The sequence below is a fragment of the Lactuca saligna genome, chromosome 2, assembly GCF_052625555.1.
Source record: "Lactuca saligna cultivar CGN05327 chromosome 2, ASM5262555v1, whole genome shotgun sequence".
NCBI lineage: Eukaryota > Viridiplantae > Streptophyta > Magnoliopsida > Asterales > Asteraceae > Lactuca > Lactuca saligna.
The window spans coordinates 83,267,985-83,340,073 of NC_136418.1; the positions used below are offsets into that span (position 1 = coordinate 83,267,985).

Below are 72,089 nucleotides of genomic sequence, written 5' to 3' on the forward strand. Positions count from 1 at the left end.
ACCATAGTTCCCCAATATATCTTCTTGTTTAACACCAACCCATAATATTGATCTTTATTGACTTTGTATTTGATACCTTCAACGATCACAATCCAAGAATTGTAAGGCAAATTCACCATGATCACAAAAACTTGAAGATTTCTAGAGAGAGAAAGTTATTTTGAATGGATTTTCTAGAGAGAGAAAGTAAAAATCACTTGAATTCTAGTGAAGAAAATCGAACTATGAATAGAATCAAAGATGAATTCGATTTCTAGAATCCAAAAACTCTCTAAATCACAAAGATCAAAGATCAAAAAATGAATCACTAAATCAAAATCGCCATCAAGGATCAATTCTTGATGAAATCAAGAACACCCGCTCTGATACCAATTGTAGTGTTGTTGATTATGATGGCATGTGCGGAATTAGAAAGATCTAGTGAATCATCATGTAAAATCAAGAACACATGGAGTAAATAAATCTTTGTAAGCTCTTATTAGATCTAGAAAGAATATACAAATGGGTTTGTACAAAGTTTCTCTCTCTAGTCTAACACTTCAAATGGATTCACTTACACAATGGGAGTCACTCACTTCCTATTTATAGGAAATACTCAACCCATTTACACATACAAAGAGGAAAGCCTAAAACACTACATCCAAGAGTGACTTTGCACCCTAACAGATTCAGACACACCCTTGGGAATGTCTGGACTCAAACTGAGGGATTGAAAGATTTTTACAAAGAAAAGGGTTTTCTAAAAGGCTAAGTTAAAAAGTTTTAAGAAAGAACAAGGTGTGTGATGTGCGCGACCGGCCAAGCTCAAGTAAGTTTTTCCCCAAAGTTCCAATACAAGTTTATGTTATGATTATCAGTTTTAGTAGAACAACATGCTAGATTAGGACTAAGGATCTAGGAAGGATGCCTTATGTGCTTGTTATATATGCTTTTGAGCTGCATGATAGTGTTGATTAGACAGAGATAGGACAGCCTGCTTAGGTTATGCCTAATTACATGAGCTTATATCGCATGCTAGTACAGATTCATGTTATGTGGATAGAATTGCTTGAGCTTGTTTCCTTTTGTCTGAATGTTGCTTGATTTGTGCTATGTGGGGCTTGGAGTGATGGGAGTTAGCATTTAGGTGGATACGTTAGGTCACATGCTATCAGGGTTGAATAATCTCATAGTGCTGGATTTGACCCTACTGCGTAACTCTTATTTGAGTCCTAACTGTTGTAGGGATGAGTCCCTTACTCGAAGGATTATTTGAGCCTCGTAGCATGCGATTATATCCATTTGGTGGCTAATTGGCATTGCAAAGAGGCCTTCAGCAGCTAAGAACTGGTTTGGGTGGAGTTAGAGGTACCCTAGGGCAAGCCTAGGATGAGAGTAGCAAAGATCAGTAGTAGTAGAACGGACTTGGTGGAGTTGAGGCAGTTCTTGAGGAAAGTATGGATAGATGTGGAAGGTAGTATGGGAACGTACTACTGAAAGCAGAGGATCTGTACTTGAGTCGAGGAAGGATGAGACGAGACTGGGAAACTTGAAATAGATGTGATCCCTCTAGATGTATCGGTATCACTGACAGTTGACATTATGTATTGCAGAATGGTGGTACTACGCCCGAGGCCAGCAGTTGGCAGTTCAGGAGAGGGATCGGGTTCGGGTTTAGTTCGACCCAGTGGATGAGAGGCTATACGAATTCATCGCATCCGAGATCACTAGAGGCATCCTAGATGCGACCCCGGTCATCTTTGGGTCGATCAAGGAAGGGATTATCGAGCTGATGGAGGATCGCCTCAGGGCGTTCAGGAGTGACATGGCGGTCAGCTAGTCAGGATCACGCACACTGTCCTTTAAGGACTTCAGGGGCAGTGGTGTGCCGGATTTACATGGGGCGAAGGACCCCATTGTGGCCAGGTGGTGGATTACAGACATTGAGTCTGTGCAGTTGACCAGCTATTTCCCTGAGGGGTCAAAGGTGAGATATGAAAGAGGGTGCTTGAGAGACAGGTCCAGAGATTGGTGGGAGTCGGTTGGTGAATCTCTGGGAGCCTCGACTATTGAGGCTATGATGTGGCCGGATTTTGTGACCCGGTTCAGGGCTGAGTTTGCACCTGCGGTGGAACTCCAGCAGTTGGCCCGGGAGTTCCCGAATATGAGACAGATGACTGAGACAATGGCGGAGATCACCACCAAGTTCCAGGAGAGAGTGTTACTGGTTCCCTAGTATGCGGGAGACGAGGACATGAGGAGGATCTGCTACCATGACATGCTGCGAGCCGACATTTGGGAGCATGTTAGTTTTTCAGCTTTCCCTACCCTACATTCCATGATTGTTGGGGAAAGGGAGAGGGAGATTAACCTGGAGAACATTCGGAAGAGGAAGGTCGAGGAGGGACAGATGGATGGGGATTCGGGGAAGAAGCCCAAGGGACTAGACATTGGGCCAAAAGGCCATCAAGGCCGAGGACGCTGCAGGAAATGCGAAAAGTCACATGAGGGAGCGTGTAGGTTGGGATCATCGGGCTCCTATAAGTGCGGAAAGTTGGGGCATTTCAGCAAGTATTGTACAGCCCCTGCACCCACTATTCAGACATCTGAGTTATTATCTTTCCACTGCAACCAGAGGGGCCATAAGAAGGCTAATTGCCCCCAGTTGATAGCAGTAGCACCAGCCCCAGTGACCCTGCGGATTACTAATGGTCAACAGGGCAAGTCAGAGACTCCAGCGGTGAGGAGCCGGGCCTTCCAGTTGACTACCGAAGAGGCACGCGTCGCACCCGATGTGGTGACGGGTATGATTCTTCCCTTCTGATTTGTTTATATGATATTTTTTGAGATTGATATATGCTATGTACATATATATGTTTAGGATTGTTCCATGTGAACGGTATACCGGTTCAGATGTTGTTTGACTCGGGTGCTATTCGATCGTTTGTTTCTCTTGCGCTTAGCAAGAAGTTTTCTGAGTCTCCGGGCATGCTGGATTGCCCTCTAGAGGTCGAGATTGCGGACGACCGATATGTGTGAGCATCATAGGTCTTCCGGGGTTGTGTTTTGAGGTTGTTCGAAGAGAGTTATCTAGTGGATTTGGTTCGCATACCGTTGAGGGGGAACAAGGTTATTATTGGTATGGATTGGCTAAGCCCCAACGGGGCAGTGATTGAATGCGCGCAGCAGTTGGTTCAGATCAGGACCCCATGTGGGGGAGATCTGGTGATTCAGGGCGAGAGACCGCAGCATGGACCAACTTTATGTTCAGCAGTGAGAGCGAGGCGCTACCTTCAGCAGGGTTGCATAGGATTTGTCGCCTATGTTACGGATACCCGGGAGGCGGGTAAGGAGACGGTGGACGATGTGCTCGTGGTACGAGAGTTTGCAGATGTATTCCCTGAGGAGTTTCCTGGGATACATCCGGAGAGGCAGGTGGATTTCAAGGTCGAACTCATCCCTGGTGCGGCTCTGATATCCAAGGCACCGTATCGGTTGACTCCTCCTGAGATGCAAGAGTTGTGTACACAGCTCCAGGAGCTATTAGACAAGGGATTTATCAGACCGAGCAGTTCACCCTGGGGAGCCCCGATTCTATTTGTGAAAAAGAAGGACGAGGTCGCATTGGATGTGTATAGATTACCGGGAGCTGAATAAGGTAACGGTGAAGAGTTGTTACCCACTTTCGAGGATTGATGACCTCTTTGACCAGTTACAGGGAGCATCTTGGTTCTCCAAGATTGATTTGCTTTCGGGGTATCATCAGATGAGGGTTAGAGAGGAAGATGTACAGAAGACTGCTTTTCGGATGCGTTATGGCCACTATGAGTTCGTGGTGATGCCTTTCGGGCTCACCAATACTCCTGCCGCATTCATGGATCTCATGAACCGCGTGTGCAGACCGATGTTGGATCGGTCTGTGATAGTTTTCATTGATGACATCTTGGTTTATTCCAAGACTCGAGAGCTGCATGAGGAGCACTTGCGAGAAATTTTGGATACTTTGAGGAGGGAGAGCTTGTATGCTAAGTTCTCCAAGTGTGAGTTTTGGTTGCACGAGGTGCAGTTTCTTGGACACCTTGTCAACTAGAACGGGATATCAGTTGATCCGGCCAAGGTGGAGGCCGTTATGAGGTGGGAGGTCCCGAGGTCTCTATCTAAGATTCAAAGCTTCCTGGGATTGCCTGGCTACTATCGGAGATTCATTCAGTACTTCTCCAAGATAGTCGTACCTCTAACTAGGCTGACAAGGAAAGTCGGGGTCTTTCGTTGTGGGCCTGAGCAGCAGGCTGTGTTTGAAACATTGAGACAGAGATTATGCAAGGCGCCAATCTTCGCCCTGCCGGAGGGCGTGGAGGATTTTGTGGTGTACTGCGATGCGTCCATCTCAGGTTTGGGCATGGTATTGATGCAGAGAGGGCATGTTATTGCTTACACTTCGAGGCAGCTGAAGCCTTACGAGGCAAACTACCCGACGCATGATTTGGAGCTGGGGGCGGTTGTTTTTTCCCTCAAGATTTGGCGTCATTACCTCTATGGGGTTTGTTGTACCATTTACACGGACCACAAGATCCTGAGGTATCTCATGGACCAACCGAATCTGAACATGAGGCAGCGTTAGTGGTTAGATGTGGTGAAGGATTATGATTGTGAGATCCTTTACCACCCAAGGAAGGCTAATGTGATGGCCGATGCGCTTAGCCGCAAGGCAGCGCCGATCAGGGATATCTGCATGCGGATGACCGTGGTGAATGCGTTGTTGGAGTAGATCCGAGAGGCCCAACAGGAGGCTATGAAGGAGGAACATCAAAAGAGCGAACGTATTGTGGATCAGGTTTCCTCCTTCGACTATGATAGCCGAGGATTGTTGACCCATCACCGTAGGGTGTGGGTCCCCTATCATGGAGGCTTGCGTCAGACATTGATGGAGGAGGCGCACAAATCCAGGTTTTCTATCCATCTCGGGGTGATGAAGATGTATAAGGATCTTCGTCTTGACTATTGGTGGCCCTGCATGAAGCGGGATGTAGCATGGTATGTGGAGCGGTGCTTGACCTGTAGGAAGGTCAAGGCCGAACATCAGAGGACGCACGACAAGATGCAGCCGTTGGATATTCCCATGTGGAAATGGGAAGATATCACCATGGACTTCATCACCAAACTTCCCAACACCGCGTGGGGAGTAGATTCCATATGGTTCATTGTGGATCAGTTGACCAAGAGCGCCCATTTTATACCGATCCAGGAGAGTATATCGGCCGAGAAGCTAGCCGACATCTACATTCGAGAGGTGGTGGTGCGGCACGGGGTGCCAGTGTCAGTGATTTCAGATAGGGACGTGCGGTTTACTTCCAGGTTTTGGAAGAAATTCCACGATGATTTGGGTACTCATCTCCATTTTAGCACCACATTTCACCCGCAGACGAACGGTCAGAGCGAGTGGACCATCCAGACTCTGGAGGATATGCTGCGAGCGTGTGTGCTATACTTTGGTGGTAGCTAGGACACTTACCTCCCATTGGCTAAATTCTCCTACAACAACAACTATCACGTGAGTATCGATCGTCCTCCTTTTGAGATGTTATATGGGAGGAAGTGCAGGACCCCGATATGTTGGGGGTGAGGTTGGCCAGAGGGTCATGGGGAGCACCGAAGTGGTGCTCAAGATGACAGAGAGGATTCAACAGGACAGGAGTAGGCTCTAGACTGCACAGAGGTGGCAGAAAAGCTATGCCGACAAGCGCCCTTCAGACCTGGAGTTCCAAGTCGGGGATATGGTTCTCCTGAAGGTGTCGCCTTGGAAAGGCGTAATCCGATTCAGGAATGGGGCAAGTTGGGCCCCACGTACATTGGACCTTTCAGGATTATAGCCCGGGTGGGCAAGGTGGTGTACAGGTTGGATTTGCCAGCCGAACTCAGTAAGATCCACAGCACTTTCCACGTCTCCTAGCTGCGAAAGTGCCTGGTGGAAGACTCGTCAGTGGTGCCCGTGGAGGATATTCAGGTTAATGACAACCTGAATTACATTGAGCAGCCTGTGGCAATCCTCAACCGGAAGTCGAAGGATCTGAGGAACAAGAGGTTCGAGCTGGTGAAGGTGCAATGGCTGCACCGAAAGGGCTCAGAATGGACGTGGGAGCCGGTAGATGAGATGATGGAGCATTACTCAGAGCTTTTCCAGAAGCGAGCAGCAGACTTCGAGGATGAAGTCTAGTGTAACAACGTGAATTTTTAAAACAGATTTTTCATTTTTGCAAACATCAAAACCATCATTTAATATTCTGAAACCACATGTGTAACAATGTCATTATAACAAAATACATCCCATGATCATAAAACAGTTCCTTCATCAGTGTGTACAGATCACGTCGGCGCCTTCCCACGGTCCTCGCTAGTACCTGAAACACATAACACAACAACTATAAGCATAAATGCTTAGTGAGTTCCCCAAAATACTATTTACGCACATACGCCTTTCCAGGCCCTGACCTTCCAGTCCATGTGTCTCAGGGGACTTCTGTCCCGACTCGGTAAACCTTCCGGTCCTACCTGCGTCAACCTTACGGTCTACATCATAATGCCTTTCGGACCATAACATATATGCCTTCCGGCCCATAACATAATGCCTTCCGGCCCATATCAAGCATAACATACATAGCACATACAAACGATTAACTTATCATATACAATGCATATAACTCATAACATATCCGACCTTCCGGTCACACAATAAAACCCTTCCGGGTACAGTATAGTGAGAAAACTCACCTCGTGAAAAGTCTAGAATCTCGCGTACTCGCTATCTCCAAATCCCAACGAAGACTCAACCTCACCTAATCATAACGAATATCATTTTAATTAATATAGACTTCCACAACTAGACTTTACCCCTTATCATCATTCCTCAGAGGGTAAAAGACCACTTTACCCTTCCTTGACTCAAAGTCCACATGTTGACCAGAACCCTAAAAGTCAACAAACGTCAACCTTCCAGTACGCGGGGCGTACAACTTGATGTACGCGGGGTGTACATCACTAACCCAAGAATCGGGGTCCCCACCCAATATGCTGTGCGTACTAGGAGTTACGCCCAGCATAACCATCAGACCTAAGCATTCATCATTTCTGGTCTTAATCGGTTAAGCCATAACTTCAACTTCTAGATCCGGCTTTATTTAAGCATCCTTACTCATATAGTCGAAACCTTTAAGCCTTGGCATGGCTGTAAAGGCTCTTACACTCCTTAACACCTTTCCATTTCAACTCAAGGATATAGATCTCATGAATGGCCAAACATTCACGTCCAAGATTACATTTTTATGAATCTACAACTCAAATGGACCAGAAATATGATGGATCTAAGATAATGGAGACCATTTGCTCATAAAGTCTTCACCTTTGGGACCAAAACCCTAGAAAATGGTCCATAAAGCATACCACAAGAACTATATGTCAAGATCCGAACTTTTTACCTTAGAATGAAGCTCCAACCTTCGCAAAGCCCGGATCTACACTTGAACACCAACTTCTAGCCTTCCAAATGAACTCTTCTTCTCCTTTGCTACCTTGAAATGACACCACCAAGCTTAGAACACTAACAAATGGGCTAGGAACGAATAAACACTCTCTTAGGGTTTTTTTTCTGAGGGATGGTGGCTGAGGAGTCGAGCCAACACAATCCTTTTATAGCCAACCCAACATTTAGGGTTTTTGATCCTGGACCGGTTACGCCCAGCGTAACCCTGGGTACGCCCAACGTACCCAAAGGAGAACGCGTTAAAATGAAGCGCGCGAGTACGCGCAACGTACTCCTTGTACGCCCAGCGTACTCGCCCAACATGCAAAACCCTAAAATGACACAATTTAAATATGAAGAGCTAAATAAAAGGGTACCTGGATCTCGGGCTATTACAATTCTCCCCCACTAGAACCAGACTTCGTCCCCGAAGTCTCATACTGAAAACAATTCCGGGTACTGATCCCGCATCTCAGACTCGGACTCCCATGTCAGCTCGGACCCCTTCTGATGTTGCCACTGCACCTGTACCAAGGGTACTTCCTTGTTCCTCGGAACCTTAACCTCTCGATCCCTGATCGCCACTGGTCTCTCAACATAGTTCAGGCCTGCATCCACCTGAATATCATCTAATGGCACCACTGCCGACTCGTCGGCAATATATTTCCTCAACTGCAAGACATGAAAGGTGTCGTGGATCTGACCCAACTCCGCAGGTAGATCCAACCGGTAGGCTACCCTGCCCACCCTAGCGATTACCCTGAAAGGTCCAATATATCGAGGTCCCAACTTGCCCCTCTTCCTGAATCGTATCACTCCTTTCCAAGGAGAGACCTTTAGGAGCACAAGGTCACCAACCTGAAACTCAAGCTCGGACCGAAGCCTGTCCGCATAACTCTTCTGGCGACTCTGAGCGGTCAACAATCTCTGCCTGACCTACTGTATCTGCTCGGTCATCTGCAGTACAATCTCCCTGCTACCCATTACCCGTTGCCCCACCTCTCCCCAGCAGATGGGGGTGCGACACCTCCTCCCATACAACAGCTCAAAGGGTGGCATACCAATGCTCGAATGATGGTTGTTGTTGTACGAAAACTTTGCTAAGGGTAAATAGGTATCCCAACTCCCTCCAAAATCCAAAACACATGCTCGGAGCATATCCTCGAGCGTCTGAATCGTCCGCTCGCTCTGTCCGTCTGTCTGCGGGTGGTAGGTGGTACTGAAATGCAGCCTCGTACCCAACTCCTCATGAAACTTCTTCCAAAACCTGGAAGTAAATCGTACATCCCGATCTGAAACGATCGACATCAGAACCCCATGCTGCGATACCACCTCCCTCACATATAACTCTGCCAACTTCTCCGCAGAAGAGCTCTCACTGATAGCTAGAAAATGAGCGCTCTTCATCAATCTATCCACAATCACCCAAATTGCATCGACCACTCTCGCAGTCCTTGGCAATTTGCTGATAAAATCCATGGCAATCTGTTCCCACTTCCATTCGGGAATCTCCAGCGGCTGCAATTTACCGTGCGGACGCTGGTGCTCGGCCTTAACCTAACGACAAGTCAGGCACCTCTCGACGAACCATGCAACATCCCTCTTCATACAAGGCCACCGATACTCCTTCTTTAGGTCCAAATACATCTTAGTAGCCCCGGGATGGATCGAGAATTTCGATCGATGCGCTTCTTCCATCAAAATAGTACGCGTACCGCCCACAAACGGTACCCAAATCCAACCCTAAAATGTCATAAGTCCCCGACCATCCGTAACGAATTCCGATACCTGACCAACAACCCGCTCCCTCTTCTGGTTTTCTGGTCTCGCAGCCTCAGCCTGGGCCCCTCGGATGGTGTCCAAAATCGGAGTCATCATCGTCAACCTCATACAAACGTCTCGGATCGGGGCTCTCCGCCCTATGGCTCAACGCATCGGCTACGACATTAGCCTTGCCCGGGTGGTACAGGATCTCACAATCATAATCCTTCACCACATCCAACCATCTCCTCTGACGCATATTCAGATTTGGCTGGTCCATCAAGTACTTCAGACTCTTTTGGTCCATGTATATGGTACACCGAACCCCATAAAGATAGTGTCGCCAGATCTTGAGGGCAAACACCACAACCCCCAATTCCAGGTCGTGGGTGGGATATCTCGACTCATGAGGCTTCAGCTGCCTCGAAGCATACGCTATAACGTGTCCCCTCTACATAAGAACCGCCCCTAGTCCAGATATAGATGCGTCACAATATACCACAAAATCCTCCATTCCTTTCACGAGTGCGAGCACCGGGGCCTCGCACAATTTCTGACGAAGGGTCTCGAATGAGGACTGCTGCTCCGGACCCCATGAAAATGCAACACCCTTCCGGGTCATCTTGGTAAGTGGCACGGCGATCTTGGAGAAATCCTTGATAAACCTTCGATAATAGTCGGCCAATCCCATAAAGCTCCTGATCTCAGTAGGCGATCTCGGCACTTCCCATCTCATCACCGCCTCGATCTTGGCCGGATCGACCAATATCCCTTTCTGGCTAACAAGGTGCCCTAGGAACTGGACCTCTCGTAACCAGAAATCACACTTGGAGAATTTGGCATACAGCCTCTCCGATCTCAATACTACAAGAATCTCCCTCAAATGTTCCTCATGCTGCTCCCTACACCTCGAATATACCAAAATATCATCAATGAATGCGATCACCAACCGACCCAACATCGGCCTGCATACCCTGTTCATAAGATCCATAAACGCAGTCGGGGCATTGGTGAGCCCAAAAGGCATCACCACAAACTCGTAATGTCCATAATGAGTTCTGAATGCAGTCTTCTGAATATCTACCTCCCAAACCCTCATCTGATGATAACCCGACCTCAAGTCTATCTTAGAGAAACAAGATGCCCCATGCAACTGATCGAACAGATCATCGATCCTAGGTAACGGATACTGGTTTTTAACCATCAACTTGTTCAACTCCCGGTAATCGATACACATCCGGTATGAACCATCCTTTTTCTTGACAAAAAGAATCGGCGCTCCCCAAGGTGAGCTACTCGTCGAATAAACCCCTTTCCCAACAGCTCCTGAAGCTGCGAGGATAACTCCTGCATTTCTGGTGGAGCGAGGCGAAAAGGCGCCTTAGCGATGGGCGCCGCTCTCGGAACCAGATCGATACGGAACTCCACTTGCCTTTCTGGAGGCACGCCTGGTAGTTCTTCGGGAAACACATCCGAAAACTCGCACACTACTGGAACCTCATCAACCGAGTTTGGCCTCCCCGCGACCACTCGTGTGTCCATCACGTAGGCTATGAATCCACTGCAGCCCTGCTGTAAACTCTGTCTCGCCCTGGCAGCCGAACAAAATGCTGACCCACACCGGGTCCCCTCGCCATACACTATAAGCAATCCTCCACTAGGGTCTCGTATAGTCACCAGCTGTCTCTCGCAGTCAATGAATGCCCCAAACTTACTCAACCAGTCCATGCCCACGATGACGCAGACATCTCCCATCGCTATAGGAACCAAATCTATAGGGAATTTGACACCAAAAATCTCGAGAACACATCCTCGAATCACGTCAGTGGCGTATACCGCTTTCTCATCAGCTATGGAAACCCTCAGGAGTCGACTCATCACCTCCCGATCAATACCGATGTGCTGGCTAAAAGCCAAAGATACAAAAGACCAACTCGCACCCGAGTCAAATAATACCAAGGCAGGTACAGAATTCACAAGAAAAGTACCTACGCATATCATAATATAAGCACAATATCTCAGCATAAAAGTAAATACACGAAAGAATATGTACCAGCCACGACATCGGGCGTCGCGCGGACCTCCTCCGCAGTCAACTGAAAAGCTCTCCCACGAGCCTTCGGAGCCTCGGCTTTCACCGGCTGAGTCTCGGTAACCCTAGCAGTAGTCGCAGATCCCTGGTGAAGCTGAGGACACTCGGCTTTCCGATGGCTGGTCTGGTTGCAATGAAAGCAAACCATAAATCCCTTGGGGCAATCCCTAGCGATGTGCCCCTCCTTGCCACACTTTTAGCAAGCACCTGATCGACATGCCCCCTCATGACCCTTGTCGCGCTTTCTGCAAGTGCGGCCCTTCTGACCTCCCGTCCTCGGATCGGCGGACTTAGTCCGCTTGGCTGCCGACTGAGACTGAGCCGGCCATCGATCCACCCGCTGAGACTCGGCCTCCTCCCTGGCCTAAGTCTCCAACTCGATCTCTCTCTTCCTGGCATTTATCTGGAGCTCAGCAAAGGGTTGGTATGACGAGTTAGATACGAACTCCCGAATGTCCCTCCTTAGTACACCCAAATATCGACTCATCCGAGCCTTCTCAGTGGACACATGCTCAGGGCAGAACATCGCCCTCTCATGAAACTTCTGGGTGATCACAGTAACCGAATCATTACCCTGCTTGAGGGTCAAGAACTCCTGAACCAACCGTTCCCTCTCCACCGGGGGAACATAATCGTCTCTGAACATAGAAGTAAATCTCTCCCATGTCATGGCTGAAATCTCCGCAAGAGTGAAGTTCGCCGTCACAAATTTCCACCAATCCTTTGCTCCCAGGTGGAGCTAGTTCAAAGCGAACCGTACCCTCAAATGCTCCGATCATGAACATGTGTAGAAGCATCCCTCAATGTCAGCAATCCATCTCATCACAGCGATCGGATCCTGTGTCCCATCAAACTCGGGTGGCTTCGTGTTGCTGAACTCCCGGAATAGCAACGAGTCACGCTCCTGTGGTCTGGCAGCAGCCACAGCTTCGGTAGCTGCAGCGGCTGCAGCCTCAGTCACCGCGGCGTACCGCTCATCGAAAGTCTCCATCAGTGTGGTCTTGATAGACCCAAACATCTCCGGAATCTCGACCCGGATTGCCGCAGTCACCTCCTCGTGAATCATCTGACGAAGCTCCTCGTCACTCACACCGCTCGTCCCAGGTCTGTGGCATGGCCCAACCATAATGCCTCTGAAATACAACATAAAAATATCAGAGACTCCATCGAGCATAATCGCACTAGATAACCCAACCCTACTCGGTCTTCGATACCCAAAGGATTCTTACTTGGGTTGCCCACTGACCCAGTGTATTCAGTAGTACGGGCCCAATACTACTGACTACACCGCATCAGCATTCACCCCAAGTCCTCCTCCCTGGACCCCGGATCATGAGTACTCTATTCTTGCTATGCACTGGCTACCTACTCGCTCTCAAAGTATCTCATAGCAGCAGGTTCCCCTAGACTAAGGCATCACAAATCAGGCCACTCTAGTCCTAATATGAATACCTAGTCTACTAGCATGCATATCATATCATAACATATCTCATAACACATATTGTAAGGGTATTTTGGGGATTTTACCGTTCAGGTGTTGGCTGACCGTACACACTGCTTCTCCTTTGGTTATTACGAAATCTCTTATAAAATTTTTATGCTTTTATTAATTGAAAATTTTCCTCAAATCCCCGGTTTGAGTTCAGTTACGCCCGAAGGTGCATCCGAATCCCTCAAACCAAGGCTCTGATACCAATTTGTAACAACGTGAATTTTCAAAAAAAAAATCATTTTTGCAAACATCAAAACCATCATTTAATATTTTGAAACCACATGTGTAACAATGTCATTATAAAAAAATACATCCCATGATCATAAAACAGTTCCTTCGTTAGTGTGTACAGATCACGTCGGCGCCTTCTCACGGTCCTCGCTAGTACCTGAAACACATAACACAACAACTGTAAGCATAAATACTTAGTGAGTTCCCCAAAATACTACTTACGCACATACGCCTTTCCAGGCCCTGACCTTCCGGTCCATGTGTCTCAGGGGACTTCCGTCCCAACTCGGTAAACCTTCCGGTGCTACCTGCGTCGACCTTACGGTCTACATCATAACGCCTTCCAGCCCATAACATATATGCCTTCCGGCCCATATCAAGCATAACATACATAGCCCATACAAACGATTAACTTTTCATATACAATGCATATAACTCATAACATATCCGACCTTCCGGTCACACAATAAAACCCTTCCGGGTACAGTATAGTGAGAAAATTCACCTTGTGAAAAGTCTAGAATCTCGCGTACTCGCTATCTCCAAATCCCAACAAAGACTCAACCTCGCCTAATCATAATGAATATCATTTTAATTAATATAGACTTCCACAACTAGACTTTACCCCTTATCATCATTCCTCAAAGGGTAAAAGACCATTTTACCCTTCCTTGACTAAAACCCTAAAAGTCAACAAAAGTCAACCTTCTAGTACGCGGCGCGTACAGCTTGATGTACGCGGGGCGTACATCGCCAACCCAAGAATCGGGGTCTCCACCCAGTACGCTGCGCGTACTGGGAGTTACGCCCAGCGTAACCATCAGACCTAAGCATTCATCATTTCTGGCCTTAATCGGTTAAGCCATAACTTCAACTTCTAGATCCGGCTTTATTTAAGTATCCTTACTCATAAAGTCGAAACCTTTAAGCCTTGGCATGGCTGTAAAGGCTCTTACACTCCTTAACACCTTTCCATTTCAACTCAAGGATATAGATCTCATGCATGGCCAAACATTCACATCCAAGATTTCATTTTTCTACAACTCAAATGGACGAGAAATATGATGGATCTAAGCTAATGGAGACCATTTGCTCATAAAGTCTCCACCTTTGGGACCAAAACCCTAGAAAATGGTTCATAAAGCATACCACAAGAACTATATGTCAAGATCCGAACTTTTTACCTTAGAATGAAACTCCAACCTTTGCAAAGCCCGGATCTACACTTGAACACCAACTCCTAGCCTTACCAATGAACTCTTGTTCTCCTTTGCTACCTTGAAATGACACCACCAAGCTTAGAACACTCACAAATGGGCTAGGAACGAATAAACACTTTTTTAGGGTTTCTTTCTGAAGGATTGTGGCTGAGGAGTCGAGCCAACACATTCCTTTTATAGCCAACCCAACAATTAGGGTTTTTGATTTTGGGCGTAACCCTGGGTACGCCCAGCGTACCCAAAGGATAAGGCGTTAAAATGAAGCGCGCGAGTACGCGCAGCGTACTCGCTTAACACGCAAAACCCTAAAATGACACAATTTAAATATGAAGGGCTAAATAAAAGGGTACCTGGATTTTAGGCTGTTACATCTAGAATAAGTGCGGGCGATTTTTAGCACCCGGTTCCTAGTATGTATTTCATTCAAGGTTTTTTTTTTGCATTTTAGACTGAGACTCAGCGAGTTGATGGCCCAAATCGTTAAGTAGTAGCGGCTTGGACCCGGGGTTAAGTGACGGACTCGTCGAGTCGGCGGCGAGACTCAACGAGTAGGCTAAGGCAAAACCTTAATATGAGGGTTTGAAACCCTATTTAAATGACCTTATACAACCTCCATCAGCCCTTTATGCTCCTAGAACACTCCATTTCGAACCCTAACTATGATGTGAAAGATCTACGGGCTTTTTGGTGATTTTTAGTGGTTTGTGGTGGCAAGAAGGAAGGAAAAGCTTAAGGAATCAAGAGGCGACTAGAAAGAGTCAAGCTTATGCATCATTTACAGTCCTTGGAAGGTATAAAGTTGACACCTTGCTCCTTCTTGCATTAGATCCCTTTTTGGGGAAATTTAGGGCTTTTATAAGCCATTCTTGGTGACCAACCATGATTACATGCATGGTTGGGGGTTGAGGCTTCAGATCTAGACTCCTTAAGGAGTTAGAAGGCAGAGAGGGAATGGCTTTGCACCCATGGAAAGCCCCATGCAAGTTAAGAGCTTCTTGTAGGGTCTTTTTAGCTCATAGTCCCATGCATGTATGTAAAGTTCGTAAATTTACGTGCTAGATCGATCTTAGGAGCCTAGATCTATCATTTGGACAAGTGTTGTACATCAGAAATCGAGGAATGAGACTTGGTCATTCTCGACTCGACGAGTCATTCTTGGGACTCGGCGAGTCCGAGGCTTGACTTCCCTTTTATGTTAAGGTTCAAAGGAAACCAATTGAGTGTTAGAAGGGTTTTAGAGGGTCCAAGGGAGTGCCCCAACGTGTTGGACTTAGCCATAGACCTGGAGTTCATAGGACTCGACGAGCGCATGAGTAGACTCGGTGAGTCCAATGCAATCTCCCACCCATTGAAGATGAACTCGATGAGTTGTTCATACACCTCGGCGAGTCAAGGTCAAGACTTGTTCATTGGATGGGGATGAACGCGACGAGTTGTTCATAAAACTTGGCGAGTCGGATGAAGGTTCATTCGAGGTTATTTTAGAAGGAGGACTCATCGAGTCATTGTTAAACTCGACGAGTAGGAGCGTGGAGAAGTTCAGATGAAAGGATAGGGACTCGACGAGTTGGGGGCCCAACTCGGCGAGTCATGTCAACTAGAAGTTGACTTTGACTTTGACTTGGTCAGGGGTAAAATAGTCATTTTACCCTAAGAGTAGTTATCAGTGTCTGATTAAGTGTTTTATGGATTTATAGCCGGAGGATCACCGGAGCAGCAGTCAGACATCTGCCAATCAGCTTTTCAGCAGTCAGCCTTACGAGGTGAGTTACCTTCCAGTAGCGGTGGGTCTAAGGCACCAATGTCGGCCCACCAGTAGGAGTCGTATGTTAGATGACTGTCTTTGTAATATTCATCTAGGTTTGCTACTACCTGATATGTTATGTGCTAGTATGATATGATGTTATATGCTAGTAGCAGTATGGGAGATAGTCCCCAAGATTTCCGGTCGATAGGGCCATAGGGGGTAGTCATACCCAGTCATAGTAGAGGGGTGAAATAGTCCCTAATATCCGGTCGAGATGACCGAATGGGAGGCCAGCACCCAGATATGCTAGACAGTATCCGGTCGAGAGGACCGAAGGGGAGGCCAACACTCGGATATGCTAGGCAGTATCCAGTCGAGAGGACCGAAGGGGAGGCCAGCACCTGGATATGCTAGGCAGTATCTGGTCGAGAGGACCGAAGGGGAGGCCAGCACCTAGATTTGCTAGGCAATATCTGGTCGAGAGGACCGAAGGGGTAGGTCGGGCACCCAGATATGTCTGACAGTATATGTATGTTATGTGATTATATGGTATGCGGTACGGCGGGGGGGGGGGGGGGGGGGGGGGGAACTCACTAAGTTTCGTGCTTACAGTTTTCAGTTTTGTTTCAGTTACCTCTTCAGCAAAGGGGAAGGAGCCGGCACGGTAGCTGCACATCATACACACACGTTGGATTTCCACATTATGAGATTCTTGGGAATGTACTCTGATTTATTTTACTTTTGACAAAAATGGTTTCTATGGTGGTATGTTTCAGATTACTGACATATTGGTTGTGACATGAGTTATCATTATGAATGTTTCTAAATCGATGGTTTTTATGTTATAATTTATTTAAAAACAAAATATTTGGCCTTGAATTTTGCGATGTTATAGAAAGAGCTTGGGATGATCGCATGACACACACCAAGAAGTTTTAGCCTGGGAGGCCTATACTTTGATAAAGGATCATGTTTTTAGATGATACTCTGATTTGATATAACAACCTTTGTTTATGAATGATATGATCTGTTATTATGGTTTTTATTAATTAATTAAAAAGAAATTTTCGGGACCGTGTTTTGGGATGTTACATGGAGTATGATTCTTCAGGATTTATATAAGAATGAAGGGATTCTTGTTCCATCAGATGTTCCCAAAGCAGAGTTTACTCTCTATCAACATCCAAAGACTGTTGAAGATGATTCGGAGATGTTTCCTTCTGTTGCTCTAATTTCGGATGCCATGCTTCGCAAGGTGGATCTGATGAACCCTTTTCTTGTTGCCTACCTTTCAACAATCAACCCTGATGTTGAAGTAGGGGTTTTGTTGAAGGCCCTTCGAAACGTGGGAAAAAATCCAAGAAACCCACAAAGGTTAAAAAAAACCTACATATGTACCTCAAGAAAGAGAGAAGGAGGTTATGAAACCTGTCTAAGAACCAGCTGTTCAGGAAGTTCCAAAAGTAACAGTGCCCTCCAAAACAGGTATTCTCAAGAGGACAAAGAAGTCAGCTCATAAACCTCGACATTCACCAGACAGGAGGCCTATTATTGAAGAAGGTCATGAGCAACCTTTCTATTCGCCTAAGGGGGATTCTCTATCAAAGCTCAAGAAGATTCGAAAACCACAGATAAATCGAAGGGGTGTGCTTATTCATGAAATACCTGCTCCAGTTTCTCTGGCTTCAAATAAATGAAGAGCTCATGAAATGGTCAAGAAGATTAATAAGAAGAAGAGGCAGTTGGAAGATTCAATTGATGAAAGCGTTGTGGAAACTGATTTCGAAGACAAGGATACTCTGTCTCCCATTCGCACTGAAGACATGGGCTTTGCATCACCTCAGATGGGCTCTCCTGTCAAGTTAAATGTCGAGGTGACTGGAAATCCGAGTGGCTCTGTGAAAACATCTAATGTGTACACAACCACTAATATGGGTGATCCTTCTAATCCATCCTTCCCTGAGCAGACTTCAGTCATAGCACCCAAAGTTTCGATGGCCGAATCAGTTTCTGAAGAGGTTCGAACTTCAGACATCCCTGTGAACATATCTCATATGGACACAAATGTCAATAAGGGTGATGGGATGTCGACTTCTCCAACCCAAGATACATCTTCGCTTTCAACTTCATAGTTCCTGTTTCCATTGAAAAAGAGAAGAGAGCACCCTTTTAAATTCATAAAAATTGTTTTTTTCAGTTCTATCATAAACATTTTGCCAAACAGGACATTGGGATTGACGATTGGGTATACTTTTTTTTTTTTTTTTGATTCTCCAATTTCGACCGTTTAAATAGTCGGGTTAACTCTACATCAAGCCAGCGTGACATGAGACGTTTGCGGGTCTAACGAAAATAGAATTAAACAAGAGGAGAACAATTTACAAAATAAAGCCCTAATCCTATTCCATTGCGAATTCCTGTAAATCAAAGAAGCAAATATGCTGAGAACGAGGTTGGTATGGTTTACTTTTGGTTTCGCTTCCACAGCTGCTATAATGTCTCAGTTTGTCTACAAAGATCTCTTGCTCGATCGTCACTCTCTTTCTCTCCAGGTACTTTTTCTTCAATAAATCTTCCATTTTATGTCTTTTTTTGTTAATTTTTGATCTTATCCGATTGCAGTTGAAGCAGCAGTTTGATTCTTTGGAGTCCCGTGTCTCAAATCTCGAATCAGTATCTCCCAAGGTATTGTTACCATTATTCATTAATTTTTATATATTTCCACCGAATCGTATGGTAAACTGTTAGGCTCTTCCAGTATACTGTCTATATCACAAATTGATATTTCCTATAAGAGATTTAAGTGCGTATTTGGATGTGTATCGCAATGATATCATGATTGCAGTTTAGGGTTTTTTTGGTAAAGGGGTGTTTGGATGTGCTTTTGACAAAGTTGTCAATTGACGAGATGTAATCGAATATGATGCACAAAACAGTGCTCAGAGTAGTTTGGTTATCTAAGGAATGCCCTTTAATCAGAATCCAACTGATTATTTCACATCTAATTAATTAGATATCAAGTAGGTTACACAAAAACTAGAAGCTGATTTTTTATGACTTGAAACCTCAAAGATCAAGCTAATCACTTCAAGAATTATGAATTCCCAATCATTTAGGATGAAGATAGAGAAAAATTGGATAAGCAGAGAACTGATAAAGCTAACATCTAAATGGTAAAACTTGATTATCCTGATAACAGACTAAGGTGATTATTTTAAACACGTTTCAGTATTATCTTTTTGAACAAATAAATATGAACTTTATCTCTAAATAATAATATACATAATTATCTAATATTGGTATCTGACTGTGTGTCTACTGTATTGCAGGATTGACATTCCAGATTTTGAAGACCTTGATTTTTGGGGTGACTGTTGGTTTATTTTTTTTGGTTGGTCTACTCGTTTATCTTGTATGTAACTTCCTAATTTGCCAAGTAGATGTGTTGGCACTTCATTTGGCATACTTGTGTTCCTCACCGAGAAAAACATAGCAGTTTTCTATTAAAAAAAAAAAATAGGTGTGTTGGAGAAATGACTTTGATCAAGAAATAATCTACTTGAAATATGTTTTTGGTTTCATCATATGTAGGATTATGTCCTATATGATTATAGTGATTACATGCATAATGAATTCAATCCTATTTGATATCCTAGAGTTTTTTGCTACTCTTCTTTTAACCTAATGGACTCTGGCACGATTTAATCTGGTGGATTGTATATGAATATTTCCTTTTAACACCAAATTTTACACAAAATAAGGGAATACAAATAAAGAAATAATCATATTTAAGGGTCTGTTTAAAAGCTTGAAATTTTTTTGGCAAAGTAGTCAAAGTGATGCTACCATTTTAAACAAGTCTCTTTAAATGTTCCGGTTAAAACAAGGGAGCCCCTTCAAAGATTTGGAGATGATGGTGTGACGTTGGTGGCATCGAGATGCAGAGGGCGGTGGAAAACGAAAGATGATCAAAGAGCGATAAATTCGTTTTCTTTTATTTTTAAACCCTATGACTGTAAGATGGGTTTTGCATTTTTTAATATCTTAGGGGTGATAGAGGTTTTAAGAATCCTTTAAACAAATGATTTATTTAAGATCGTAAAACTATAAAAGACAAAATACCTATTTTTCTTAAGATTTTTGTAGTACAAAAGCCCAAACATTAACGTTTTATTTTTAAAAAATGACCGCTTTTGTGGGGATACGATGAAATGAGCATGAACAATGCAAAACTGGTCGAAATTGGTCCCCCATATTTTAAACTTCTGATAAAAAAATCTTCAAAATAATATTTTCTCGATAAAAATATGAATAATTTAGCAATACAAAAACATTTTTAAGTGAATAGTACATTTCATAGTCCTCACTAAGAGATGGTATTGTGCTAACTGCGTTTTAAGGTCTCAATTCTCAGTGGGAAACATAAAACATAGAAACGACATCATACAGAAGCAAAATTGCATTTTGCAGTGAGTACATCATTTCTCATTCCTCAGTGAGAAATTGCGTGACCAGTATAAAATACGTTTGAAAAGACCTGAAAGTACATTGTTTTAAGCAATTTTACAGCTCATATAATCCATAACGATAGACATGTAAAATATCTTATTGAATTTGAAAAATATGATCAACTCTACAAGTGACTTCTCTTTTTCTAAAATAACATTTTATATTCATCAATTCATATTAATTTAGGTTTTTCGTTATACATTAAAAAATATATTTAAATCAAGTAATAAGTATTTCGGTCCTTAAAACCTGAAATGAAAATGAAACGTAATTAACATTTCATTACCTTAATTGTGACTTTAGACGAATAATACATAATTCTATATTTGTAGTGAAATAAATAATCAAAACTGAAAACAAAACAAAGTGCATGCAGAATGAGACCAACCAACCAAATGTCAAATGTTGAAAAGTAAACGTAGAATACAATCAGGTTCATTTGTGTTTTATATCACCAAACAAAATACGCTAACAGATTTAAAATCCAAGTATATGCAATTTCCATGTTTTATAAGCAACACTCACTCATTCAGCAAAATACAAAACCACCCAGAGAATTAACCCCATTCCAAATGCAAGAGCTCTGACTCATTTTTCTCTCAAAGGAAACAGGATTCCCTGCCTCATCAAACTGTAATTACATGATCCCGATGTAGAAACCAACCAATCAAAACATCATATCACATGAAATCAAAGTCATCATATCCATCATATCCAGCATTTACAACCGAATCATCATCCGGCTTATCCACCAACAGCTGTTTCTTCTTTCCCCCTGTCATAATTAACAATAAAAACATATATTCAAAAAAAAGATTACTAATCGCAGAAAACATAATCTACTGATTTAACTATATTATGAGATACCTGTCTTCTTTTTACCAGCAGCAGCTTCTTTCTCTGCTTTTAGTTTCTCATTCGCAATGGCAGTTACAGAAGAAGCAACTTCTTTTGCATCTGCAGCTTTTAAGCTAGTCATTGACAGTCTCATCACATGCTTCAGCAATCCAATATAATGAAAGCTTTTCTGCATACACACACACACACACACACACAATTATTAATTTAATTCATTCATTTCTCTTGTATAAACAGATAGATACATCAAAGTAGGCTGCATAATACCTCGAATGGGCGGAGTTTACTAGAGATGAGTTCTGCGTATTCTGTAAAGTCACTCTCTGATTTCGGGATGAAATTGTCAATTGTCTTATCATCAACCTTCTTAGAGGCAAAAAGTTCTGCTGTGTTCTTGTAATCAGCTTCTTCCACAAGCCTGTTACTCAATATTTTACCATAACAGATTTACAATAAACTAATACTTATGATATCAATGAATGCTAGTATTTTCAGTTTTCAAAAACAATCAACCAATCCAGACTATTTTTACCTTAAAAAACATGAAAATGGTAACATTATTAATACCTTTGTTGTCTGAGTTTTTCTGCTACAGGATCTAGTGGGGGCTCCTCTTTTGGTGGTTGAACAGCGGCCTTCCCTTTTTCTTGGGTTGCTTTGGCTGTGGATTTCTTTGGGGCCTTCTCTACAGGAGGTGCTGCTGCTGTCACTGGTGGCTGATACACATACATACATACATACATACATACATACATACATACATACATAGATACAAAATCAGAATAATGGCAATGAGTAATGAGTATTACAGACTACAATAAATGAAAAATAATAACATCCATTTGAGGTTTGTTTTAACAGCTATGAAAGGCTGACAATTTGAAAAGCTAATAAGTCAATAAGCACTTTTCAAACTCAATCCCAAACACAAGATTATAACAAAAAAAATATATACTTTCTAGTTATCTTTAGACAATAAGATTGTGGTTCAAACAAAATCGTGAAGCTTTTAAGATGATTTCTTAATGAAAACTATATAAAATAAAAGAAATTACATTCTTTCAAGGATAAAGAAACAACTTCTTTTCATTCCAACAGAATGAACCATTCTATTTTCTTTCATGATTCTATCATGCTAACCACTACCTAGATGTTAATGATTCGAACAATGCATCAGCAAATAAGAAGGTGGAATGAATGCAGAAAGGCTGGATACACAAGATTGCAAGTTTAAGGTCAGCATAAGTCAAATAAATTCTCACAATAAGCAATCAAAGCAAAAGGTTTAAATAAAATGTATGCATGCAATCAATATAAAACATAAACAAAACTGAGATAACATGCATAGGGCTTGAAACAGAAAATAGAAGTATAGATCTTTTTTTTTCATCTTTTCTTACACTATCATGGAATTGACTAACTAGACTGAACTTTAAAAAAAAAAAAATAAAAAAAAAAAAAAAGGTATAAAGTGTACCGGAGCAGGCTCATCTTCATCTTCCCATGAATCTTTTACATCATTTTCATCAGCATCCTCATCATCCCACATGCTTTTAGGTTCCTTTTTGATAACAAGTGGGGCTGGCTCATCCTCTACATATTCAATAGAAAATAGTTCAATATATAGTTATGGAAACCCCTCTATGATTTTTAACATGAAGAATGTAAAACATTGAAAAGTGCAACATTTTATACAAGATGATAATCTATTATAAACGTTAATCCAACACCAAAGAACAGAGAAAGAAAGAGTAGGTCTACCCCAATCCTCCATCTTCTTTTGGGCTTTCTTTACTCTTGACAAAAACTTTGGTTTACTGAGGATGATTTAGAGATGAACTAAGACTGCATAAAAAGGTCAAAAAAGAGGTCAATGTAAGTTGATACAAAAGATGATTTCTTTCGTAGGGAACAAGATTTACAGTACTAATGCAACTATCATCGTATATTGCCTCCGTTATCATGTTGCAGCAATCAACAACTAATTTATCACTCGACAGAACTCTTGGATGCTTACGAAACCACTCAGTCAACTTAGTCGGAATCAAAACCTACTTGAAAAATGTCTAAGTAGGCAGAGTATCTATTACATAATCGATTTTTAGATAGAACGGGTAAACTGTAATGAATTTATTATAAATTTCAATCAATTACCGGATTCTTAAATTAGGGTTCGCCCACTTTAATTTACATCTGATGCTTGATTCTTTAATGAGATTAGACATATGATGGAACAGAAATCGGGATCTTTTACTTTACCTGTCAAAGATCGAACTCGCGACAGGGATATAATACTCGGTCCACATTAAATTTACTGAATTGTACCAATCCAGTTTATGTTTTAACTTTTTTTTATCACTGATTTAAAAGCACAAGACGACATAAGAAGAAAGATGCAGTACCTGAAGGAGATGCGGTGAAGGCGGCGCTGCGACGATGGCGATAAGGGGTTTACGGCGAGGTTTTCAAGGCTGCGTGAACAGCGAGAAGATCAGTCGGGATTATGATTTTAGCCTTAGGGTTTTAAGTTTGGTCGGTTACGAAGCCCTTTAAGCAAACGCTTATCACTTTCTTATTATTCGATTCGGGCACGAACCGGTAGAAATCTGGTTCGGTCAAAAAGAATGTTAAAAAAAGGTCTGAATGAGTTCGGACCAGTCTGAATCAAAATCCTAACCCTAGACTAGACTATCCTACCCCATAGCTACCTTTGGCAAAATAAAATAAAAATCGGCCCCAAACTACACTATCCTTCCCCATAGGTACCTTTGGCAAAATAATATAAAAACCTTATTAGGATGAAGGAAGATTGTGTCATGTTGAACCCCTTACATCATTCATCTCAACTTTGTCACATTACATGTTTATTTTACCATTTAGGGAATGGATCATTATATTTTTTGAGTTATTGATAAAATAATAACTATTAATTTATGATTTTCTCTCTCATCTACAAGAAATTGTTGAGTGTCTTGCCATGCCACGGTGTTAGGGTTGGTGTTCCCATAACAATGTCGAGTCCACATCGGTATGACAAGGGATGGCATCGAGCCACTCTTTCTATTCTTACATAAAGTATTAAATAAATTTCAATTAATTTAAATAAAATATAATTTCTAAATTACAAATACGTGTTGAATTTGTACAAATCATAATTTAAACTTCTAAATTACATGATATATGTTGATTTGGTACAAATCATAAACAAGTGTAAGAAATTATCTTTCATTGCCTGACTAGGGTGTCTACCACATGACCCGTCTCTAACATATAACGAACATTCGTATGACATCTTAATCAAATAACTCATCAAGTGTATTAACGGAGACAATCTCCAAGTCACCAACACATTCTTTGTTGTCGAGAAAAATATAAACACCTAATGTAACGTCCTAAAAATCATAGTGAAAATATTTTATTTTAAAAAGAGATAAAGTCGATTTCCATAAAGCATAAGCCACCAAAACATTGTTTCTCAATCATAACATAAAATCAGAGTATCAAAACATAATATCTCTCCAAAACATAACAATCACCAGATGATCACCTTTATGGACTTAATCTTGTTAGGGTTTTAGATTTAGTTAGATCTAGCCCTCAGAATGGATAAAGTTTACATTAAGTCAATGAGAAGAATTAGATCTGAATTTAAGAGCCATGATCTGTAAGGATTAAGTGCTTAATGATTTAAGCTTCTGCCAGAGAGTCTGCGGTGCGGCTAAGGGTTAGCCACGACGTGGTGGCCTAGAGTGTCCGCAATTGATTTTTCATTGTGTGTCTGCAGCGCGACCAAAAGGTGGGTTACGACAAAGTGAGCATTGACTTTTTGAGCAATTTTGACTTTCGGTCAACTATGTTGGGTTTGGGTCTTGGAGGGCAAAATGGTCCTTTGCCCATAAAATATCTTTAATTGGACCTAGACTTGATAAGGAAGTGTAGATGAATATTTTTACCTTAATTGTTAAATTAGGGTTGTGTATTGTGTAGTGTATTGAGGAAGACTCGATGCAACTAGCTTAGTTTTGTGAATTTCATCTTATTGGGTGTTCGGGTGAGTTCTTATGAACTTACTTACTATATAGATTATATGTTGTATGTCAGCCACACTAGAGATAGACCTATCGGAGGGAATCTAGTGGAATTAGGATCATGATAGAGATCTCGGAGGGAAGTAGTCAATACCACATTAACTAGAGATAAAACTCTCGGAGAGAATCAAGTGGATTGTGGTCAGTTATGTTAGCATGCTGATATGTCTTATGTGTTTATGTGTAAGTTTCAGAATGTGTGACAACCCGATATTTCGATTCTATGTAATGACTTAAAAAGCTAAGTATTGTAACCACTTTTGAAAATAATGAAATTAACTTTGAAAATAAAATGTACAAAAGTCTTTATTTGGTTACCTACTATGTTAGATATCATTAAACCGTGAGCGTACATAAAAAGAACGTCAAAATCTGACTTCGTATGAGGAAGTTATGACTTTTCCAAGTTCGGTATAGCGGTAGACAGCTAAAAACTCGAAACAGAGAGCGAGCGACTTTTGGCCGGAATGACCTAAATGAGAATCGAAGGTCTCGACAATGGTATTTCAACGGTAAAAAGTCTAGCAAAAACCGACATCGGATAAAGAAGTTATGGATTTCTAACGAACTTTTCTTACCCCGACCTTTTAAAAATAAATAATAAAAATAATTTCAAAATTTGCCAACGGAGTCTAAACGAAAGTTGTAGAGCGTAGTCTCACTTACGCGTGGATATAAAGAACGTCGAAAACGGAGTTTGTATGAAGAATATATGAATTTTTGAACTTTACTAAATAATTAAAATATAAAATTAAATAAAATTTTGGTATTATCCGAAGGGGGAGTCACCGGGCTAATCCGAGTAACGCCCAGCGTACTCGAGGACTAGGCCTCAGAATGTCCACGTCGCCCCTCTACAACGCTATGCTCAGTCCCATTCGAGCTTTGAGGCAGTCGAGGATGCGGTCACGCATGATGCACGCGTACGCCCAGCGTACCGAGGCGGTTCCCAACCCCTATAAAAGCGATGTGAGGGTTCCGGGGAAATTGCTCATTTTCTATCCTCTTTCTTGCATTTTTACCTCGTTTTTCGTGCACGTGATATCTCGAAGCCCCAGTTTCCATACTCAAGACCCAAAGGTAGTTTGCGCTCCCGAGACTCCCGAGAAAAATCCGCTTTCTCAAGTCAAAGTTCTGCTCGGTTTTCGTCTCGCCTTCTTCGATCTATCAAGTGAGTTCATACCCCTATAAACTACGCTTTTAAATGTTTGATAAATGCTTTTATACAATATTAAGTGGGGTAGGGGGGGGGGGGCAACGCAAGCAAACACTTGGTTATTATCATGTGTAACCTACAGTTTCACTCTATGAACTTTTTATCTAAGTAATCATATGTGATTCATAAACTACTACATGAGTAATTTCGTATGAAATATATATTCTCAATAACACCTTGTCTTGTGGAAATAAAACGTGTTTATATATATATATATATATATATATATATATATATACACGAATCAAACACTTCATTTATACATTAAGTATATGTGATCAGTTAGGTCGCTTTATGTGTTATACTTTACATAACGAGTGAGCATTACACTAGGGTTTACTATATGAATGAAAACACACTTTGAAAACTATTATAGGTATAGTTTGCAAGAAAATCATGAACATTTACATACTAGGAACACTATATCAAAGATATATTTTCATATACAAGAACAAATGAAAATTTTCATACGTAAATATGTTTTATACTAAATTTTGTGAGACATTTCACATACTTTCGGGTATGCATTTTAAGTCCTGTATTATATACCATAATCCCTTGTAGGGGGAGCATGATACTTGTGTATAGATTTATACATGATTGACAATCCCACACCTAAGTTGTTAGCTACAGCTAGGCCGGCAGGCCTGGGGTGACAAACGTCATAACTTTCCAACACCTGAAGAACGTTAATATATGCATCCTAGTCAAATAGCATGGTTATAAGACTCAACGAAATATTAAAAATACATTGATTTATGAGGTTTTTCAAATGCCTTAACGATTTAGACATAAAACTACTATTTTAGACATGAAAAAGCACTATTGCATTACAGTTTTGAAAAATCAAACTACCATCTACTATAGTAGAAAATATGGGATTTTCTAGGAACATTTATGTCACACCCCCAAACCAAGGATGGCGGAAACGTCCGAGGGTGGAGGACTTCATGTAGAGTATCACAACAATGAGTATAATAGTGCTCAAAGTAAATACAGCCAACACAAATATAATTGAAAACGTTACATCAAAGCACATGTTTACATGATTAACATCAATTACATTATGATACAAAATGAACTGTTTGACGATTTATCGTCCCATCCTCAAAACGTTGTTGATTTCCTGTTTTCACTGAATTCCTGAGAATACAGGTAGTTTTGAAAAGTGTCAACACAAAGGTTGGTGAGTTCATAAGAGATTTCGTTAGAAAAGTAATTCGTTTTCCTTGTAAAAGCGTTAGAATATGTATCCAGAAAATCCGATATTTTCTTTAAAGTTTGTGTAATGTAGTCTTATGACTGAACACCAAAATGTATAAGTAACATTTCTTATTAATAGAAAATGTTATGTACTTAAATGGACATGGACGCGTTTGAATTAAATGAAATTTCTGTATGTTCTCATGTTTGTTAATACTTTATATATATGTAGTCCTAAATTAGAGGACCGAGTTATAACAAGTATTGACCATACTTAAAGGTATGAATGTGGTTTCAAATGAGGTGTAGTCGTAACTACCAAAACCAAAACTGTACAGTAATATCTGTACTCATAGAGGTAAAAAGTGATTTTAAATCGACATAAAACTCATTTAGGTTTTAAAAATAAAATCCCGTAAACTTATGGATTGTTATCTCCCTATGTGAGTCGCTATAATCATACTATGACTATGTGAACCTGCCACGACGTTCTCAGGCGTCGCGAATACTGAAATGACATTTGTCACCCGTAGACCTGCAGGTCCCACTGTAGCTAGTAGCAAGGTGTGGGGTGTCAAACCCAATATATATCTATATACAAGTATCACGTTCTCCCTTAAGGAGATTCTGATTATAACTACCAGGAATTATATCCCGCACTCGGACGTACGGGGAGAGAGAGAGAGAGAGTCTCACAATATAGGTTAACAAGTTTACGTGAAATGTGTGTGAATATAAATCTTTTCTGTATGAATGTACCCTTTCTGTACGAGTGTGTTTAGTGATGTATCATAAACTATACCTATTATAGTTTATCTAAAATGTATGTAATATGTATGAACTCTTTTATAGAAATGTATTAGTGTTATGAATTTACCAAACAATACTTTTTATAGTTTAATATACGTGTTCTAAAATGAATGAATAATATTTATTATGAATGACTTAGTTTCAGTTCATGATGATAAACTAACAAAGAAACACATTCAATAATTAGAACTTATGATTATACACTTTGCTCAACATAATACAAAGTGTTATGATATTTACATGTTGTTGGCTAACTTTAGCCATTCTGCACTGTTTTGGAAAAAATCATAGAAAATTCATACGAAGTCGAAAACTAGATCCGTAAATTCTGAGAGTTCAAAAACTGTGTCTAGTTTACTCATAATTTTTATCAGGATTTTTAAAGACTTCCAACTTGGGTGAATAAGTCCAAAATCACAGACTGGTCCGGATTGTTGTTTGAAATGATAGGCAGTTTTGTAAAAATCACCATAAATTGTAGAAAAATCGTATGGAGATGTGCAAGTAGCCATTTTAAAGCTAAGAACTTGAACTATTTGCACCTTGTACAGTTTTGAAAACAAAAATGTTTAAGATGCCCAAAACAGTCCGTGAATGGAGTTGAACTTTTCTGATGAAGGCTGTTAGAAAAATTTAGTTATGTTCTTAGTGTTTTAACTTGTATTCCCCCCCTGAAAACTTGAGAAAACATGAAAATGTAGGGTTATGAACTCACCTTGAGTGATTTCAGTGGATGGATGATGGAGAGAAGGGGTGTTCAACTCAAGAACACTTAGGAAGATTGCTTGAAGATTTGAAGATCTAACACAAATATGATGGAGTTTGTGTAAGATATCTTTGATTTGTGTGGAAATAAGTGAGATAATCACAAGGAGAATGGACTATGCTTACCAAATGTGGAAGAGCACTTGATAATCAGCCTTGAATATCGAGTTTGGTGGAGAAAGAGTTTGAGAGAATAGTGGTGTTTGATACTTAGTGAAATGAGAGAAAATGAGGAGAGGGGATGTTTGTTCCAGCTCTAAAAACGTGGGAATGGGTGGAAAATGAGTGCAAGGGACATTGAAGTGACCTAGGTAAGGTGGGGAGGTGTGGTTAGTCAAACAGTGGGTGTGGGGTGGTTGCTTGTGACATTGGATAAGGCAAAGTCAACACTCCACCTTTAATAATTCACCCATTTGATTTTTATTATTTAGATAATGATTTTCATCAAAATATGTTTAAATTATGAATATTTAGAGTTTATTATGTTAAAATATAATTTCTAGAGAAAATCCCGCTTTAAAATCACGAAAAACGGGCTTAAAATGTTAAAAATATCAAAAAGGGGCTAAAAGTGACAAATTTCCGAAATCTGGCCGAGGTTCGGCCTTCTGATGCTGAAACCGAGAGGAGGGAGGGTAGAAACCGAGAGGGGAGAAGAGAGAGAGCAGGAACCGAGAGGGGAGAAGAGAGAGGGTAGGAACCGAGAGGGGGGGAAGAGAGAACAGAGAGGCGCGAAGAGACAGAGAGGAGAGAAGGAGCAGAGACCGAGAGGAGGGAAGAGAGAGCAGAGATCGAGAGGCGGGTAGAGACAGAGATCGAGAGGCGGGTAGAGACAGAGAGTGAAGAAGCGACAGAGAGGAGAGGAAGCGATAGAGAGGCGAAGCGACAGAGCGAGAAGCGATAGAGAAAGAGACCGAGACTCGGTCTTCGCTACAGTGATTCGGTCCTCCGGTTTCGGCCAACAGAGGCTCGGTTCATCCAGGGTACTTTCGGCCTTAAGGAGCTTCGGCTCCTTGAGAAGGGTTTCGGTTCCTAAGGTCCATTTTTCTCGTTTTTACCCCGTTTTAAGCCGTTTTTGACCCGGTTAAGGGTCGGAATGACCCGAATGATTCCAAAAAGTTACGGGAAACTTTTGAGAGAGATTTCTCACACTTGGAGAGATTTGGGAGAGATTTGACATTCTTGGAGAGATTTCTCATACACAGAGATATTTGCGAGAGTTTTTGCATACTTGGAGAGATTTGACATTCTTGGAGAGATTTCTCATACAGAGAGATATTTGAGAGAGATTTCACATACTTGGAGAGATTTGGGAGAGATTTGACATAGAGAGAGATAGAGTGAAAACGATTGAGAGAGGTTCCATGTGTGACAATTGTGAGTGTCCGGCATCGCAATGCATGGTTCGTAAACCCCGTTAAGCCTTGTTTAAGGATCTTACACACTCCCGATGAGTATGCAACATTGTTTTATCGGTTTGGCTCGCCACGTACCACAGTTTTAGGTTAAGGAGATCTAGGTGTTCGCACTTTTTGCTTTATGATTCCTCATTAGAATAGAGAGTTATGTAGAAGTTTCATAATGTAAATTCTAGTACCCAAGGACAAATTGAGTCAAACGGTTTGACTTGTTGACTTTAGTTGACTTTGACTTGATCGAAATTTGACAGTTGTCACATCATCCCCGTTAGAGGGAATTTCGTCCCAAAATTTGAATTTAGGCAAGGAGTAGGCATGAATAATCAAGCCGAGAAGTGAGGATACTTCCTAATCGACTGACTCACGCGCTCCCATGTGACTCTAAGTCCTTGGTTAGTATTCCAGCGAACTTTCACTAATGGGAAGTGGCGTTGTTTTGTCCGCTTGACCTCTCGGTCCATGGTCACTATGGTTCTTCCACGAAGGTGAGGCTATTGTGGAACTCGATCTCGTCGAGGGGAATTGTAAGAGTCTCGTCGGGTAGATACTTCCATAAGTTCAGGACATGTCATGTAGAATGTACTTTACCAAGCTCGTGGGAGTAGATTGAAGTAGCGAGTTATAGGGCTGATTCTGACAGAATCTCGAAAGGCATAATTTTCTGGGGTATTAGCTTTCCATGTTTTCCGAAAACGTACTAAGCCTTCCCAGGGTGAGCGTTTCCATAGGGATTTGGTCCGTTATATTGGAGTTCTAAAGGTTTCTCCCTCTTGTTTCTCTTCCCGTCACGGGTTGCCCCCTTTAGGGTCAAAGTTGGGAGGGGGTCCATATTTTACGAGAAGTTCCAGAGGAACTAAGATGGTAGGTCAGCAAGACCCATAATTTTTGGCGTATTCCTGCTAACGCCTTCGGTGCTGATTGTTTCTCAACGGTTTTGATCAATTGAAAGGGTCCTTATGAATTTCCACCTTGATAATGATGTGTCTTGAGAATTTGACTCCTCGATTCCAAAACTCGTATCTGGAGAACTTCGGGTAATACTTCTCTGATCATATTGCTTCTGTGGTTTGTTGTAGCTGCTCTCCTTGGTTTCCTTCTTACTACGAGGGTAGACAAGTAAGTCGTGTGTAATGACGATGATGAACTGATCCTAGCAATAATGGCATATCCTATTTATTACGTTCATGAATCCTACGAGTGGGTTTGATCCTATCCGAGGGTATCACTACGAACTTTCATCGTCCGCATCGAAATTGGTGGATTGTTCTCGGACATCCTTCTTCAATACTCATGATTGGTGATATTCAGATCTCAGGTTCAATTCCTGAGGGGTACCTCGTTCCTTGCGGTTTGTCGGCCTATCCGCATATGCGAGGCAGATAGTAAAGATTTCTATTGGAGATGTTGTCGGGGCCTCTGAAATCGATGGCATTATGAGCGATTTGTCTTTCTAATTTGAAGAATAAGACCAAATCTTTTCAGGGTGAGAAGCTTGGTTTTTCAATTTCATTGTTGAGTAGTTCGACAGGTTTGCCCTGATAGCTCTTGTAGCTCGATAGGAAGTATGTGGGTTTGGTTTATACGACTAGGACTTTTTGAATGGTAGGACATTTACTCGTCCTTCTAGGCAACCGTAGCCCGAAGCTCATGGCAGGACTCGTACCATATCTGTCCCAAGCTTCTATGCTTGAATCTTGTCTGATACATGCGTGACATTCCCGAAGGTCTCCTGTAAATACATGTGATAAGGCTTTGGGAAGTATAACACTCCTCTGGTGGTTGTTTTGGAGTTCCACAACGAGAGATGATCCGAAGGTCCGTGCTGGATGTTTATGAGAGACGATGGTTTCGATATTCAGGGGTTAGGTGAAAGGCCCTTTTGTAGTCGTTTAATCGGGAAGACGAGGGCAATATCAATCAAAATTGGATAACGACAACACTATCTTTTTAGATAACATGAGATAAGTTGCATTCGAAGGAAGAGATCACTAAAGTGATAGAGTGTCCTGTATTTCTTTTCTGTGTGTTATGTTTTGTTTGATGTTATGATTATTGTAGATGATTCATACCACAATGTCTAGCACTGGTAGTGGGTGTGTTTTCGATAGCCAGTAATGATACTTGATATCATGATTCCTAACAGGTCTCCTTACGATCGAGCGGTATATGATCGTCGTATGTAAATTGACATCGTGAAATTGTCGAGTGGGTGACCCCACTCAACCCCTAATAATAGACATGGAATCGGAGTCAGGATGGAATTATCTATTTCAAGACATAAGTATTTTGATTTTAAATTAACCCCGATGTATGGACAAGGTCATCACAACTTACAGGTAATGCTCCTAAGGTCACACATGAATGTCTTTGGTTTGATTTGTAGGAGAGAGAACGTTTTAGCTACTTTTTAGAGGGAAGGTTACTTTAGTAAGCGTACCAAATTTATTACAAACATATAGTACTTAAACGTTTTGTCGTTGGGAACATTACAAAAGTCCTAACATGGTTCCCTTGCTGCTCCTGTTGGTGTGTTCATCACATTCCTCCTGTTCCTTTGTCGTTCTTCTCAGTTGGACATTCTCTCTTGAAGTGTCCCGTTTCGCCGCATAGGTAGCATATTGGGCCTACCTTGGTGCAGGTGATTGAAGGGAAGTTCTGGGTCAGGATCTTACAGAAACGGACGGTATGCCCTTTCCTGTTGCAGTTTTTACAGTGCATCTACCGGCAAGCCCCATGGTGATGAAAGCCACATTTGTTGTACTTTGGGAGTGATCCCTCATATGGTCTGGCAGGCATTTGGGTGGCAGACCCCGAGGCTAGTGTCGAGGCATGTGTCATGACTGCTGTTGTAATGGTAGGGGCGGCCCTAGGTTGTTGTCTTTTAGTGTATCCTTTAGATTGGTGGCGCTCTTTCATGTCCCAAAACTTTCTCTTCTTGTTCGTAGGTTCGTGGCCTGAGGTATTTTTGTTGGTAGGTACCCATTGGTGTCCCTGATTTTTACCACAATTTGTATTGTTAGTACCGCTTCCACCCCTGCTGACGTTGTTAGTATTGAAATGCACCATGACGGCTGCCACGGCTGCCGTGACTGCAACTTGAAAAGTAGCAGCGTCTATCTGTAGTATTGGCGCCTTGCTAGTTGGTTTGTTGCCTCTTGGTGAAGACATAGTTCTGTTTCATGTTGAAAACGACTTCGTTAGTGGGAATGATTGTCTTAAGTGCATCCTTACAATTTATATTTACGCATATAAATTTTTGCACATTACTGTACTATTCTTAGTGTTTCTGCTAACGCTCCCGAGATGGAGTTATGGCAGTAGGTAGGAGTAGGTTTCATACGGACGTTAAGCTTTACTCCTCTTAGAATCATGTTTGTCTGAACACACTTGGCTGAGGAATTTTGATGGGATTCGGTGCATTAGTTTTGGTATGATTGCACCCATAGGTCTATGAAGAAGAAACTTCTCAACAAATGTTTAAAGGTGAGACGATAATGAGTTTTTAGAATGGCTATATGTCGCGAGTTTTCTAACTAAGTTTTTCTCATATCGATTTGTATCAAAGTTCGGTTGTTTAGGGTGTTCTAAAAACAATTTATAACGAGATTCTTTGTATAATAAACTCATGTATTTTAGTAGCTCTGTATCCAAGTGAAACCTTATACTTGACCCAAGCTAGGTCCTTATCACGACCTATTGATGTATGCTTAGTTATATAATTAAGGCTAGATAGTCCTTCGAGTCTGTTAGGTACATCCTAAGCCCATCTTGTTAATATGAATTTAGTAATTATGGTTTCAGTGAAAATTTTGACCTCGATGCAGGTCTACTTCACATTTGTGCATGGGCGGGTTTTGATAGTAGATAGATTTCTCGATTAGTATGACCACTTAATTTGTAGTGTCGTGATTTTACTTACAATAGAGTAGCACCAGCGCATACTTATGAAGCTAATTTACCAGGTCTGGTGAGCGGCATGAACTCTACTTACGATGATCCATCCCTTGTGATACCTGAGGCAAGGTCGATGTAGTTTTGTAGCTTTGCCAATCAACGCTTGGCTACAATCATCCTTTCTTTGAATGCTGTGTGTCCTACCCTTTTACTCTCTTTCCTCTTCACGAGTGGCGATAAGGTCCTAAAAAGAGAGTTGGTCTCGGGAATAGTAGTATAATTCTGAGTCACCGGTACATGAGATGGCGGGGTCTATAGTAGCGCGCAGTTTTCTGAACTCAGATTGTAGTCTTCCTGTTTTAATCCCCGATGATTGCGATCCGCCGGGTCTTTGCCGGGAGGGCTCTGTCCGCTAGTCCCCCGTGGTTGAGGTCATAGCACCCTCATTGGTCTCCTCATGGTGGTTGTTGTCATTGTTGTCGACATTCAACCCTCGATCACGATTGCCCAACGGGTCACAGGTTCGTTATAGTCGAAACGGTTCGCGGAACCCTTGCTATGCATGGAGGATCGATTATCTCCGATCCCGCTTATGATTCTTCTCATAACCATTCACCATTCCTCGAGTTCGGATTAGGAAAGTAAGGGTCGTCCGGTAAGTAGGATTTTTGCTATGCCGTACTTGCGAGAATAGAAGTGGAGGAAATAAGTACTATGTGTCTAACTCTATTATCACTTACTTATAGGGGTGATCCTTATTAGTTACTTTTGTAATGACATAGTGCATACTAATTACATATAACAAGATACGATAGACCTTTGAATAAGTGATCCCACTCTAGGTCCACATCCAAACAAGGAAAAGGAAGTAAAGTAATGACAACAAATTCTAAGTTTATAATTTCTAAGTTATATATAACCTTAAAGTATCCACTTAGGGACTATAGACCTATTATTAAGGATCTATTTAGTTTTCATATAAGTTATGATATTACAAAATACTCCTATAGTATTTTAAACTCATGTTCTATTCTAATGTTCTCATCGTGGTAGGGTTGGTAAGTTTTTAGACTTTTTGCCATATCACAACTATTCTTGGGCATGTGCTAATCACTCCTCGGACCAGCATAGTTGATCAGGCTATGCCACTCCCAGGACTGACCATACATCCCCGAGCTTACCTGTGATATTCAACAATCATTACTTTTGTTTTGTTCTAGAGTGGTGCTGACCTTAATATGTATGTATGCATGTATACCTTTAATAAGAAACTATTTATTTCTAAAAGTATAGTTGTTTTGAAACTTTAAATCAGAGACTTAGTCCCAATGCATTTATAGTTTGTATATCTTATGTGGTTTGATATACTGAGTTCACTATAAACAATGCTCTGATACCAATCTGTCACACCCCCAAACCAAGGATGGCGGAAACGTCCGGGGGTGGAGGACTTCATGTAGAGTATCACAACAATGAGTATAATAGTGCTCAAAGTAAATACAACCAACACAAATATAATTGAAAACGTTACATCAAAGCACATGTTTACATGATTCACATCAATTACATTATGATACAAAATGAACTGTTTGACGATTTATCGTCCCATCCTCAAAACGTTGTTGATTTCCTGTTTTCACTGAATTCCTGAGAATACAAGTAGTTTTGAAAAGTGTCAACACAAAGGTTGGTGAGTTCATAAGAGATTTCGTTAGAAAAGTAATTCGTTTTCCTTGTAAAAGCGTTAGAATATGTATCCAGAAAATCCGATATTTTCTTTAAAGTTTGTGTAATGTAGTCTTATGACTGAAGACCAAAATGTATAAGTAACCTTTCTTATTAATAGAAAATGTTATGTACTTAAATGGACATGGACGCGTTTGAATTAAATGAAATTTCTGTATGTTCTCATGTTTGTTAATACTTTATATATATGTAGTCCTAAATTAGAGGACCGAGTAATAACAAGTATTGACCATACTTAAAGGTATGAATGTGGTTTCAAATGAGGTGTAGTCGTAACTACCAAAACCAAAAGTGTACAGTAATATCTGTACACATAGAGGTAAAAAGTGATTTTAAATCGACATAAAACTCATTTAGGTTTTAAAAATAAAATCCCGTAAACTTATGGATTGTTATCTCCCTATGTGAGTCGCTATAATCATACTATGACTATGTGAACCTGCCACGACGTTCTCAGGCGTCGCGAATACTGAAATGACATTTGTCACCCGTAGACCTGCAGGTCCCACTGTAGCTAGTAGCAAGGTGTGGGGTGTCAAACCCAATATATATCTATATACAAGTATCACGTTCTCCCTTAAGGAGATTCTGATTATAACTACCAGGAATTATATCCCGCACTCGGACGTACGGGGAGAGAGAGAGAGAGAGTCTCACAATATAGGTTAACAAGTTTACGTGAAATGTGTGTGAATATAAATCTTTTCTGTATGAATGTACCCTTTCTGTACGAGTGTGTTTAGTGATGTATCATAAACTATACCTATTATAGTTTATCTAAAATGTATGTAATATGTATGAACTCTTTTATAGAAATGTATTAGTGTTATGAATTTACCAAACAATACTTTTTATAGTTTAATATACGTGTTCTAAAATGAATGAATAATATTTATTATGAATGACTTAGTTTCAGTTCATGATGATAAACTAACAAAGAAACACATTCAATAATTAGAACTTATGATTATACACTTTGCTCAACATAATACAAAGTGTTATGATATTTACATGTTGTTGGCTAACTTTAGCCATTCTGCACTGTTTTGGAAAAAATCATAGAAAATTCATACGAAGTCGAAAACTAGATCCGTAAATTCTGAGAGTTCAAAAACTGTGTCTAGTTTACTCATAATTTTTATCAGGATTTTTAAAGACTTCCAACTTGGGTGAATAAGTCCAAAATCACAGACTGGTCCGGATTGTTGTTTGAAATGATAGGCAGTTTTGTAAAAATCACCATAAATTGTAGAAAAATCGTATGGAGATGTGCAAGTAGCCATTTTAAAGCTAAGAACTTGAACTATTTGCACCTTGTACAGTTTTGAAAACAAAAATGTTTAAGATGCCCAAAACAGTCCGTGAATGGAGTTGAACTTTTCTGATGAAGGCTGTTAGAAAAATTTAGTTATGTTCTTAGTGTTTTAACTTGTATTCCCCCCCTGAAAACTTGAGAAAACATGAAAATGTAGGGTTATGAACTCACCTTGAGTGATTTCAGTGGATGGATGATGGAGAGAAGGGGTGTTCAACTCAAGAACACTTAGGAAGATTGCTTGAAGATTTGAAGATCTAACACAAATATGATGGAGTTTGTGTAAGATATCTTTGATTTGTGTGGAAATAAGTGAGATAATCACAAGGAGAATGGACTATGCTTACCAAATGTGGAAGAGCACTTGATAATCAGCCTTGAATATCGAGTTTGGTGGAGAAAGAGTTTGAGAGAATAGTGGTGTTTGATACTTAGTGAAATGAGAGAAAATGAGGAGAGGGGATGTTTGTTCCAGCTCTAAAAACGTGGGAATGGGTGGAAAATGAGTGCAAGGGACATTGAAGTGACCTAGGTAAGGTGGGGAGGTGTGGTTAGTCAAAGAGTGGGTGTGGGGTGGTTGCTTGTGACATTGGATAAGGCAAAGTCAACACTCCACCTTTAATAATTCACCCATTTGATTTTTATTATTTAGATAATGATTTTCATCAAAATATGTTTAAATTATGAATATTTAGAGTTTATTATGTTAAAATATAATTTCTAGAGAAAATCCCGCTTTAAAATCACGAAAAACGGGCTTAAAATGTTAAAAATATCAAAAAGGGGCTAAAAGTGACAAATTTCCGAAATCTGGCCAAGGTTCGGCCTTCTGATGCTGAAACCGAGAGGAGGGAGGGTAGAAACCGAGAGGGGAGAAGAGAGAGAGCAGGAACCGAGAGGGGAGAAGAGAGAGAGCAGGAACCGAGAGGGGAGAAGAGAGAGGGCAGGAACCGAGAGGGGGGGAGGAGAGAACAGAGAGGAGCGAAGAGACAGAGAGGAGAGAAGGAGCAGAGACCGAGAGGAGGGAAGAGAGAGCAGAGATCGAGAGGTGGGTAGAGACAGAGACCGAGAGGCGGGTAGAGACAGAGAGTGAAGAAGCGACAGAGAGGAGAGGAAGCGACAGAGAGGCGAAGCGACAGAGCGAGAAGCGATAGAGAAAGAGACCGAGACTCGGTCTTCGCTACAGTGATTCGGTCCTCCGGTTTCGTCCAACAGAGGCTCGGTTCATCCAGGGTACTTTCGGCCTTAAGGAGCTTCGGCTCCTTGAGAAGGGTTTCGGTTCCTAAGGTCCATTTTTCTCGTTTTTACCCCGTTTTAAGCCGTTTTTGACCCGGTTAAGGGTCGGAATGACCCGAATGATTCCAAAAAGTTACGGGAAACTTTTGAGAGAGATTTCTCACACTTGGAGAGATTTGGGAGAGATTTGACATTCTTGGAGAGATTTCTCATACACAGAGATATTTGCGAGAGTTTTTGCATACTTGGAGAGATTTGACATTCTTGGAGAGATTTCTCATACAGAGAGATATTTGAGAGAGATTTCACATACTTGGAGAGATTTGGGAGAGATTTGACATAGAGAGAGATAGAGTGAAAACGATTGAGAGAGGTTCCATGTGTGACAATTGTGAGTGTCCGGCATCGCAATGCATGGTTCGTAAACCCCGTTAAGCCTTGTTTAAGGATCTTACACACTCCCGATGAGTATGCAACATTGTTTTATCGGTTTGGCTCGCCACGTACCACAATTTTAGGTTAAGGAGATCTAGGTGTTCGCACTTTTTGCTTTATGATTCCTCATTAGAATAGAGAGTTATGTAGAAGTTTCATAATGTAAATTCTAGTACCCAAGGGCAAATTGAGTCAAACGGTTTGACTTGTTGACTTTAGTTGACTTTGACGTGACCGAAATTTGACAGTTGTCACAATTTAACATGTACAAACCATTTTCATTCTATTTCATATAAACATTTTCACTAAATACTTATGAACTCACCAGCTTAAATGCTGACCTACTCTTTCAAAACCACTTGTATTTCTCAGGGATTCAATAATATAGGTAAACTGCAGCTTTTGAAGAAGGGACGCTGCGGCGTTAGTTTAATTTCATTTTAAACATCATATTGTAATTTTTTTTTGAAACAAGTACCTTTCAACAATGTAAACTTTTAAATTATATATGTGATGGTTGTATTGCTTTCTTTACTATGTATTCAATTGTTGTGATACTACATGAAGTCATCCGCCCTCGAACGATTCCGTTGTTCTGGTTTGGGGGTGTGACAGATTGGTATCAGAGTATTGTTTATAGTGAACTAAGTATATCAAACCACATAAGATATACAAACTATAAATGCATAGTGACTCAAGGTCTCTGACAAAACGTTTTTACACCTAAAACCCCATTTCATTTAATTTAGATTACTTTTGGTCGTAAAAGTACAAATACATGCATACAACAATATATTTTCATGGTTAGAACTATACAAGAAGTATTAAGACAAGTTGGACACTACGATTAGTCCTCGATATATGTAATCGAATTTGGGATGAATATAGCCTAATTAACTATATTTATCCGAGATTTGACTAACGTATGTCGAGGAATGGTCGTAGTGAGCAACAAGTTAAAACTTACCAAAATAAACACTAGTATCAAACATACAAATTTAAATACTATAAGAGTATTTGGTGCATGTAATAGTTGAATCGACATGTGTGGTGTTATATGTTTTCAAATTTTGTTCAATTCTTATAACCCTATTCTCGTATAGTCAAATGGTTGGATTCCACCCACCAGGGGACCCCTACTACCCGAATCAGGGAAATGGAGTATGGGTAGAGGAGGATCCTGAAGAGGATGAAGAACCTATCGAGTTGGAGGAAGGGGATGACTATGGGACGGACTCAGAACCAGAAGTAGTCGACCCTCCAGCCGCTTAAGCTCCCGCTATTAGGAGGAACTTTCAGGGACCGACTCCCATTTGGGGAAGTCACCTCCACCATTGGAGCCAACAACAAGGGATATGTCCTCCCTACGGTATGTGTAGGGACTTCTACGACATCAGGGATGGAGGTTCAGCTGACCGAGCACTCCCGGTCATGGTGGGAAAACTAGCCAACCAGTCCTATCAATCCGGGGTCCAAGCAAACCGACTTTGCGAAGTCAACGTGGAAGTACAAGTTCACACTTCCGACATCTTTCGAATGGATAGGTTGCAGGATGACACCCAACTCTGCGCCGATGCATTCCAAGCACAAATGATTGCAGCCCTCTCAGAGATGAGGGAACAGCAAGTCGCCTTCGATAGGCGTCTTATGGAAGCAAAGCAATCAGACACGGAGTCAAGCTCTAAGCGCAACCCACGTCGCAAGTAGTGCTTCCTAAATCCCAAAACTTTGTTATAGAATAAGAACTCGGCTAAAAGTCTTACTTTTCTTTAACTTCTGTATCGGAGATCCTTAGAAGGGTCGAAAATTTTCCTAACTCCAAATGTAACTCGACATGTGTTTAATATATATGAAGAAATTCTGTTGTGTGTAAATTCTTTGACTACCACTCAGATTCATAAGTTTATCTAACACTATGCAAACTTTTATTACGAGTCAAACTCTAAACCATGGGTAGGTCAGTCGAATGTATAAATTGATAAAAATGACAAATTTATTAACACACTAAAAACTTATGTTCTTCATTCTATTTCTTTATCAGCACAATGTTGCCCCGTAGATCTACACGCCGTGTCAACAACGCACCACCTCCACCACCACCCCCTCCCACGACGGAAAATGCCGCATTGATAGCTGCTGTAACGGCTGCAGTAACAGTGGCAATGGCCCAAATGAGTAACAATGGTTCTGGTGGGGGAGTAAATAGTTCTACAAATGGCCAACATCAAGGTCGCGCAGGGGATTGTACATACAAAGATTTCATGAATAGCAAACACATTACTTTTAATGGGGTCGGAGGAATAATGGCTCTATCACAGTGGATAGAGAAAACTGAAGCGGTTTTCGAAATTTGTTCTTGTTCGGAAGGGAACAAAGTGAAGTTCGTTGCCTGTACTTTCTCTGAGAGAGCTCTGACATGGTGGAATGACCATGTTAAGTCACTAACGCTAGTAGTTGCTAACTCTATGGGTTGGGAGAACCTAAAACAAATATTACTGCAAGAGTACTGTCCACAGGGCGAATTACAAAAGCTCGAACAGGAACTTTGGGGCCTTACCATGGTAGGCTCAGATATCACGACCTATACCAACAGGTTCAGTGATTTGGCAATCCTTTGCCCAGGAATAGTTGCTCTAGAGAGCAAGAAGATTGAAAGGTACATCTGGGGACTGTCACCCCAGATTCGAGGAAGTGTTCTAGCTTCCAAACCAATCACCTTCGATAGCGCCAAACAGTTGGCACAAGCTCTCGTAGACCATGGGGTCTGCCAAGACTTCGCAACTACCGCACCGGAACAACCCAGAGGAAGCAACAACAACAACAACAACAAGAAGAGGTTCTGTAACAAAAGGAAGAGTCAACCTTCATAGAAACCTTCCAAGAAACAACAGATTGTGGCAATCCATGCCGCTACTGCCCCCACTGCTGCACCAATTACCATTACACCAGCAAAGCCATATGTCGGAAATCTGCCGAAATGCAACAAATGCAATTTCAACGGAAATTGTCGGGAGATGCACTGCAACAACTGCAACAAGAAGGGGCACACTGCCCGTTTCTATACGGCACCAGCGCAACCGATCACCCAAGTCCAAGGATTCGATGTAGGCTAGGCATGTTATGGATGCGGTGAGGCTGGACACTACAAGAGGAACTGCCCTAAGGTAAGGAATGTTGGCGGCATAGAAAGAGTGCTGGAAATAGGGTAGAACGAAGCAATAACTGATCCCACGGTGGTTACAGGTACATTTCTCCTCAATAACGCTTATGCATGCATAGTCTTTGATTGTGGTGCGGAGAGGCGTATCGTGAGTCATAAATTCAAGCATATACTAAAACAGAACCCTAAATCACTCAATAAGATATTCACAGTAGAAATGGAAAACGGTAGAACAGAAAGCACGAATGATATGTACATAGGCTGCACACTTACTCTAAACAAACATTCATTTCAAATCGATCTAATGTCGATCACTATAAAGAGCTTTGATGTCATCATCGGTATGGATTGGTTAAGCGTACACCATGCTGATATTATTTGTCACGAAAGGGTCGTTCGCCTAAACCTGTCAAGTGGCGAAAGTCTTGTCATTTATGGTGACAGACCCGGTACCAACTTACAAATCATATCTTGCATCAAAGCCCATAAGTACCTACGTAAGGAGTACTATGCCTTCTTAGCCCACGTGGTAGATAAGGAAAAAGAAACGAAGATCATCAAAGACATTCCAGATGTCTGCGATTTTCCCAATATCTTCCCTGAAGATCTCCCAGGAGTCCCACCAGAACGACAAGTCGAGTTCATAATCGATTTAATTCCCGGAGCTACCCCAGTAGCTAAGTCATTGTATCGTTTGGTGCCCGCCGAGATGCAAGAATTGTCCAGCTAATTAAACGAACTACTCAACAAAGGGTTCATCAAGCCAAGATTCTCACCCTGGGGAGAACCGGTCTTGTTCGTAAAGAAGAAGGATGGATCTTTCCGCATGTACATTGATTACCGGGAACTTAACAAGCTTACTATCAAGAACCGATACCCGCTACCACGCATTGACGACTTGTTCAACCAACTCCAAGGAGCATGTAACGCCCCGAAATATCAAGAGTAGATTTAAAGGGCTAAAAGTGTAAATCTTGAAGGGCAACTCGGCGAGTCCATGGATGGACTCGGCGAGTAGGGTCGCAACTTTGGTCGCGTGTCAAGTGGACTACTCGGTGAGTCCAAAGATGGACTTGGTGAGTAGGTGCTGAGTGGAGAAAACCCTAATTCTCGGGGTTGAGCCCTATATAAAGAACTTAACATCCATTCCCCTAGCCTCTTTACTCATCCTCAAGTCCAGAAACCCTTAGCATTCGTGTGTGTGTGGATCAAAGTGCATTTGGGAGCTTGAAGGGTATTTGTTGAAGAAATCTTGGGAGTTTGGAGGCTTGGAGCAAGGGGATTTGCTTGGATTCGAGTTTCATTGCAGTTGGGGCGTTCTTTTAAAGTAATATCTTGTTCTTGGGCTGTTACTCATATGGATTCATCATTTTAGGGTTTATGGGAGCTTATCTTGGTATGTTTTGGAGTTTGGAGGTTAGATCTGAGGTTGCTACCTCAGATCTGGAATGGGGAAGGTCTAGAGTGCATTAAAGTCCCTGTGTTTGAGTGCTTAGTGAAGCCATCATGTCCCAAACCCTAGCTCTAAAGCGTATAAGGTCTAGATCTCTTTGGATTCACGTAAAGTTTGCCACTTTACGTGATGGATGGGTTATAGGAGGCTAGATCTATGTTTTGGATCAATTGCATGGCCTGGAATGCTTCTGTATGGATTCAGACCGGTGGTACTCGACGAGTTACAAGGGTGGACTCAACGAGTTGCTTGAAGATGAGCTGGAACTCGACGAGTTGGATGAACAACTCGGCGAGTAGGTTGAAGATAGCCTTAGACTTGACGAGTCTGTTCTTGGGCTCGGCGAGTCTTGTCGAAGAATCCCAATATTTTCTGGTTGAGTCGAGAATCGGTGAGTCAAGGGATGACTCGGTGAGTTGGGTGCGAGTGGACTCAGAGTTGTTGGACTCGGTGAGTCTCGGGGTGACTCGGCGAGTCAGGTCGCGGATTGAGGGAAGTTCTGAGCTTGGGGACTCGGCGAGTCATCGGGTTGACTCGGCGAGTCATCGGGTTGACTCGGCGAGTAGAGTCAGTCAGGGGTTGACTTTGACCGTTGTCCAGAGTTGACTAGTTTGACTTTGTAGTGTTAGTCAACCAGGATCAAGGTGGTATTAAGTAGAGATATGCTTGTGTTGTAGGAGGACGATAGCGGGAGATCGAGCGCTAGTGATTCCGAGATACGCGAGGTGAGTCTTCTCACTATACTTTACCTTGAGTAGGTAACCAAAGTTATGTGACAGAGTATTTGTATGCTATGTATGTTATGTGTTGTACTGCATTATTTCTATGTGATTTATGCTGTGCATGTTTACAGAGTTAGAACCGGAAGGTTCACAGAGTTAGAACTTGAGGGTTCACAGAGTCTGGGTGCATGGACCCACAGAGTTATAGCCTCGAGTGGCTAATATGTATTTTATGTGGTATTTTGGGGAACTCACTAAGCTTTGTGCTTACAGTGTTTGATGTTAATTGTTTCAGGTACTAGTGACGACCGCGAGAAGGCGCCGGCTTGATTAGTACACACGCACGGAATTTATGATTTTGAGATCTTAGGATTTTGTATTACTTGGATTGAATGATTGAAAATGGTTGTTTTCTAAATATTAAATGAATTATGTTTTATAAAATTTGAAAAATTTGTTTTGAAATTTATGGCGTTACAGAGCGAGTTATTTCTCAAAGATCGACTTAAGATCCGGGTATCACCAACTACGAGTCTTGGAAGGAGATGGTCCCAAAACAGCTTTTCGAACTCGTTATGGTCACTACGAGTTTGTAGTGATGCCCTTTGGATTAACAAACGCACCGTCGGTGTTCATGGACTTAATGAACCGAGTGTGTCATTCATTCTAATGGGTTTTGAGCATTCTAACACTTCCTAAATGTACATGCAACCCTAATAACCTTGGATCTATGTTTGTCTAATTATCATGCAAAGTTGAATTCCAAGGTTATATTCCTATCTAGCATACATGGGGAACAATTTTTAACTTGAATGAAAGATAGAACAACTTACCTTGTTGTTGCTTATGTTCCTTGAAACTTTGTGAGCCTAGCACCCCAAGTGTGATGCCTCAAATGCGTCACACAACACCAAATGCTCTTGGAAAGACTTTTGAGAGAATACACACTTCTTGAAATCGGTCTAGCCCTCTTGTTTCATATGTGTAGCCGATTTTGGTGGAGAATGGGATTCTTATATAGTGTTGACACATCTAGGGTTACACCATGTAAACCCTAATGTGTCATGACTCTTCATTTCCATGACCCATGGGTTTGTAACTCCCATGAAGCATCCTATGGGTGGAACCCAACTTGATAATCCATGGAGCCTCTTAACCCACTATACAAGATATGGATAATTTACATAATCAACCCATATATTTAATTAGTTATCTTTTGATCACTTAATTAATTCTTGATCAAACTAATCAAATAAGATTATTAATATATTAGAACTTATAATATATTAATAATCTCCAAGTGTTATTTCTCTCATTTAGTCTGTCCAATTGCATGGTGCCATGCAACCCAAATGGACCATGCTGGGTCGGGTGAAGTACATACCAGAAATAGTTATGGACTTAGACACCTTATCCAACAATCTCCCACTTGGATAAGTCTAATAACTATTACTGCAAGTATGACTATAGGAACCGATCGACAATCGTATCTCTTTTCAAGGTTTCTCGGAACTGAGAAGATGATGGTACGCCATTTAAGATAAGGGATCATATAATCCTCTGTTCTAGATATCAGCCAGACAAATACATGGAACAATGTCTTACTTATTGTCCAGCAGTTTGTTTCCCGATTTCCGATTTGTTTGACAAAGAACTTAATTGAGCACATCAACTTAGTTCTGACCGGGCCCGGGACATAGGTCAAAACAAAATCATCGAGGGGCCCAGATATCATCTTCTAATCCAAGAAGGAACAAATAAACTTCGACTCATATGTTTGTTCTACCACTCATTGAATTTTACACAAAAGCACATATTATAACATCGAGTTACCAATGCGTTTTCGTACAATCAATGCATAACCAACTTGTAAGTAACAAATCATATCTCTAGGTTTGAAGACTTATATGATATTACCGTCTCACGATCACTCGAGATAGAATTCCATGAAGTGATTCCAGTGAGCGTAGGTTGAGTCCAATGCTCAGAACTTATGAGCACTCATGATTGTTGTAGCCTTGTCCAACACCGTAGACCTCTGCAACCAATCATGACAGTCTTTATACCAAACAAAATTATTCTGGAAGTCAAAAAATGCAAAAGAAATATAGTAAACGATCGACAAGAGATAGCAACACTTTCCTCATAAATAAAACACCTTTTATTCATCATCTAATGTCAATTACACTTTACAAATTTCGAGGTTGTCTAACTATTAAATCTAATATCATCCTTCAGCGCTATGCTCCTAGCATGCTGGAGATGCTTAACCCGTGTTAGTCCCTTCGTGAGGGGATCTGCTGGGTTCTCATCCGATGATACCCTCTTTGCCACGAGGAGTCCTTCTTCTATTTGATGTCTGATAAAATGGTATTTTCTGTCGATGTGTCTAGATCTCCCGTGATCCTTTGGTTCCATGGCTAAGGCAACAACACTTTCACTATCACAGAAAATTTCCATTGGCTCTTTAATAGCTGGTACAACTCCAAGGTCTCCAATGAAGTTCTTCAGCCATATCGCCTCCTTTGCTGCCTCGCTCGCTGCAATATACTCTGATTCACAAGTTGAATCAGCCACTGTCTCTTGCTTGGAACTCTTCCAAGAAATTGCTCCTCCGTTTAGGGTAAAGACCCAGCCCGACTGAGAGCGGAAGTTATCCCTATCAGTCTGGAAGCTAGCATCACTATACCCTACAACTCTCAAGTCATCACTCCCACCGAGGGTAAGGACCCAGTCCTTAGTCCTCCGTAGGTACTTGAGGATATTCTTTACCGCAGTCCAGTGTGCCTTGCCAGGGTTCCCCTGATACCTGGTAACATGCTCAGGGCAAAGGCTACATCAGGTCGAGTACACATCATAGCATACATGATCGATCCTATAGTCGAAGCATAAGGTATTCGACTCATTTATGCTATCTCAGCCTCAGTGCTAGGGCTTTGTGTCTTACTCAATCTGGCGTTACTCTAGATGGGTAACTCTCCTTTCTTGGAGTCCTGCATGCTGAATCTCTTCAGCACCTTATCCAAGTAGGTACTTTGACTAAGTCCAATTAGTCTTTTACTCCGATCTCTCAAGATCCTTATCCTTAGAATATAGGCAGCTTCTCCTAGGTCCTTCATAGAGAAACACTTCCCAAGCCAGGACTTAACTTCCTGTAGAGTTGGGATGTCATTTCCTATGAGTAGTATGTCATCCACATACAATACCAAAAAGCTAACTATACTCCCACTAGCCTTGACATACACACAAGATTCATCTTCACTCCTAGAAAAGCTAAATTCCTTGACCTTTTCATCAAAGCAAAGATTCCATCTGCGAGGTGCTTGCTTCAATCCATAAATGGATTTCTCAAGCTTACACACTCTATTAGGGTACTCGTTGTTGACAAAACCTTCTGGCTGACTCATGTAAAAATCTTCAGCCAACTTTCCATGAAGGAAAGCGGTTTTGACATCCATTTGCCAAATTTCATAGTCATGAAATACAGCTATGGCTAACATAACCCTAATAGACTTAATCTTGGCTACTGGAGAAAAGGTCTCATCATAATCCACTCCAGGAATTTGAGAGAAGCCCTTTGCAACCAATCGAGCCTTATAAGTGTGTACATTACCATCCATGTCGTTCTTCTTCTTGAAGATCTATTTGCACCCTACAGTCTTACGACCTAGTATATTGTCAACCAAGTTCCACACTTGATTGTCATACATGGATTGTATCTCGCTATCCATAGCCTCTTTCCATTTTGCAAACTCGGGGCCTGCCTTGGCTTCCTCGTAACTATTAGGTTCATCCAGACCTATCAATGTCCCATCACTGATAAGTGTATCACCTTCTGCAGTAATATGGAATCCATAGTAATGCTCAGGTGCATTTTTAACTCTCGTGGAACGCCTCGGAGGTACAAATTTGTCAATTAGCTCAACAGGAGTTTCCTCCTCAAGTTGAGTGCTAGGGTTTGAAGTTCCTTCACCGATTGACTCTTGAATTTCTTCAAGATCAATTTGCCTCCCACTGTTTCCTTGGCTTATGAACTCTCTCTCTCTCTCTCTCTCTCGCTCTCTCTCTCTCTCTCTCTCTCTCTCAAGAAAGCCCTCCTAGCTACAAAGACCACATTATCACTAGGTCTGTAGAAGAGGTAACCAAAGGATTGCTGTGGGTAGCCGATGAAAATACACCTCTCGCTTCGAGGTTCGAGCTTGTCATGAGTGTCGCATCTCACAAAAGCCTCGCAACCCCAAATCTTGATGTGGTCTAGTTTGGGTACTTTACCAGTCCACATCTCGTGAGGAGTTTTGGCAACTTTCTTTGTAGGGACTAGATTAAGGATATGGGCGGCAGTCTCTAAGGCATACCCCCAGAATGATATTGGTAGCGAAGCTCGACTCATCATCGAATGAACCATATCCAACAAGGTTCGATTACGCCTCTCAGCCACACCATTCAACTGTGGTGTCCTGGGAGGTGTCAATTGTAAGACAATCCCACATTCCCTAAGATAGTCGAGGAACTCTGAACTAAGATACTCACCACCTCGATCGGATCGAAGCATCTTAATGTTCCTGCCCAATTGATTCTTGACTTCCTGTTTAAATTCCTTAAACCTTTCGAAAGTCTCTGACTTATGCTTGATTAAGTAGACATATCCATATCTACTGTAATCATCGGTAAAAGTGAAATAATAATGATTAGCATCCCTTGTGGCATGTTTAAATGGTCCACACATATCCGTGTGTACAAGGTCCAACAAACCTTCACCCCTCTCACACGAGCCTGTGAAGGGTGACTTTGTCATTTTTCCATGTAAGCATGATTCGCAACTATCATTTGACTTTAGGTCAAACGACTCCAAGACTCCATCCTTTTGGAGTTGGCCTATGCGTTTCTTGCTTATATGTCCAAGACGACAATGCTATAATGATGCTTTATCCAAGTTATTATTATTAAGAGAATCAATACACAAAAAATTATTTCCTAAGTTATCTACAACAGATACAGCTTCATACACACCATCACAAGGTAATGCTTTAAAATAAAGAACATTATTAAAGAAAGCATCAATAGAACCAACTTCATTATTAAATGAAAAGGTAAACCCTTGTTTGTACAATGCATGAAAGGAAATAATATTTCTTGCCATTTTTGGCGAATAACAACATTTATTCAAATCTAAATTTAACCCACTACTTAGCGACAAAGTATAAACTCCAATCTTGGTGACAGGTGTAACTTTCCTATTCCCCATGATTAAGTTTATTCTTCCTTGCTCCACATTCTCACTTCTTCTTAGTCACTGCAAGTCACAAAAAATATGAATACCACAACCGGTATCAAGGACCCAAGATTTAGAATGGGGTGAGTTATTAGAAATGATAGTGTAAATACCTGCATGGTTGGGTTTAACTTTCCCATCCTTCATATCTTGCTGGTATTTTGGGCAGTTCCGCTTCCAATGTGATTTTTCATGGCAATAGAAGCATTCAGTCTCTTTTCGGTCAGAAGAAGGAGTGACGAAACCTTTCTTGGTTCCACTTGAAGAAGATCCATCAAGGGTCCGAGCCTTAGTACCCTTTGAAGAGCTCTTTCTCTTCTTCCCTCGACTTTTCCCGATTGCCAAAACCGGAGTGAAGTTTGGAGTAGGAGTGTTAACAACCGACTTCCCCTTAAGACCTGTTTCAGCGGTCTTGAGAAGTCCCTAAAGTTTGTTGAGTGTGACTTCCTCCTTATTCATGTGATATGTCATGCGGAATTGATCATAGCACGATGGTAAGGAGTGCAAAATGATATCTATTGCAAGCTCCTCATGGAAGTTCACATTAAGCTTCAGCAATCGATCCACATACCTTTGTATTTTCTGCATGTGGCTCGTGATGGATTCCCCGTCCTTCATCAAGGTTGTTATCATGGAGCAGATGATTTCATACCTCTCTTGTCGTGCACTTTGATGGTATCTTTCCATCAGATCTTGGTGCATTTCATAAGGGTAGAAATCCTCATAGGACTTTTGGAGTTCCGCTATCATCGTGGCCATCATGATGCATGCCACTTTTGTAGCATCCCTTTCATGTGCCTGAAAGTCAGCGATCTCCTGGGGAGTTGTAGTGGTCTCATCAATCTCCTTAAGCTCCTTGTCAAGGACATATTCTTTATCCTCGTAGCGGGTAATCATCCTGATGTTTCTGATCCACTCATTGAAGTTGGATCCATCAAAAGTGACTTTCCCACACATGTTCATAAGGGTAAAGGAGCCATTTGGATTAGAGCCAGAAGCAGCATCGTTTGAAGACATATGAAGGAAGAGGACAAGATTAGTTTAGATATTAAGAGAGTCCTTAATAATACACCCAAATGTAATATTAAGGCTAGGATCCAATCATAATATATTATAACTTAGAAGAGGTATGTCTTAATCTAAGCTATAACATATTTGAAAGGTAGGTGAATGATGATTCACCAATTTCCACCACGAAAACCGAAATATTAAATATTAGGTTTTTTGATTGGTTCTTAGAAATTCCTAGATTCTTTGAGATTCAATGAACTTTTCAAAGGCATGTTTCAATCTCGAGTGTGCCCTCCAAGTTTTGTGACTGGGATACCGAGGATCACAAAACAAGGTGTGAAGTAACCATGCAAATCACTTGGTACCCTTAAAGTTTATCACTCAATCGATGTGCCGGTAAACCACACATGCTCCACCGATACTATAATAAACCTTAAGTCACCTTTTACCTACCTTGTTAAGTCCAAGTTAGTGTGCCGGTTAACCACACACACTCCACCAACGACTTAAACAAAGTGTAAAATGTAATTTCATGGATTAGCACCTTATTCACATTTTTCCTAAAGTAACTAAGATTGAGAATTTAATAAAACATTTAGTTACTTTATAATATTCATCATACTTTTAATGAGAATTTATAAGTCCTTGTCCTACCCGTTCGGCTAACGACCCTCCACCAGTCAAGCAAGCGGTGGGTGAGAGTGGACACCCATTAAGTTGCCATTTTATAGGCAACAACCTTATACCCACCTTATAGACCGACTTCGTGAATGAGGCGTACTAGCGGTAAGACGACTTTGTTCTTATACATACATACATATATATATATATATATATATATATATATATATATATATATATATAATTATTAAATTATAATAATATAAGTATAAGGGTTGAATTTTAACTTTTAAAATTCTAAGGGTTGGAACTAAAGTTTTAACATGACTTTACTTGTTCCAAAACTTGAGGGCAAGTTTTGTAAACTTTCAAAACTTTTCATTTCTTGTAACTTATGAGTTTCATAGAGTAATAAAAATGAAGACTCTTCATTTTTCTAACTCTTGTGTTCTTTTAATGGTTTTAATTCAAGTGACTTTTGGTTTTCCATAACTTGAGGAAAAGTTATGGACTCCATTAAAACACATTATGATCAAGAATTAATCTACCACATAGGTTACAAATAATTCCTATGATCATCTAAACATCATAAGATCAAGAACATGAATATGAACATTTTCATGAATCAGAATTACACTTAAAACTTTGTAATTTTGATAACTAGTTGTTGTAAATGAATTAGCAAAGACATTACACCATCTAAAACAAGTTTTCAAGTACCAAAACAATTTAGGGTAATGTTTCTAGTCCATTTCCAACAACTAAAGTCGAAAATTTGCACTCTGTGGCTCCTACTCGTCGAGTGCATGAACCTACTCGGCGAGTAGGTTGAAGATTCAAGTGAACTCGGTGAGTCCCACCAGGCAGACAACTAGTTTTTCGACTTTTTTCAACTTTTTAGCACAAATAACAAACAAACAAGCCTAGTCTCTGATACCACTGATGGGTTTTGAGCACTCTAACACTTCCTAAGTGTACATGCTACCCTAATAACCTTGGATCTATGTTTGTCTAATTATCATGCAAAGTTGAATTCCAAGGTTATATTCCTATCTAGCATACATGGGGAACAATTTTTAACTTGAATGAAAGATAGAATAACTTACCTTGTGGTTGCTTATGTTCCTTGAAACTATGTGAGCCTAGCACCCCAAGTGTGATGCCTCAAATGCTTCACACAACACCAAATGCTCTTGGAAAGACTTTTGAGAGAATACACACTTCTTGAAATCGGCCTAGCCCTCTTGTTTCATATGTGTAGTCGATTTTGGTGGAGAATGGGATTCTTATATAGTGTTGACACATCTAGGGTTACACCATGTAAACCCTAATGTGTCATGACTCTTCATTTCCATGACCCATGGGTTTGTAACTCCCATGGAGCATCCTATGGGTGGAACCCAACTTGATAATCCATGGAGCCTCTTAGCCCACTATACAAGATATGGATGATTTACATAATCAACCCATATATTTAATTAGTTATCTTTTGATTACTTAATTAATTCTAAATTAATTCTTGATCAAATTAATCAAATAATATTATTAATATATTAGAACTTATAATATATTAATAATCTCCAAGTGTTATTTCTCTCATTTAGTCTATCCAATTGCATGGTGCCATGTAACCCAAATGGACCATGCCGGGTCGGGTCAAGTACATACCATAAATAGTTATGGACTTAGACATCTTATCCAACACATTCTTGGATAAATTTGTGATCGTGTTCATAGACGATATACTCATTTATTCAAAGAATAAAGGGGATTATAGTCAACACCTCCGACAAGTTTTGGAAACGCTAAGAAAAGAAAAGCTATACGCGAAATTCTCTAAGTGCGAATTTTGGATCCGGAAGATAGATTTCCTAGGTCACGTGGTTAGCAAAGATGGAATACACGTGGACCCTTCCAAAATCAAAGCAATCGAGAACTGGTCAGCTCCAAGAACCCCAACAGAAATTCGACAATTCTTGGGCCTTGCTGGCTATTACCATAGATTTATACAAAACTTCTCGAAGATTGCTAAACCACTCACCACCCTAACACAGAAGGGTGTAACTTTCAATTGGGAAGGAAAACAAGACACTGCATTCCAAACGCTTAAGCAAGCACTATGCAGCGCACCTATATTGTCCTTAACAGAAGGAACAGAAGACCTGGTATTCTATGGTGATGTATCTAATCAAGGTCTTGTGTCACACCCCAAAACCGGAACGGCGGAAACGTTCTGGGGTGGATGACGTCATGTCAAGTATCACAACATATGCATTATAGTAATCAAAGTACAACAATGATTGCATTAATAATAATAGTTTTACATAGTTTACATTGTATAGAATCATTAAAGTAATATAGAAACTAGTATAGATATAGCTTGGCACAAAACCGTCTTCAACAGAAGCTCCTGGAATGTACCCGTCTAATGTTGACCTGAGAATACAAGTTATTTGAAAAGTGAGTATCAACATTTTTACAAATGATAGTGAGTTCATAAGTATTTAGTGTCATTTTATACAAAAAAAAACTTTAATAAGTAGTAGTTTTCAAGTATACAGTCAAATAGAGTCCTTTCTAGAAAATCCTATATTTTCTGATTAAAAAGCAGTCTTCTACCAAGAATGGTCAGAGTTATGTGGTAAAAAGTAGTTTTCCCTTAAACACTTTCATTATCAAAATACGGGATTTGATTTTTAAGAAAGTCGGAGAATATCAGGGAAAATAACATATGCCTCACCAGTGAGGACTGCTGACTAAGGCAAAAGAATCATAGACTCCAGGAGGGTATCGAATGAACGGTATGCCTGGCTCAGTCTAACAAAAGGAGACACATATCCCAAACAGTGTCAAATGAAAGATACAGCTAGTAAGGTCTAAAACAGAGAATACAGACCCCAGACAATATCAAATGAAAGATACAGCTAGCAAGGTCTAAAAAAAAAGAATACAGACCCCAGACAGTATCAAATGAAAGATACAACTAGCAAGGTCTAAACTAGAGACAGACCCTAGACAGTATCAAATGAAAGATACAGCTAGTATGGTCCAATACAATGAACATAGTGTATACAGTGAAATACTGTGTATAAAACCCGTTACCTTAAAGCCATGAATTATAAGGTAACCCCGAGATACTCGTAACCATATTGATCGACACTAGAGAATCTTGACGCCCTGCAAGCGTCGGTATAATTATGACATTTGTCACCCGTTGGCTTGGTAGGCCATGGACTGTAGCTAGCAGTCAGGGTGCAGGGGTGTCAATGTCGTATAGATCTATACACACAATGTCCGCTCTCCCTACAAGAGACTCTGGTTACCAACTCGACAACGGAGTAGGCCGTGTACTGAGGATGTATCTCGTATAGTGAGATTTAGTGTAAAATACTGGACAAGTGATAGAGGCTCTCAACTGGATTGACTAGTGTAAACCTATATGTCTATGCATGTATACATAATATATAACTAATGATCAAACGACCTTCGGACGGACATCCGATCCCACCAGACCACATCTCAACGAAGAAAAGGAAATAGGGCGAACAAGCCTTCCTAAGTCCTTCAAACAACATTTATATGCATCTATACAAGAATTGGCATACATTTAACTAACGAAAGTGCTTAACGAAGTAGAAGTGTTTAACGAGTGAGTAAGAGCGTGTAACGAGTGAAGGAGCGTCTAACAAGTATGAACGTATAACGAGTGAGTAGGAGCGTCTAACAAGTATGAGCGTATAACGAGTGAGTAGGAGCGTCTAACAAGTATGAGCGTATAACTATGCAGAAGTATAACGAAGCAGTAGTATCTAACAAATAAGAGTAATAAAACATGGAAGAAAACCTTAATGAAAACTTTAGAAAAACCTTTATACTTAAGAAATCACAACTTGGTATTCTTTGTAAAATAAGCTTGAAATCCCTTAGAAATTCTTTGGAAACCTTTCATAAACAAGTTTAAAATGAAACTTGGATTAAACATTATAACTAAAAGCTGAACAAGTAACTACGTTTTTAGAAAACCATTTACAATGTCATTCTCGGTAAAACAGTTAACATTGTGGTAAATCCTTGTGCATGCGGGTTATCAATCACATGTGCTTGATATGATAACTGGCATGTTTAACTTGTATTCCCCCCTATAAAACATGTAAAAACATTTAAAAGGTTCATTCAGGGGTATGAACTCACCTGACGTAAGTGGATCCGATGTAGGTGCCGGTTGGGTGCTCGGTGTCAAGTAATGACTTGGACACACTTAGTGACCTATTTAACATATGATAACATATGTTCATATACAATTAGTACATTTAATACTAATTAAACAAGTATACGCTTCCTAAGTGCGAAAACACTTTTAATTAAGCGTTAGGGGTGTCCCGGGTACATCTAAGGGCTGAATGGCTTAGGAATGGAGTTTACTCTCCTAAAACTCACTTTATGTGAGTTCATAGTTGGGAGGCCACATCCCCCATGAGTTTACGGCCGTAAACTCATGGGAGGAGTGTTTTTGATAGCTTTCAAGTCTCATAAGGTTTTAGAAGTGGTTCTAGGGATTTATACAAGGCTAAAGAGGTGACTAAGGGTCCAAGAGCTTAGTCCCTTGGAGTTTACGGCCCAAAGGCCACTCCTTGGGAGTTTACGGCCGTAAGCTCCATGGCTTACGCCGTGAACTCTTGTGCACCCTCCAATCTTTGATTTTTAGGTCCTTGTCTCAATCCCAACAATTTCTAGTGAAGGTATAAGGCCATTTAGGGGACTTAAACTCCCATTTTGCATGGTTTAGGGGAGTTTACGGCCTAAGCACATGCTTGGGCCATGAACTCTATTTCACCCTTCAAATGTTTGTGTTTAATTGTTCCAAACTCGAAATGGAATTTCCCTAAGTCATATCTCAAGCCTAAACATGTTTTGGAAGTGTTTTTGGGGCATTTTTGCATGTTTAGAGGGTGTTTACGGCCTAAGCATCTGCTTGGGCCGTAAACCCTCTTTTACACCCTAAAAATTATTGTTTTGAGGTTTAAACACTCCCAGGTATATTCCACAACAAGCATTTAAGCTCGAAAGAAGGAAAATCGGGACATTTGGCACCATTTTATGTGTTTACGGCTTAAGGAGGTTCTTAGGCCGTAAACTCCCTTTTTCCAACTTTCATGAGTGATTTTTGGGTTAAAACACAATTCAATGATGTCTAGAACAAGTTAGGGTAAAGGGACTTACGTATTGGAGGCGGAAATTCGCGGATTTGAGACGAAATCGGACTTTTATGTGAGAGAGTATAGAGAGAGGGTGAAAAGGGTGGAATGAAGTCCATTCCCCCTTATATATGGGTTGGAGTTGAAGCTCAGTGAAAATCTACCCAATACTACCGTTAAACGAGGCTTTTGGTCGCACCCGATTTAGTGGTCGTAATAAAATTAACTTTTTCCAAATTAATATGGAAATGTAATTTAAGTGTTTTTATTTATTTTGATTATGACGAATAATGACATAGAATATAAATAAATGAAACATTTATTTATTTTACGACCTTAAATTAATGGAACTTTTATAACGTGGGATATTCCGTTAACGGAAACGGGGTAATGTAACGGAATAACTTTGGGTTGTCACATCATCCCCCCATTAGAGGGAATTTCATCACAAAATTCAGGTCTAGGCAAGGAAGTAAGTATGAATGGTAGAGGCAGGAGGGTACTTCCTATTTGGTTTGTCCTTGCATTCCCAAGTGAATCTCTGGCCTGTGTTTGTCATTCCAATAAACCTTCACCTACGGGATGTAGATTCCGTCTCGTGCAGTTAGCGATTTCCTACCGGTATATCTACAAGGTTAGGGTTCTCAATGGTTTCTATCAAGATGAGTGGGATATGAAGAGTGACGTCGGGTAAACACATATCAAGGCTAAGAAGTGGATCGATTTGGTGTGAAGCTTGTGGAATATCCTAAAGTAGTAGTGGTATGACGAGGGTTGGACGAAATCTCCGTGAGGATTCTCAGATGGTACTAAGCTCTCAGAAGGGTAGAGCTTTTCAGTACTTAGAACATTGTGTACTTCTATGGCAAGATCACAACTGACGTGATCGCCATTCCGAAGTTCCTAACGTTCTCTCTCATACTGGTAGTGTAGTCCATTAGGTTGGTTCTTAGGAAGCTCGGGTTGTCCTTGGTTTCTCCTTTCATGTCAATTGGCTTTTAGAGACTTCCTAGATCATCACATGGGTTGCGTGTCTATGATTATCTGTTTGCTATAGAGTTTCTATCTCAAGTTTGTGCAGAACGAACCTACACTTCTGATGCTTGAGATATTTCTAACGGAAACCCTCAGGGTCAGGGAGATAGGGTTTCACCAGACGAGTGTTGGACTATCTCGGGAGGTGGTTCTACTATTTCTGCGTGAGATAGTATTCGTGGAACACCTAATAGTCCAATGAATCTCTAAGACTTTGGTTTATTCTAGTGCAGAAAGCACATGCTCCTACATAACCCCTCGACTAACACCAAGGCTGGTGTCAAGTCTATAATCTTTTCGGGATCTGGGTCATGAGGCTTGATGCAACTACTTTCGAACTTTGCTCAAGTATTCTTGGCAGTGGAGGTTATCCTGTGGTTCTCGGTATTCTAGTGTTTTCTTTGGAGGATGCAGTCTATTGCCTATTAGGCGGCGGTGACTTCCTCCATGAGAGAGGGCAGAGGATCCTAGGCACTACTCATCGGTAACGGGGTGGACGGAGTGCCTGAGTAGTGCGAGCATCTACTACGACTACTCTTCCGAAGGTTCTGAGTTTTCCCGGTCTAGGTCAAATCTGGTGAGTATAGGTTTCCATCACTCGGAACTTTAATCTCTTTACTAACTGAGGATGTTAGTTACTATGTGGGCTTAACCGGTATGACAACAAATTTCGGATTTTTCATCATTATAGTAGCTCAACCCGCAGTGGTTCTCTTGACTCCAGCTCCTATTTTATGGAATAGGATGAAGGGATTTACTATGAGGTTCGCGGTAGAGCTCATACTCGGCTTAACCACCAATACTTGGTGTATGTAAGACGTATATATATTTGAGGTCAGCAGGATGTTCAGTGGTGCGACTCCACCCCAGACCCACAACCCAACGAGGAACAGGGAGCAGGGAGGAAGAACACATCTTAAATCTTTTTGATCTCAACTATATACCACCGTTATGCATATACCTGGTTATAGTGGTTAGTCCCCTGAGTTCTATCCTCTGGGTTCACGAACCTGATGTGCGAGGTGCGAAGGTTCTTTCTGGGGGATCTACGGAGTATGCTTCGGATGGTTATCGTCTTCTGGAGTATCTTGCAGTGTCTTTTGCTTCAGTTTCTATCTATCTAAGGAGGGTTGGTTAACAGCGCGCGGTACCCTTCTCCTGGGTACTTTGGAAGACTTAAAACAAGAAGGACGACTGACAGATCATATTAGTCTTCGTTATTTTTATTTTGTTTAGGTTTGGAAGAACCTTTATTTGCCAAAATGGCTATGTAGAAGGTTCTTTTTACACAACACTAAGGATTTACACATGGTTGCACGAAGTTGAACCATGATCGATAGCGGCGTCGAAGTTGGCATACTTCGACATGATACCGAATGAGGGTCGATAGAGTCATGGGCTGAACAGGCACACAAGTTCTAGGCATCTCGATTTTCGTACTGTGTATCACTGTCGTGGATACTTGGACTGATAGAGTCGATGCGGAACTATAGAGAGTCCTAAGTGTTGCTGAGTAGAGTACCTTTTCATGAATGGATTCTCACGAGGCATTTCTATAATCGCCTAGCATATACTAGTCATGTATAATTAAGGTGGGGAGGACTGTTGACTGAGCGACTCCGTCTTAAATCCACAACCAAACGAGGAACAAGAAATGAGACGACCTTCACTCACTCTAGGTCTATCCATCTCAATTATACATGGCCGTAACGTATATGTTTAGCTATTATAGTTTTACCTGATGAAATTTTAAATTTTATAACAGTGCTGCGACTTTTGCTTTAACGGGAAATAATTACACTTAGAATTAGTCTTTTAATGTTTTCGGTTAGTTATTTGAGATCGAGAGAGGTACCAAAATCTACCGGTTTCCTTGATGCTTCTCCCTAAGCATTATAGTTAGACTCCTCCTGTGTCCTTGTCTTTTCCTTCAGTTATGCAGTCCTTCTTGAAGTGTCCAATCTCACCACATAGACGGAAAACTGGATTGGCCGCCAAATTGGTGGTTGATGTAATGAACTCAGCCGGGGTTCTGCAGACGCGAGCAGTATGCCCCAACATGTGGCACCTAGCACAATAGAGTTCCCAGCATATACCATGATGATGGTAGCTGCACTTGCTGCAGTGGGGAAGGCTTCCTAAGTATGGTCTTGTAGGTTTTTGTATGGAAGGGTTGGCAGGGGTATTGACTGCCTCAGCTCGTTGCCCTTCGGAAGGTCCTTGAGCCGAGGTACTTCCCTCCTCGATTTTGATCTTTCTCTTCAGTGGATTTGTGTGAGGTTCTTGGGTGGCTGGGTATACAGAGGTTTGTTGCTGCTGTCCATTACTAGGATCGGAATTTCCGATAGGGCTCTTGCTAACATTGGCGTTGTTAGCATTTAGGTGAGCCATGACAACTGCTACGGCTGCCAAGACTGCAACTTGGAACGTAGCTTCATCGAATAAGAGAGTAGGTTTTTTTGCTTGCGGACTGGTTACACTTCTTCGGAGGCATGGTTTTCCTACACGGAAAGGGACACAAGATAATGAGAGACGATGGTTAACCCTGGACATATCTGTCCTGACTGTATTAGGCATAAATTTTCCCGTGCCTCGGATGTTGGCTGTCTGAATGTCGACCTACATCCCTATGATGTAGCCCTGGTGTACAAGGTAGGAGTGGGAGTATCGGGAAAAAGCCATATGATGCGAGTCATTCCTACTAAGTTACCTTTATACTGGGAAAGGCTTCACTCTCCAGCCTGGAAAGTGTTGAGAACAGTTCGGAACGAAGACCGCAGAAAGAAAGGTTCATGAAGACTTATGGCTAAACAACCTCAACAGAGGTGTGGGGATCCGCTCTAAACGTATTACTGGCAACGGGAAAAGACGACTTACCTAACACATAGCGTGAGTAGTGTAGCCACTAACTCACTAAATTGTATTATTTTGTGGGTGTATTAGCATGACTAACACGAGGAAAAAGACACTTCTCGGGTTCCATGTACTGGTTCCCTCTGTCTACCTCGTATTCTTTACTGGGACCGACGTTGGTTTCATTCGGGTAGTTACCTAGGGTTCTCTTCTTGTATGGAAATATTGAATTTCTACTCCGCCTTAGTTCTGAATCCGACTCTAGGTGTCATCACTTCATGATGGATGACTGGAAATCTCGGAAGTTTAGGCGAATCTCTCACCGATGTCCCTAAAAGATATAGGCACTTGGTGAATTCAATAGTCTCGACCTAGTTCATTTGTTTCTGAGCTGGAAATCTTCTCAATGAACTTCTTCGGGGTCAGAATCAACTCTTCTGCCGAGTACTGAAGTGGGTAGGGTTTTCTACAGGGTTCGTGCGAGAATGGAAATGTCTAAAGAATCCTAAGAGATTATTAACATTTCACTGAGTGATCCATATCGAGTCCTGCTACGATTAAACAGAGTATACAAATCATATATAACTTAGATCCGATAGGCCTTCAAATATGTGATACTACTATAGATCCACATCCCAACGAGGAAAAGGAAATAGGGCGAAACCACACACTCTCTGTAATTGTAGGTATATCAATAAGGATCGTTTTAGTTCTTCACGCAAGGTTAGTTATGGATCCTAAAATACCCCTATGGTATTTTAATTCTTGTTTGTTTCTTATCTTCTCATTATGATTCTGGAATTAGTGTGAGTCTTTTAGTATTCCAAAATACTCCTATAGTATTTTAAACTTTACGTTTGGCTCTAGCATTCCTAGTTGGTAAGTTTCAGGCCTGTTGCAACATCACTATCACTCCCAAACACAGGTTCATCGCATCTTGAATAAATGTAGTTGATTAGGTTACAATTATTCCAGCTTACGATTACATAACTACCCAGGTTTGACGGCAATGCTCAACATCCAAAGACTTTATTCATGTTCTTCTTGTGATACTTGTGTTCGAGTGTTTAGATTCTGGATGTTCTTATACTTTGGTATAATATGGTTATATTTTAAAGTATAACCCTTGGTCAGAGTGTTTTATCCCTATGTATTTATAAGATGTATATCTTTTATGAATTGATATACTTAGCTCACTATAAACAATGCTCTGATACCAATCTATCACACCCCAAAACCGGAACGGCGGAAATGTTCTGGGGTGGATGACGTCATGTCAAGTATCACAACATATGCAGTATAGTAATCAAAGTACAACAAACATTGCATTAGTAATAATAGTTTTACATAGTTTACATTGTATAGAATCATTAAAGTAATCCAGAAACTAGTATAGATACAGCTTGGCACAAAACCATCTTCAACAGAAGCTCCTGGAATGTACCTGTCTAATGCTGACTTGAGAATACAAGTTATTTGAAAAGTGAGTATCAACATTTTTACAAATGCTAGTGAGTTCATAAGTATTTAGTGTCATTTTATACAAAAAAAACTTTAATAAGTAGTAGTTTTCAAGTATACAGTGAAATAGAGTCCTTTCCAGAAAATCCTATATTTTCTGATTAAAAAGCAGTCTTCTACCAAGAATGGTCAGAGTTATGTGGTAAAAAGTAGTTTTCCTTAAACACTTTCATTATCAAAATACAGGATTTGCTTTTTAAGAAAGTCGGAGAATATCAGGGAAAATAACATATGCCTCACCAGTGAGGATTGCTGACTAAGGCAAAAGAATCATAGACTCCAGGAGGGTATCGAGTGAACGGTATGCCTGGCTCAGTCTAACAAAAGGAGACACAGATCCCAAACAATATCAAATGAAAGATACAACTTGTAAGGTATAAAACAGAGAATACAGACCCCAGACTGTATCAAATGAAAGATACAGCTAGCAAGGTCTAAAACAGAGAATACAGACCCCAGACAGTATCAAATGAAAAATACAGCTAGCAAGGTCTAAACTAGAGACAGACCCTAGACAATATCAAATGAAAGATACAGTTAGTATGGTCCAATACAGTGAACACAGTGTATACAGTGAAATACTGTGTATAAAACCCGTTACCTTAATGCCATGAATTATAAGGTAACCCCAAGATACTTATAACCATACTGATCGACACTAGAGAATCTTGACGCCCTGCAAGCATCGGTATAATTATGACATTTGTCACCCCTTGGCTTGGTAGGCCATGGATTGTAGCTAGCAGTCAGGGTGCAGGGGTGTCAAGCCCGTATAGATCTATACACACAATGTCCGCTCTCCCTACAAGAGACTCTGGTTACCAACTCGACAACGGAGTAGGCCGTGTACTGAGGATGTATCTCGTATAGTGAGATTTAGTGTAAAATACTGTACAAGCGATAGATACTCTCAACTGGACTGACTAGTGTAAACCTATATGTCTATGCTTGTATACATAATATATAACTAATGATCAAACGACCTTCGGACGGACATCCAATCCCACCAGACCACATCTCAACGAAGAAAAGGAAATAGGGCGAACAAGCCTTCCTAAGTCCTTCAAACAAGATTTATATGCATCTATACAAGCACTGACATACATTTAACTAACCAAAGTGCTTAACAAAGTAGGAGTGTTTAACGAGTGAGTAAGAGCGTGTAACGAGTGAAGGAGTGTCTAACAAGTATGAGCGTAGAACGAGTGAGTAGGAGCGTCGAACAAGTGAAGGAGCGTCTAACAAGTATGAGCGTGTAACGAGTGAGTAGGAGCGTCTAACAAGTGAAGGATCGTCTAACAAGTATGAGTGTATAACTATGCAGAAGTATAACGAAGCAATACTATCTAACAAATAAGAGTAATAAAACATGGAAGAAAACCTTAATGAAAACTTTAGAAAAACCTTTGTACTTAAGAAATCACAACTTGGTATTCTTTGTAAAATAAGTTTGAAAACCCTTAGAAATTCTTTGGAAACCTTTCATAAACAAGTTTAAAATGAAACTTGGATTAAACATTATAAGTAAAAGCTGAACAAGTAACTACGTTTTTAGAAAACCATTTACAATGTCATTCTCGGTAAAACAGTTAGCATTGTGGTAAATCCTTGTGCATGCGGGTTATCAATCACATGTGCTTGATATGATAACTGGCATGTTTAACTTGTATTCCCCCCTATAAAACATGTAAAAACATGTAAAAGGTTCATTCAGGGGTATGAACTCACCTAACGTAAGTGGATCCGATGAAGGTGCCGGTTGGGTGCTCGGTGTCAAGTAATGACTTGGACACACTTAGTGACCTATTTAACATATGATAACATATGTTCATATACAATTAGTACATTTAATACTAATTAAACAAGTATACACTTCCTAAGTGCGAAAACATTTTTAATTCAACATTAGGGGTGTCCCGGGTACATCTAAGGGCTGAATGGCTTAGGAATGGAGTTTACTCTCCTAAAACTCACTTTATGTGAGTTCATAGTTGGGAGGCCACATCCCCCATGAGTTTACGGCCGTAAACTCATGGGAGGAGTGTTTTTGATAGCTTTCAAGTCTCATAAGGTTTTAGAAGTGGTTCTAGGGATTTATACAAGGCTAAAGAGGTGACTGAGGATCCAAGAGCTTACTCCCTTGGAGTTTACGACCCAAAGGCCACTCCTTGGGAGTTTACGGCCATAAGCTCCATGGCTTAGGTTGTGAACTCTTGTGCACCCTCCAATCTTTGATTTTAAGGTCCTTGTCTCAATCCCAACAATTTGTAGTGAAGGTATAGGGCCATTTAGGGGACTTAAACTCCCATTTTTCATGGTTTAGGGGAGTTTACGGCCTAAGCACATGCTTGGGCCATGAACTCTATTTCACCCTTCAAATGTTTGTGTTTAATTGTTCCAAAATCGAAATGGAATTTCCCTAAGTCATATCTCAATCCTAAACATGTTTTGGAAGTGTTTTTGGGGCATTTTTGCATGTTTAGAGGGTGTTTACAGCCTAAGCATGTGCTTGGGCCGTAAACCCTCTTTTACACCCTAAAAATTATTGTTTTGAGGTTTAAACACTCCTAGGTATATTCCACAACTAGCATCTAAGCTCGAAAGAAGGAAAATCGGGACATTTGGCACCATTTTAGGTGTTTACGGCCTAAGGAGGTTCTTAGGCCGTAAACTCCCTTTTTCCAACTTTCATGAGTGATTTTTGGGTTAAAACACAATTCAATGATGTCTAGAACAAGTTAGGGTAAAGGGACTTACGTATTGGAGGCGGAAATTCGCGGATTTGAGACGAAATCGGACTTTTATGTGAGAGAGTATAGAGAGAGGGTGAAAAGGGTGGAATGAAGTCCGTTCCCCCTTATATATGGGTTGGAGTTGAAGCTCAGTGAAAATCTACCCAATACTGCCGTTAAACGGGGCTTTTGGTCACACCCGATTTAGTGGTCGTAATAAAATTAACTTTTTCCAAATTAATATGGAAATGTAATTTAAGTGTTTTTATTTATTTTATTACGACGAATAATGACATAGAATATAAATAAATGAAACATTTATTAATTTTACGACCTTAAATTAACGGAACTTTTATAACATGGAATATTCCGTTAACGGAAACAGGGTAATGTAACGGAATAACTTTGGGTTGTCACATCTTGGATGCGTACTAATGCAACGAGGTAAGGTCATCACTTACACCTCAAGAAAAATCAAGATGCATGAAGTCAACTACACTACCTACGATCTTGAACTAGGAGCAGTCATTTTCACGCTATAAATATGGAGACACTATCTTTATGGCAAGAAATGCACGATCTTCACCGATCACAAGAGCCTTCTACACATCGTTAACCAAAAAGAACTCAACATGAGGCAGAGACGATGGGTTGAACTACTGAATGACTAAGAATGTGATATTCGCTATCATCCAGGAAAAGCGAATGTAGTAGCTGATGCCCTTAGTCGGAAAGAATACTCAGGTCGCTCAGTGATATCCTTAACCATGACGATCCATTCACATCTGTCCACACAAATCAAGGAAGCTTAGAAGGAATCCTTGAAAACAGAGAATGTAGCAGGTGAAGCCCTAAGTGGGATGGACAAGAATCTTGAAGTCAAGGGTGTCGGAGTCCATTACTTCATGGATCAGATTTGGACACCGAAGTTTGGTGGATTCAGAGACGTAGTCATGAACGAGCCTCATAAGACTCGATACTCCATGCATCTAGGTTCGGACACGATGTATCTGGACCTCAAGAAACTCTATTAGTGGCCAAACATGAAAGCGGAGATCGCTACCTATGTGAGCAAGTGTCTGACTTGCGCTAAGGTCAAGGTAGAGTACCAAAAGCCATCGGGATTGCTGGAACAACCCGAAATACCCGAGTGGAAGTGGGAACGGATAACGATGGACTTCATAACCAAATTACCCAAGACAGCAGGTGGGCTAGACACCATCTGGGTAATCGTTGATAGATTAAGAAAATCTGCACACTTCCTGCCAATAAAGAAACCGACGAGATGGAGAAGCTAGCTCAAACCTACATCCGAGAGATTGTGCGACTACATGGTGTACCAATATCCATTATCTCTGACAGAGATAGTAGGTTCACCTCGCGGTTCTAGCAATCGTTATAAAAATCTCTAGGGACGAGGCTCGACATGAGTACTGCTTACCATCCACAAACCGACGGTTAAAATGAGAGGACCATACAAACCTTGGAAGATATGCTAAGAGCTTATGTAATCGATTTTGGTAAAGCGTGGAATACCCATTTACCACTAGTCGAATTTTCATACAACAATATCTATCTCTCTAGCATTAAAGTTGCTCCATTTGAAGCCCTCTACGGCCGGAAGTGCAGATCACCACTGTGCTGGACTGAAGTAGATGACACACAACTAGCCAAGGGACAAGTACCCGACAACACTCTCACTAGCGCGGAAATCATAAAAGAGACAACCGAGAAGATTGTACAAATTCGGGAACGACTAAAGGCTTCAAGAGACATACAAAAGAGTTATGCAGACAAAAGACGGAAACCCTTGGAATTTCAGGTAGGGGATCGAGTGCTATTAAAGGTCTTACCCTAGAAGGGGTTAATACGTTTCAGAAAACGTGGGAAACTAAACCCAAGGTATATCGGACCATTCGAGATCCTTGCAAGGATCGACCCGATAGCCTACAAACTTCGTCTACCGCAGGAACTCAATAACATACACCCTACCTTACATGTGTCAAACTTGAAGAAATGTTTGTCTGATGAGACCCTCGTCGTCCCTCTAGAAGAAATCGAAATCAACGAGAGTCTCCACTTTATAGAAGAACCAATTGAAATCATGGATAGGGAAATTAAAAGAACAAAACAAAGTCGCATACGCATCGTAAAGGTCCGCTGGAATGCAAAGCGACCACCTGAATACACCTTGGAACGCGAAGATCAGATGAAACACAAGTACCCACATCGTTTTCCCTAATCCACAAGTGTTTTGCTTACATTAAATTTCAGGATGAAATTCCCTCTAACGGGGGGATGATGTGACAACCCGATATTTTGATTATATGTAATGACTTAAAAAGCCAAGTATGGTAACCACTTTTGAAAATAATGAAATTAACTTTAAAAATAAAATGTACAAAAGTCTCTATTTGGTTACCTACTATGTTAGATATCATTAAACCGTGAGCGTACATAAAAAGAACGTCCAAATCTGACTTTATATGAGGAAGTTATGACTTTTCCAAGTTCGGTATAGCGGTAGACAGCTAAAAACTCGAAACAAAGTGTAACATACACGTTCTGAAATTGTGTATTGTTATTATTAAAAGTGAATAAAATTGAGTGTTGAGTTCTAACAGCTAGTTCTTACTAGAAATGAAGTAAAACTATGTTTAGAATCACTCATAAAATATTGGAAGTCTTATGAGATTCCAATTAATAGCCAAATAGTGAAATTTAGCAAAAATATAAAATTTAAAATAAGTAAAATTTTATTATTTGATGTTGTAAATCATCTCGTTGGAAACTTGTAGGCGAAAACCTCGTCGAAATCCGAGTTATAGCGAAGAAGTTATGACCAACCGAAGATCCGTGACAAAACCAGCACGGCGCCGAATGACGTAAAAAGTGAGTTTTTGATAAACTACTATTTAGCCTTATTAATCTAAATTAAAGTTGTAGTATTCGTTAAACCGAGAAATTTGATAAAAAGAACGCAAAAATCTGACTTCTTATGAGGAAGTTATGATTTTTCGAAGTTTCAACTTAGCAGTAGACAACTAAAAACTCGAATTTTAGATCGATCGATATTTTACCGATACATCCTAAACAAGAATCGAAGGTCTCGTCATTTGTAGTACAACGGTAAAAAGTCTGACGAAAACGGATGTCGGATAAAGAAGTTATGAATTTTTAACAGATTTTCCTGTCCTGGTCTGTTAAAAATAATAATATTAATAATAAAGTCAAAATTAGCCGACGAAGTCTAAATGAAAGTTGTAGAGCGCAATTTTAGCTACGCGTGCATATAAAGAACGTCAAAAACGGAGCTCGTATGCGAAAGTTATGGATTTTAGAAGTTCGGGGCTCAAAATCTGAAGATTTTCGCATGAACAGTAACTGCCACGAAGCAGCCACGTCACCTCGCATGAAGCAGGTGCGTCACCGGAGATGTGGCCTCGCCTCGCAGCGCCATCTGCCTCTATACGTGTTCGAGCCTCGCTTCGCCACCACCGCACCTATCTCGCATGTGAGCCAAGTGCTCTGTTTCGCAGACGCCACGTCCGAGCCTCGCAGCGGCCTCGTGGCCTTCGCCCCTCGCGCCACCTGCCCCTCGCTCCTGACGCCACTGAGCTGCTTCGCTGCTTGCTTCCTTCCCAGCCGACTCTGAACCTCGGCCTATAAATAGGAGGGTGTGAACCCTCCCGGCTAGAATTTGAAAATTGACAAATTTAACCCCTCTTTCCATATTTTCACTATTTTGACTTTTCCCGAAGATCCGGTATCAATTTTAGCACCCGAAACACGCCCCGCGACCCCCGAGAAGCCCGAAAATTTTATCTTTTTGGTTTTGAAGCCCTACCTTCGTAGAGCCCGGTTTTCAATTAAGCTCCCAGTTTTCAACATAGAAAGTCATATTTAAAGCCGAAATGCTGTCCAAATTACTATTTTAACCCCCGGTTAACTTAAGGTGAGTTCAATATATAGGAACAATTGTATGTTATGTGTTATATGTGCTATGTGCTTCTCAATGTTATTATTCTGAGTTATTCTTCCGTGTTATTTTATTCGCTATGTTTATAGCAAATATAATACCTTTGACCATGTGATCAGTGAAAGGACTTAGATTCACATTCGTACTGGTACTTAGCCTCTGGCCATGTAGAGCATGTCTCCGTAAGAGAATGACTTCTATTCTATGGCATTGGCATAAGGTTTGATAAGAATGATATGTAGCATCTGACCATGTAGAGCATGACTCCGTAAGAGAATGAACTCTATTCTATGGTATTGGCAAATGGTTAGACAGGGCTATAAGCCTGAAATCTACCAAAATGTTAATAAAAAATTTACATGCCTTCTGTGCCATTTGGGCCAAAGCTTTATGGATGCATATCAAGTATTGAAATCGTTATGTCTCACTGAAAAGTATATCTTTGAATAAAGTCTTTGATTGATATGAACGCTTGTCACATGATTTCACATATGTCTTGTTATTCCTCTTTGCTTTTGCCACATTGAAGTATATATAAGGCATAAGATTATATTGTATCTATTTATTGAATTCACTAAGCATTATCGCTTATTCCTCTCAATATTTAACAATTGCAGGTGATGAGTATTCCAATATAGCTTTATACTGCTGAAAGATTTAGAATAGTTAATAGTATTTCTCTGTATTTTTAATGTTCATGTATGTATATGAATAGTAGATTCCTGGGTAGACATGAAATTGTAATAAAACTTAGTCGGTTTGTATCCAATCCTTTGTAATCACTTTATCAATATAAAATATTGTTTTATAAATATGCATGTAGCATGTTTTGAGGAAGTAAGTTAAGAAATCTTTTGAAATAGTATGAAAGTTTGGGTCTTTCATAAATACGAAAGTTGGGGTCTTTCAATTATGGTATCAGAGCAATGGTTTAAGTGAACTAAATATCACGGATTGGTATTTAGACTTAAAGTGTTGGAAGCTCACTATATGAGCTGATTTGTAATAAGTATATGGAGACAAACCATAGGAAATATTTAAGTGGGGGATTGGGTAATGATAAACCCTAGTATTCTAAGATATTAAGTTACTTCAGAATTTTAAGAAAATTAGTTTAAGTGAACCAGAAATTTTAAGAATTTCTAAACTTAAACAAGAATTATTAAGTAAAGATGATACGATATATTTTAGGTTGAATACCTAATGAAGGAAAGCACTAGAATATTAAGAGGAGATATGCCTTATATTCTATTATGTGCTAAATGATAAATGAATATAGAGAAGAGATATGCCTTATATTCTATTATGTGCTAAATGATAAATGAATATAGAGAAGAGATATGCCTTATATTCTATTATGTGAGAAAGCTTAAGGTCTGTTGGCGACCATGGTTTAGAAAATTTTAAGAATTTTCATTATAGAATTTTTTCGGAGTGATAAAGAGACTTATGATAGTTGACATTAATAAGTTTATAAATAAACAATCGCGAGATATCCTAAAATAATAAATATGAATTGTTATCGTAATAAGTGTATAATTACCAATAGAGCGGTAATATACATGTAAAGTATGTTTGATATATAATAACAACTTTGGAAGAAAGATGTGCGTTTGAAACACGTTTGGACAAGATAAATGTGTTGGTACAAATCCACGAAGTTGTTCTACTGCTGTTCAGATTGAAGAAGTGATTGTCTAATAGAGTCAAAAGAACCAAAGATGGTGATCAGTACTTCGGCAGTATCACAATGAATATTGTGCAAGATTTAGAAGAATTAAATGAAGATCAAAAGAAAGGCGAATGAAGTTTTCAGACTCAGTAGGCCGATACTTTGTGATATAAAGTTCCATTGTGTGTTAAGCCGACTTTAACATACAAGATTGGGATGGTGAATTGAGTCATTTAGTGGTAAATGGTTAAGAAACTTACTTGTTTAAGTAAGGTAAAATGCTTAATTGAAGAAGAAATACACCCATAGTATCGTATGAAGAGATGTTGTAGTCAGGAATGACAGAGAACCAAGTTGAAGCTAGTAAAGCTTGCTGAGATGCAGCTAAGATGCAGACTTCTTAGGATAGACTCATATGAAATAGACTTAGACTTACTCAGATACAAGAATAACAATGTCAAGGAAGAATAATGAAATGAACAAAAGTGCATGATGGATTACATGAGTTAGAAAATGATGCATGTAGTAGAAGACCGTTTATCTCCATGCTGCTAAAGTAAATTTTGGAATAGTGTGTCTTGTAGAGTAGACACTACTCAAGAAAGAATTAATATGAAGAAATGGAAGTAAAATTTCTATCGACCTATGGAAAAGTATTAGGATATATTCGAGCATATGCATGAGAAGAATCCTAAAAAGCGAGTATAGGTAATCCAATATATGTTTGATAGAAACGTGAAAACCCTAGTTGAGTCTAGGAGAAACTGTTGTACGTATTTATTTGAACACGTTCATGTGTGATAAGTTGCTTTGTGAAAACTTTTGAATGGTGACTTGGGAACTGCAAGACAATACTTGGGACGAGTATGAGTAGGTGTGAATAGTAGTAGAGGCCTATACTACTGGAAGCATAGGACTCACACTTGGATCAGGAAAAGTCACGAGGTTACCAAGAAGCTAGTAAATGATTTCGTTTTATTCATATGTGTCGTTACCTTCGTTTCGGTAATGACTAAGAAGATAATTATCGTTCAAATATTAATGTCATAAAGAATCGAGTTGAATTAGTATAAATCCGCGAAAGGAGTTGATTAGTTCAGAGAACCAAGTTGTAGAGCGTAGTCTCACCTACACGTGGACATAAAGAACGTCGAAAACGGAGTTCGTATGAAGAAGATATGAATTTTTGAAGTTTACTAAATAATTAAAATATAAATTTAAATAAAATTTCGGTATTATCCGAAGGGGGAGTCACCGGGCCAATCCGAGTTACGCCCAGCGTAACTGCGTACGCCCAACGTACTCGAGGACTAGGCCTCGGAACGTCCACGT

At 40.6% G+C, this 72,089-nt stretch overlaps 1 protein-coding gene across 1 annotated transcript; it reads right to left on the bottom strand.

Annotated features, from left to right (window-relative positions):
- Positions 1-21,021: 21,021 nt before the first annotated feature.
- On the bottom strand, positions 21,022-24,155 carry LOC145031123 (Translation initiation factor eIF3 subunit). The gene is made up of 7 exons (XM_078979624.1): positions 23,808-24,155; positions 23,167-23,250; positions 22,883-22,998; positions 21,973-22,121; positions 21,673-21,823; positions 21,415-21,574; positions 21,022-21,322 (listed from the first exon to the last, which is right to left on the bottom strand). The coding sequence occupies exons 2-7, from the start codon at positions 23,177-23,179 to the stop codon at positions 21,228-21,230; spliced, it is 684 nt and encodes a 227-aa protein (XP_078835750.1). The 5' UTR covers positions 23,180-23,250; positions 23,808-24,155; the 3' UTR covers positions 21,022-21,227.
- Positions 24,156-72,089: the final 47,934 nt, after the last annotated feature.

What these genes read in the sequence shown, in the direction of transcription:
- LOC145031123 (XM_078979624.1), bottom strand. An exon ending in GTAAACTCCGCCCATTCGAG is followed by an intron (nt 21,575 to 21,672) that starts GTATTATGCAGC and finishes GTGTGTATGCAG; the next exon opens with AAAAGCTTTCATTATATTGG. An exon ending in TGCTGGTAAAAAGAAGACAG is followed by an intron (nt 21,323 to 21,414) that starts GTATCTCATAAT and finishes TAATTATGACAG; the next exon opens with GGGGAAAGAAGAAACAGCTG.